Source organism: Zingiber officinale, chromosome 6B, assembly GCF_018446385.1.
Source record: "Zingiber officinale cultivar Zhangliang chromosome 6B, Zo_v1.1, whole genome shotgun sequence".
NCBI classification, from domain to species: Eukaryota; Viridiplantae; Streptophyta; class Magnoliopsida; order Zingiberales; family Zingiberaceae; genus Zingiber; species Zingiber officinale.
Window position 1 is genome coordinate 111954802 of NC_055996.1, and position 71713 is coordinate 112026514.

At 40.3% G+C, this 71713-nt stretch overlaps 4 protein-coding genes across 4 annotated transcripts; 1 reads left to right on the forward strand and 3 right to left on the reverse strand.

The window, feature by feature from the left end:
- Window positions 1–19565: 19565 nt before the first annotated feature.
- LOC121988946 (chlorophyllide a oxygenase, chloroplastic-like) lies at window positions 19566–22972 on the reverse strand. Its single transcript, XM_042542683.1, has 9 exons — window positions 22777–22972; window positions 21994–22236; window positions 21716–21820; window positions 21359–21631; window positions 21133–21280; window positions 20768–20952; window positions 20579–20691; window positions 20189–20483; window positions 19566–20077 (listed from the first exon to the last, which is right to left on the reverse strand). Exons 1-9 carry the CDS (start codon window positions 22858–22860, stop codon window positions 19904–19906), a joined length of 1620 nt encoding a protein of 539 aa, XP_042398617.1. The 5' UTR covers window positions 22861–22972; the 3' UTR covers window positions 19566–19903.
- Window positions 22973–27662: 4690 nt separating this feature from the next.
- Window positions 27663–44070, forward strand: LOC121988947 (serine/threonine-protein kinase SAPK7-like). Its single transcript, XM_042542684.1, has 9 exons — window positions 27663–27882; window positions 27976–28050; window positions 28147–28248; window positions 28402–28455; window positions 28560–28652; window positions 28768–28860; window positions 42481–42585; window positions 42686–42784; window positions 43598–44070. Exons 1-9 carry the CDS (start codon window positions 27763–27765, stop codon window positions 43937–43939), a joined length of 1083 nt encoding a protein of 360 aa, XP_042398618.1. The 5' UTR covers window positions 27663–27762; the 3' UTR covers window positions 43940–44070.
- Window positions 44071–44211: 141 nt separating this feature from the next.
- On the reverse strand, window positions 44212–46900 carry LOC121988948 (NAC domain-containing protein 105-like). Its single transcript, XM_042542685.1, has 4 exons — window positions 46605–46900; window positions 45724–45897; window positions 45085–45356; window positions 44212–44902 (listed from the first exon to the last, which is right to left on the reverse strand). Exons 1-4 carry the CDS (start codon window positions 46630–46632, stop codon window positions 44408–44410), a joined length of 969 nt encoding a protein of 322 aa, XP_042398619.1. The 5' UTR covers window positions 46633–46900; the 3' UTR covers window positions 44212–44407.
- Window positions 46901–50793: 3893 nt separating this feature from the next.
- Window positions 50794–54718, reverse strand: LOC121990537 (WD repeat-containing protein 75-like). Its single transcript, XM_042544655.1, has 9 exons — window positions 54638–54718; window positions 54389–54529; window positions 54239–54283; window positions 53200–53366; window positions 52293–52371; window positions 52133–52218; window positions 51569–51698; window positions 51345–51477; window positions 50794–50927 (listed from the first exon to the last, which is right to left on the reverse strand). The coding sequence occupies exons 1-9, from the start codon at window positions 54677–54679 to the stop codon at window positions 50794–50796; spliced, it is 957 nt and encodes a 318-aa protein (XP_042400589.1). The 5' UTR covers window positions 54680–54718.
- Window positions 54719–71713: the final 16995 nt, after the last annotated feature.

Genomic DNA, 71713 nt, shown 5'->3' on the forward strand with positions numbered 1-71713 from the left:
AAAATGTTGCTCTTTATATTTGGCACAAAGAAAATATTTAAAATATATTCATGTTTTCCATTCTTCAAATGGATGAGAATGTTACCTTTGCCTTTCACCTCGATCTTTGATTCATCTCCGAAGGATACATTACCACCAACTGATTCATCAAGCTCTACGAACATGTTTCTTTTTCCACACATACGATTGCTTGTACCAGTGTCGAGATACCGGATCTTTCATTATCTTTATATGCTAGCAGTAGGGTGTCATCTTCCTCTTTCTTTTCTTCCATATAGTTTGCTCTTTCATATATTGACTTCTTGGGTGATCTACATGTTGGTGCGGTTAGCACTAACGATTTAACCCAGGTTTTGATGAATGACAAATCAGGTTAAGTTAGTTTGTTGTTTTTTGACACTTTGATTAAGTGTGTAGGAGAAGTCCAGACAGGTCGACGGGCTGACTGGATGTCTGGCACGAAGCCCAGCTAGGTCGACGGGCTGACCGGATAGCTGGCAAGAAGTCCAAGCGGGTCGACGGGCTGACCAGACGCTTGGCGAGAAGCCCAGCTAGGTCGACGGGCTGACCGGATAACTGGCGAGAAGTCCAAGCGGGTCGACGGGCTGACCGGACGCTTGGCGAGAAGTCCAGCTAGGTCGAAGGGCTGACCGGATAGCTGGCGAGAAGTCCAGACGGGTCGAAGGGCTGACCGGACGTCTGGCAGGTAAGTGAGGTAAGTCACTGGAGGGGAGTGACTGCGAGGACGCGTTCTCGGGAAGGGAACATTAGGCGTCGATCCGGCTTAGATCCATTTCGGATGTCTAAGTCGAGATCGTGACTAGATTCCGGTCTCGGAAAGACGGAATCTAAGTCATACTATTTGTGCTAATTCATACTATTATAAAATGTGCTAACAATCTATGTTGCAGGATATATATTGCCTCGGACTAACTTTATTTTGCAGGAAAAGGGAGTTTTCTGGAACAAGGTGGTCCGGGCGCCCGGAAGGCAAATTATATCCAGCCAAGTCGTCACCACGTGGAGCATCTCGGTTTGAGCAGCTACGTCACATTCCAGGCACCCGGAAGGAATCCAGGCGCCCGGAGCAACATATAAAAGAAGCCCCAGGCAGGAGCTTCAGAATCATCAATCTGAGAACTCTTCTACTGCTAGTCCTGCTGCTCTACTGCGACACCAACAAAGCTCCGACAAAGTGCTCCTTCGGTTTTTAGTTAATTTCCTTGTCGGTATTACTTTGTTTCACTAGCATTCCCTGTATTCATTTTGTAATTATATTCGAATTGTTAGTGATTGCCCAACGAAAGTGGTCAAGGACCACGGACCTTCGAAGTAAAAACAACTGTGTTCATTTACTTTTCCGCTGCGTATTTTTACTCAACTTTTCGAATCGATATTCACCCCCCCTCTATCGAATCTAACGGTCCTACAAGTGGTATCAGAGCAGGTACCGCTTTGATTTGGTGCAACCACCAATCAGGCAAAGGGGGGACTTTTTGAAAGAAAAATTAGATATCGTTTGTCTTTAAAATAAAACCTTACGCCTTCCGTTTTTTCCCTCCAAAACAGTTTTTGAAAAATACATCGTCATCTTTTCACCATTGTTTAGTATTTAAAAAATATTACATTTTCAAAATTTTGAAATAATATTTTTTTAAAATATTTTATTAATATTTTAATAATATTTTATTATTCTTTCTGAAAATAGTGAAATATTTTTTTTTTTCAGCATTGCTAATCCAAGACCAAGTCTTGGGATCTTTTGGTTGTTTCTCTGTGTGCAAGAAATTATGACTCTTCTAGAAGGACGGAACCCCTGCGAACCACCACCATACGATCATGAAGACTTCAACTACTGGAAGCGATTAATGGAATGCTTCTTAGGAAGCGTAGACATCGATTATATGCTAATTTTGAGGGAACCTTATCAAAACTCAGAACTGAACAAAAAGGTAAGTAACATTATTTGTAATGTTTTACCTAACAATATTTTATGCAGATTAGAAAAGTACAAGAATGCATATGAGCTGTGGACCCAGTTGATCAAGCTTCACGAGACGCCAATGGAGCTAGAAGATCAAGTTAAAGTCAAATATGGACTCGAGTCAAATCCAACGGAAAAGCCTACTGAATTAGGGGTTGCGCTCAAGGTTAGTAATATTTACCAAAATACCCCTGTTAATAGTAGTTTAAATAATCAGCATGATGATAAGTATGAAATTAGTCCAAGTATGGTGCATGATAATCTAGATTTAAATGATTTAAATTCAAAATCACAAAATAATCTATACTCTGATCAAGTCAATCAAGACTCTGATCAATTTGGCATCAACCTTGACTTGGTCAAACAGAACAATGACCAAATCAATTCAAATAATTTAATTAATTCAGAAAATTTGAAATTAGGTGAGCATTTAGACATAAATAAGTCAAACATTAAAATAAATTTGAATTTAAATGCTAAAAATGAGAAAAATGATAAAATCAATAAATACCTTGATAAAATATTTAATAATCAAGATAAAATCAGTCTAGAAAATGCTATCCAAAACTAAGATAATTTAATTAATAAAAAATTAAACTTTAAAGATAAAACTAATCTAATAAATTTAATTAACCATATCAATTTAAAAGGCAAAGAAAATATAAGGATAAAATCAAACACTTTGATAAAATCAAAACGGAATTTAACAAACTTAAAATTAAATGTTAAAGATAATATATTAAACAAAAATAAACTAGAAATTTCAAAATTAACAATTAATAAAAAGCTAAAAGATAAACCGTTAAGAAAATATAATTCAAACAGTTTAGTTAATTCAAATTTAAAAATAAATAAAAACTTAAACTTTAAAAATAAGCTATTAAAAAGAGATAATTTGACCAATTTAATTAATTCAAAATTAAAAACTTAAATTTAAATTACAAATTAAACATTAAAACTTAACTAAAACCAACTCTAATTATACAAAAATCTTAAATTAAAGGCCAATAATTGAGGGGGAGGCTCCAGAATAACTGGCACCTCCAAAACTAACTTACCTGACAAGGTAACCCAAATAAACTAACCCGGCAGGGTAATTAGGATTAGTTAAAAAGGGACCCAGTTTAACTTGAATCATGGTACTGGTGAAGTTTTTTGATGATAGTACGTTGGGGAAGCTTGGGCATCGCATGTCTAGAAAGATATGACTTCAATCTGGTGCATTTGGCCAAGTGGAACCGACCGAAGCTACCTTTAAATGGATCCTAACTAGTTAGACCAAGGTTTAGTACTAAGCTCCATGGATAGGACTATTCGGAAAACCTCGAAAGGTTGGTTACTTCTAATGATGTCCAGGTGACTCACCAAGCTAAGAAGTTTATCCGAAGAATGCCTATTTGTTGAGACCAAAGCTAAACCTGAATCTAACACAAGTTAAACCAAACTCTGCAATTAAATTTAATTCATCTCACAAAATTATAAGATTCCCTGACTGATAATCTAGATCGGGTGAGATGAATAAGGATTAAATTAATTAAATTTCAAATTAAATTTAAATTAAATTTCAAATTGAATTTAAATTTTAAATTTCAAATTTCAAATTAAATTAAAATTAATCAAAATTAAAATTTGAATTTAAAATTAAATTAAAATTAATTAAAATTAAATTTCGAATTTCGAATTTCAAATTGAATTTCAAATTAAAATTAAATGTCGAATTAATTAAAAATTAAATTTCGAATTAAAACTCAATTTTTTTTAAAAATAAAATTATTTTTTTAAAAAAAAATTATTTTAAAAATTAAATTAACTTTAAAATTTATTTTAATAAAATTAACTTTAAAAATTATATTAAATTTAAAATTTATTTTAAAAATTCTTTAAAAACTCTTTAAAAACTATTTTAAAAATTCTTTAAAAATTATTTTAAAAATTCTTCAAAAACTATTTTAAAAATTCTTTAAAAATTATTTTAAAAATTCTTTAAAAACTCTTTAAAAACTATTTTAAAAATTCTTTAAAAAATTATTTTAAAAACTTCTTTAAAAACTATTTTAAAAACTCTTTAAAAATTATTTTAAAAACTATTTTAAAAATTCTTTAAAAATTATTTTAAAAAACTCTTTAAAAACTATTTTAAAAAGTTCTTTAAAAAAATTATTTTAAAACTTCTTTAAAAACTCTTTAAAAATTATTTTAAACTCTTTAAAAACTATTTTTAAAATTCTTTAAAAATTATTTTAAAAAAAAAACTCTTTAAAAACTATTTTAAAAAGTTCTTTAAAAAAAAAATTATTTTAAAACTTCTTTAAAAACTTTAAAAATTATTTTAAAAATTATTTTAAATTCTTTAAAAACTATTTTAAAAATTCTTTAAAAAAAACACTCTTTTAAAAATCAACTTAAAAACTTTAAAAATTCTTTTAAAAATTCTTTTAAAACATTTTAAAAATTATTTTAGAAAAACTCTTTTAAATATCTTTTAAAACTATTTAAAACGTCTTTTAAAAACCATTTAAAAAAAAAAAACTATTCTTAAACTTTAAAAAGTATTTTAATTTTTTTTCTTAAACATTATTTTTCTTAAAATTATTTTTCAACTTAATTTAACCTAACTGAATATTAAAACTTAAATTAAAACTTAATATTGAAATTACAATTAAAATTTAAAAATTTAACTTAAACTTAAAACTTAAACTTAAATTAATCACTAATATTAATTTAAATCTAAAATCAAAACTGAATTGAACGTATGTTAATTGCCATTAAATAATTATAGAAATCATTTTAAAATCCTTTTAAACACTAATTTATAAATCCTGTTAGAAATTCCTTAATAATAATAATAATAATAATAATAATTCTTTTAAATCCATTTAAAACTTAGACACCTAACTTAAAAACTTAAATTCCGTTAACTTTAAACTTAATTATGTAATTAATAAGTAGAACTTAACCGTTTAAGTTTAACTTCATTTGAGAACGAAAATTGACTTGAATTAAACCTTATTTAACTGTGTCTAATAATTGATTAATCAAATTCAAATAAACAGTTATACCAAAGATACAGATATAAGTGTTAGTAAATTAGACAAATGTGTTAGGGCTTTGAAATTTAACACAACCAAACTTTAGTATTAACTTAAGGGGGAGATATTAAATTAAGGGGAGTAACCAATTCAGGGGGAGGTTCAATTTTTTCTTTCTAAATCCCCTAGAAAAATTAATAAATTAAAGGAGAGTAATAAATTAAAGGAGTATCAAATTCAGGGGGAAGTTTTTTTTATCTCCTCAAGTGTTATTTTTTTTAATCTTCTCTTTAAAATCTCTCTAGAAAATTCTACCTCAATTTTTTTTTTAAAAAAAAAAATTTACTTTGAGTATTTTTAGCAAATATTTTTAAAATTTAATGTCAGGTTCAGGGGGAGAAATAAAACTAATTCAGTTCTTTAAATTGAATTTTACACTTAATTTTGAAAATCAAAGTTTAAAATCAACTTGTTTAAAATTGTGAAAAATTTGAAAATTATGGAAATTAGATTTTTCAAAAACTTAAGTTTACAAACTAAGCTTCTCAAAATCATCTTCCTTAAATTTGAAAATTGAATTTTTTACAAACTCAGTGTTAAAAAATTTTAATCAGTTTTGAAAAATAAATTTTTCAAACTCAGTTTTGGAATTCTGATTTTGAAAACTTATGTTTGAAAACTTGAATTTTTAAATTTGACCTTAAAAACTATACTTGAAAAATTAGCTATCTTTCAAAATTACAAAGTTATAAATCAGTTATATTTCAAGACTTAGTTTTTTTAAAAGATTTAAGAAATAAAAGTAAAATAATCTATCTTTTAAACTCCCTCAGATTAACTTGACATTATTTCTTACTTTGTCTGAAGTCTATGTTTATGCTTACTTAATCCATGCTTATTTTTGATGAATGCCAAAGGGGGAGGGGTAGGTGGTTAAGTTAGCTAAACTAATTTGAAAATACAAACTAACTTTAAAACCACATAAATGCATGTTGTTTCTTGCATAGGTTTTCACTAACTTAACCAGGTTGTCATTCCATCAAAAAGGGGGAGATTGTTGGTGCGGTTAGCACTAACGATTTAACCCAGGTTTTGATGAATGACAAATCAGGTTAAGTTAGTTTGTTATTTTTGACACTTTGATTAAGTGTGTAGGAGAAGTCCAGACAGGTCGACGGGCTGATCGGATGTCTGGCACGAAGCCCAGTTAGGTCGACGGGCTGACCGGATAGCTGGCAAGAAGTCCAAGCGGGTCGACGGGCTGACCGGACGCTTGGCGAGAAGCCCAGCTAGGTCGACGGGCTGACCGGATAGTTGGCGAGAAGTCCAAGCGGGTCGACGGGCTGACCGGACGCTTGGCGAGAAGTCTAGCTAGGTCGAAGGGCTGACCGGATAGCTGGCGAGAAGTCCAGACGGGTCGAAGGGCTGACCGGACGTCTAGCAAGTAAGTGAGGTAAGTCACTGGAGGGGAGTGACTGCGAGGACGCGTTCCCGGGAAGGGAACATTAGGCGTCGATCCGGCTTAGATCCATTTCGGATGTCTAAGTCGAGATCGTGACTAGATTCCGGTCTCGGAAAGACGGAATCTAAGTCATACTATTTGTGCTAATTCATACTATTATAAAATGTGCTAGCAATCTATGTTGCAGGATATATATTGTCTCGGACTAACTTTATTTTGCAGGAAAAAGGAGTTATCTGGAACAAGGTGGTCCGGGCGCCCGGAAGGCAAATTATATCCAGCCAAGTCGTCACCACGTGGAGCATCTCGGTTTGAGCAGCTACGTCACATTCCAGGCGCCCGGAAGGAATCCAGGCGCCCGGAGCAACATATAAAAGAAGCCCCAGGCAGGAGCTTCAGAATCATCAATCTGAGAACTCTTCTACTGCTAGTCCTGCTGCTCTACTGCGACGCCAACAAAGCTCTGACAAAGTGCTCCTTCGGTTTTTAGTTAATTTCCTTGTCGGTATTACTTTGTTTCACTAGCATTCCCTGTATTCATTTTGTAATTATATTCGAATTGTTAGTGATTGCCCAACGAAAGTGGTCAAGGACCACGGGCCTTCGAGTAGGAGTCGTCACAGGCTCCGAACGAAGTAAAAACAACTGTGTTCATTTACTTTTCCGCTGCGTATTTTTACTCAACTTTTCGAATCGATATTCACCCCCCCTCTATCGAATCTAACGGTCCTACACTACATTCTTTAGCATAATGTCTAAATTTGTCACAATTGTAGCACTTAACTTGAGACTTATTGTACCTTGAGTTTGTGTACCCTCTTCCACGTCCTCTTGTTGAATGTTCTCCTATTTTATTGTTGTTGTTGGAAACCCATCCTTGCTCATTAGGACGGCCTCGACCATATCCACAACCTCTTCCATGTTGACTTCTATTGTTACTGAAGCTTTCATATTTCTTTGTCGGTTGAAGAGTCATCTTCAGGAATTATTGTGTAATTTCTTCATTTATCTTCTTCTTTTCTTCATGTGCTTGTAATGAACCCAGGAGTTGCTTTATCGTCATGACTTGTAGATCCTTGGTCTCTTCGATGTTGGTTGTAATGCTATCAAATTTTGAATCCAGTGATCAACCAATGTTCTCAATGATAGTTAGTTCTTCAAGTTTCTCACAATTTCTCTTTAGTTGATTGGAAATGATAGAGACTCTAGAAAAGTAATCGGATACCAATTCACCTTCCTTCATATGAAGAGCATCAAATTGACTTCTTAATGTTTGAAGTCGTGCCTTTTTTACCTTTTCTTCTCCTTGATATGAGACTTGTAGCTTTTCCCATGCTTGCTTGGCTGAAGTAGTACTTGAGATTTTCTCAAAATTATCCTCATCTAAAGTTTGATAAATGAGGAAGAGAGCCTTCTTGTCACTTTTTCTTAAATCTCTCAGACTGTCTTTTTCAGTCAGAAATAGCGTCGAGTCATCACGCGGCTCAACCTAGCCTTTTTTTATAATCTCCCAAACATCATGAGCTCTAAGAAGCGCCTTCATCTTGATACTCCAGTTATCATAATTACTCGCCTTGAGTACTAGAACTTGGAAGGGAACCATACCACCATTAGACATAGCTCTGATACCACTTTGTTGGAAAAAGAATTATCGGAGAAGAATTCACTCTACGTGGAAGAGGAGACTAAGAGGGGTGTATTCAATGTTAGACATTTAATTACTTTAAATGACTTTTATTGATTTTAAAAATCGAGGTGTATTCAATCTAGACTTTTATAAACTTTATAGAAATTTAGTGATATTCAAATTAGATTTTTTTAGAGTTTTAAAAAGTAATGTTGTATTCAAACTTGACTTTTTAAAACTCTATGAAAATCTTTTGGTATCCAAAGTTTCAATAGATTTTCATGGATTCTTTTAGAATTCCTTGGATATAACTTTTAACCAATAAGAGCTCTCCAAAACACTTGGTACAACTTTAAAAATAAAATAAAAAGTCTTCTCCTCACCCTTGGGAATTCTATCGACTTCAAATCACCTTAACTTTTTACGAATAAGTCCTTTCTCTTCCCACTCCTCGATTTTGATTATCTCTTCGATCTAAAAGACCATCTCCTTGTTCAACCTCTTGGCGGCCTGCATCAATCTCTCAGCATACATTTCATGCGAAGCTGAGAATCCTCTAAAATACTATTTTCTGACGTTATAACGACAAAATAATGGATTGAAACGGTCAGAATGAAACAACAACCGCTTGCAACCTTTTCTTTGACGGTAGCTCATGGTGACAAGCTACAAGCAGAGAATTTTCTCCGGTTGCTCGTGATGGGAAACAATGAGGAGTGTCATCAAGTGAAGCTTGCAGTGCATTGGAAAGGAGGAAATTAAACAAAAAAAATTGTTTGAGGCGATTGGTGATGCTTTCGTCGGCTACTTGCGAGCAGGTCGAAATCGTAGTCAATTTGGACGGTGGCACTGTGGGAAGAGAAACTTGAGATATTAGGTTTTAATATAAAATATATATCAATAGATCAAATTAATTCTCAACTTAATTAATAGAGAATTTTAATAGATAATTTAATAAAGTCTAATGAAATTAGACCATAAAAGTATTCTATAAAATTTATTTAAATCTTAAAAATTCCTAAATAAATTTTATATATTTATATTTATTTATTTTACTAATATTATTATTAATCAAAGTAATAATATTATTATTAATTTTATCACTAATCAAATTTATTAATTCAACACTTTATTAAAAATTTAACCAAATTAAAGGATTGACCAATATTTCATGATAATTTGGATTAAATTTGTAAATAAAAACATTTAAAATTATTATAATATTATTATATTTAAAATTATATTATTAAAGTTTTTAAAAATATATATATAAATTGAGACGTTATCCTCTCTTTGTTTTTAGCCAAAATAAGATAAAGTATAAAAAGTTGGAAAAAAATTTATGGACAAATATGTGATTTATTATTTTATTAAAAATTAAATTTAATTAGTTATTTTAGGTTTTATTTGAAAATAAATATCGTCCTAGACCATGACTACCTACGCTTTTCCAAGATTGAATACATCCCCTTAAATCTACAAGTTTTCATAAAATTTACAAATGTTTATAAAAGTCTTTTCACAAAAATCTATAGAAACTCCATAAAATTCTTTTCACAACTATATGAGATTCTATAAAAGTCAATAAAAATCTATCAACTCCACAAAAGTCTATCATTAAAAAAAAGTCAATATAAGTCATTTAATCTCTTGACTCTATTGGTGCAATATTCCCTAGGTCAAGGTTGACCTGGTTGACTAAGCTTGAGAAGGCTTAAGCTTGAGTCTTAATGTTTGGATTTCGATGTTTGACAATACATGGAGATTGCAGGTGCAATCGTTCATTTGGAGAGATTGTTGGTACAATTCTCCTCTGGTCAAGGTTGACCAATTAGATGTAAAGAAGAGTCAAGTAGGTCAAGACTGGCTGGATACTTGACTGGGAAGTCCTGGTGAGTGAAGTCAGGCAGTTGGAAAAAACCTGGTGAGTGAAGCCAGGTGAAAACCCTAGTAAGTGAAGCTAGGTGAAAGTCCTGGTGAGTGAAGTCAGGCAGATGGAAAGTCCTAGTGAGTGAAGCTAGGCATAGTGGAAGTCCTGGTGAGTGAAGTCAGGCAGGGGAAAGTCCCGGTGAGTGAAGTCGGGCAGTGGAAAGATCTAGTGAGTAAAGCCAGGCACAAGGAAATCCAGATGGATCAAGGGTGACCGGACATCTGGTGGAAGGAAGTCCAAGTGGGTCATGGAGGATCGGACACTTGGCACGAGATGGTAAGTCCAAATGGGTCAAGGTTGATCGAACACTTGGCACGAGGAGAAAAAGTCCAGATGGGTCAAAAGTTGATCGAACACTTAGCGGTCGTAAGTCCAATAGGGAGTTGACATGGAACTAGGAAATTCAGACGTAGTGAACTTCCGAAGGCCATAACTTTTGACTCGGATATCGGAATGAGGTGATCTCGGATGTGAAACAAAGCTCATTTCAAGCTCTACATAGTTTTCTACTTGCCAATCGATTGACCAATTGATTGGGGGGTTCAATTGATTGGTTAACGCGATTTTGTGCAGAAAATGTCTGGATCGATTGGGTAATCAATCAAAACTTCCCCAATCGATTGGGAGAGTTTCTGAGTGAACAGTGAGCTTCTGAATCGATCAGTTGATCAATTAAAACCTTTAATTGATTAGCCAATCGATTGGGAGGCTAGAAAATCGCACGATAGCCCTGGAAATCACGTGAGACATGTTGAATTGATTGGGCAATCGATTCAAGTAATTTCCAAGAGCACAGAGGCACTCTGGATCGATCGATCCAAAGCCTCTCTAATCGATTTAGAGCAATTCAATCGATTGAGATCTGACCATTGGCGCAGGTTATAGCTGTTGGCGAGCGATTTTCTGCACACGACTTCCATTCTCATTTACGCACGATCACAGCGAAGACCACAACGATTTCTCCACATCACAGCTAGATCTTGAAGGCTCTTGGAGACAAGTGTAGGTACACTTTCAAACTTCAAAAGGCAACAACAAGCAACAAGCAACGATTTTCTCCTTGCGTGAGTTGTATTTGTTGTGTGGGTTTGTACAAGGCTTCTCCGCCTTCGGTAGTTACTGTAAAGGAGTGTTTTCATAGTGGAGAGTGCTCGTGTGTGTGGATCCTTGGATTAGTCAGCTCTTCTTGAGGTGGATACCAAGTAAATTCCTGTGTTAGCGTTGTATTTTTGTTTCTTGTACATTCCGCTGCATATCATCACCAAGAAGCAAGCTACAAGCGCGCGGTGAGCTATTCACCTCCCCCTCTAGCTACATTTAGACCTTAACAGACTCAACTTGCTTAATTCATTAGAAAAAAATACATATTTATAGGCTTATCAGATAAGCAATAATATCAAATACATTGAATTTAGACTTTATTTTTCTATATCCTTATCAAGATTGTCATCTCATTAAATTTTATCTCCACCAATTTTTATTCTTATCAAGATTACCACCTCATCAAATTCTATCTTCATCCATTAACTCTATATTAATTTATTATTATTTTTATTCAAAATTAAATTTAATTTCAACACGCGTTACTCGGTCTCACAAGAGGAGCAGGTTTATGGCCTGTCTCCAGGTTCGGAGATGATGTAATCGTCGGTGTGGTCAACACTAGCGTGTGGCTAGAGAGCGGCAACTTCCACGACGACGGCCTGGGGCCGGTGCCCCCTCGGGGGCGTGGAGTGTACGAGATAGGCCCCGACTTCGGTCCCTCGACGTGCAACCGCAAGCTCGTTGGTGCGCGGAGTTTTTTTTCAAGGGCCTTCTCGCCAAAAACCCCAACTTAACGCTCCCCGACCCCACCTCGCGCGACGACGACAGCCACGGTACCCACACGTCGTCGACCGCGAGAGGGAGTCGCTCTGACGAAGCAACCTTCTTCGGATACAACCCCGACGAGGCCACTGGCATGGCACCGCGTGCGCGCCTGGCGGTGTACAAGGCCATGTGGTCTGGCTTCGCTGGGTCCCCGTAAGCGGACATCATCGTGGCCATCGACAAAGCCATCGTCGATGGTGTGGATGTCCTCTCGCTCTCCCTGGGGTTCGATGACCTAGCGCTGTACTAAGATCCCATCGCAACGTTCGCGGCGGCCGACAAAGGAATCTTCGTCTCCTCGTCAACGGGAAACGAGGGGCGCCCTTCGATGGCTTGCTCCACAATGGCATTTCGTGGGCCACCATCGTGGGGGCCAGCATTGTCGATTGGACCTTCGCCGCTACCGTCACCCTTGGGGACGACACCATCGTGCTAGGTCAATCGTTGTACCCTGGCTGCTCAGCCTTCATAAATAGGCAGCTTCCCTTGGTCTTTCTCGATCAATACGATAACACCACATTGCTCGAGAATAATCGCCACAATATCATGATCTGTGAAGTCGAATATTGATTTACCTCTTCCGTGTTGGCTCTGGGATGGGTTGGCAGGGCGCTGGAAGTGAGTGTATTCGCCTTTTACCACCACGTGAAGTCGAACATTTGGAAATCGCCATAAAAAATCTTCAATTCACCAGAGTTGACGTCGACCTTGATACAATGGCAAGGAAAAAGCGAAAGAGATGTATTGGTAAGGAAAAGCAAAAGAGATGAATTGGAAATGGAAAAGCTCTGCTCGTTGATGAACAAATTGAGCCTATAAATAGACTTTACATAGTAACTTTTCAAACTCTATCTCCTATATAGTAGGATCAATAGATAAGAATCAAATAGCTAGATATCTAAAGACTCGGACAAATTAAGAATGACTAACACCTAAAGACTTGGACAAACTAAGAATGGCTAAAACTTTCAATAAATAAAACATTTTAAATCTTAACACTCTCCCTTAAACTGAAATCTGAAGAAGTTAGTTTAAAAGAAAAGTAGCAGTGGTGAACAAACTCCAAGTAGACAACGCAACCTTACAAATGTAGCCAACTGGTGCGGCTTGGTCTGTATATCTGCAACTTGATCTTCACTTCAACAATAAACCAGTTTGATTGTTCCATCATTATTGAGATCTCTTAAAAAATAATACTTCACATCGATATGTTTGCTTATGCCGTGTAGCACAGGATTCTTAGAGATTTTGATTGCTAAGTTCTTGTCACAAAAAATTGTAGTAACTTCAATTTGTTTGAACTGAAGCTCTTCAAGAATTCTTCTTAACCAAATAGCTTGACAAGCACAAGTTGTTGCAGCAATAAATTCAGCTTTTGTAGTTGACAGGGAGACAATTGGTTGCTTCTTAGAAGACCATGATACGACCCCTGTGCCCAACATAAAAGCATAGCCTGAAGTGCTTCTTCTATCATCTTGATCTCCTGCACAATCATTGTCAGTAAACCTGAATAACTCTAACTTTTCACCCTTCTTGAAGAATATCCCAAAATCTTTAGTTCCTTGTAAGTAACGAAGGATTCTCTTGGCAGCTAACAAATGTATTTCTATTGGATTTTCCATATATCTACTTATTAAACTCACAGAATATATTATGTCTGGTCTTATCGCAGTTAAATACATTAAACTACCAACAATTTGTTTGTAAATTGTACTGCCCACCTTCTTCCCTTCATGATTTTTGTTTAGCTTCAAGCTAAACTCAGTTGGAGTGCTTATAGGATTACAATCCTTCATTTGAAACCTGTCTAAAATTTCTCGCACATACTTCTTTTAAGAAATAAAGATTCCATTAGTTGATTACACTACTTTTATGCCAAGGAAGTAATGCATCATACCAAGATAAGACATTTCAAATTCAACCATCATAGATTTCTTGAATTCTTTAAACATGACATCATCAGTTCCAGTAAATATAAGATCATCTACATATAAGCAAACAATGAGCAGTTTCCCTTTTTTTCCCCAATTTTAACAAAAAGTGTGCATTCATATGGAGATTTGTGAAAACCTTCTTTAAGAAAATAGGCCTCAATGCAACTATACCAAGCTCGTAGAGCTTGTTTTAATCCATAAAGGGTTTTCTTTAACCTATATACTTTATGCTCATTTTCGATCTTAATATGACCAAGGGGTTGTTCAACAAATACCTGTTCCTCCAAGTTTCCATGCAAGAATGCCGATTTGACATCTAGCTAATAAATAGACCATGAGTTCTGTGCGGCCAATGTGATCACCAATCTGATTATGTCATGTCTTGCAACGGGAGCAAAAACTTCTATATAATTGACTCCATATTCTTGCTTATATCCCTTAACTACTAAACACGCCTTATACTTGTCAACTTCACCATGTTCTTTGAGCTTTATTTTGAAGACCCACTTTACACCAATGGTTTTGTTCCCTTTTGGAAGATCAGTCAACTCTCAAGTATCATTTCTTTCAATAACTTCAATTTCATCATCCATCTCCTTACGCCATTTTCCATCTTTGACGACATTTTCAAAAGTTGTAGGATCACAATATGAAAATAAGGCAAAATGAGTGATTAGATCTTCAATTTTTGTTACCTCATAGTCTTCCATCCATGCAGGCCTTCTTTGAATCCGACGAATAGATCGAACTGTTGTATCAGTAGCTTCTGCTGCTGTTGGCAAAATTTCAATAGTTGTTGGCAAAATTTCAGTAGCTATTGAACTATCTTCTGATGAATTTTCAGGCGTAGAGATTGCTGATGTTGGCTTTCTTTCAGAATCATCGTCAAAAAGAGCTTGAGTAGGTTGCTGCATATTCCAATCCCGATAGTTTTCCTCATCAAAGAAAACATCTCGGCTGATCACAATCTTCTTGGTTTGTGGATTAAATAATTTATATGCTTTGAATACTTCACTAACACCAAGAAAGACACACTTTTTCCCCTTATCATCAAGTTTCTTCCTTTTCTCATCCGGGATATGTGCATAAGCAATGCAGCCAAAAATTTTAAAATGATCTACGACTGGTTTCCTTCCACTCCAAGCTTCCTATGATGTCATATTTGGAATAACAAGTGTAGGATTTCTATTCAAGATGTGAATACTCCAATTTACTGCTTCAGGCCAAAAAGTTTTTGAAATTCTCCCTTTTGTCAACAAGTTTCTCACCATATTGAGAATAGTTCTATTTTTCCTCTCTGATATACCATTTTGTTGGGATGTAAAAGCAGCTGTCAACTCTCTTCGAATGCCATGAACTTCACAAAAAATTTCAAATTTGTTTGAGCAATATTCTCCACCACGATCTGTTCAGAGGGTCTTAATGGTGTGTCTTGTTTCATTTTCTACACAAGCCTTGAAGCTTTGAAATGCGCAAAATGCTTCTGATTTTTCTTGTAAAAAATAAACCCAAGTTTTTCGAGTATAATCATCAATGAAGGTAATTAAATATCTTTTACCTCCATTAGAATATGGTGTTATCGGGCCACATATATCAGAATGAATTAGCTTCAAAACATCTTTTGCTCGCCATGACTTCTCTTGAGGAAATTGAGAACGATGTTATTTGCCAACAACACATTCTTCACAAACTTGGGAAGGAATACTAATTTGTGGAAGATCTTTCACCATATTTTTCTGCTGGAGGATTTTCAATCCGCCAAAACTCAAGTGGCCATAACGAAAATGCCACAACCAAGAAGGGTCTTTTACTTCATCCACCAAACAATATTGCACACTTGTAATCTTCAATGGAAACAACCTATTTGAGTTCATTAGTACAACAACAATGGTTCCTCTAGTGGGATCATAAATCTCACAAACACCCTTTTGAATAGTGATTACATAACCCTTTTCTTGTAATTGACCAGCACTTAACCGATTACTTTTCAAGTCAGGAGCATAAAAGACATTAGAAATTGTTTCTACAGAACTATTCTTGGTTCTTTTCTTTATATTACCTTTTCTCATCACTTTCACAGTGGAAGAGTCACCAAAACTTACTGTAGAATGAAAGCCTTCATTTAAATAAGAAAAAGAAAACTTACTTCCACACATGTGGTTATTGTAACCTGTATCCACATACCAAACATCATACTCAGGTTCCTGATTAACTTGAACAATCATTAACAAAGTTTCCACTTCTTGCTTTTCGGCAAAATTCGATTGCGCTTCCTTTTCTTTGTCTTCAGGTAGCTTAGTATACATTCAGAATGATAATGTCCAAATTTATTACATCTAAAACACTTTACCTTTGATTTGTCAAAATGTTGATCTCGTCAAAAATGACTATCATTGGCTTCAAAATACCTGTTGTTACCTCGATCTCGCCTTCCTCTAGAGTTTGAGAAATGAGTAGAGATAGAAGCCTTTAAAGCTTGCTCCTCTGAAGTTGAATTTCGGTTCATCTTCTGTTCATGGACCAGTAAGGAGTTTTGTAGTTCATCAAGAGAAAATGCATCTATGTCTTTGGATTTTTTAATTGAAAACACGACATAATCAAACTTTGGTGTCAAGGAACGCAATATCTTCTCCATAATGGTGATATCTCCCATCTTCTCACCATGAAATCGCATTTTATTGCTGATCTCCATAGTCCTAGCACAGTAACTGGTGACGGATTCTCCATCCTTCATTTGCAGAGTCTCAAAATCTCTTCTCAAAGCTTGAAGTTGTGCACGCTTCACTCTAGCAGAGCCTTGATATTTTTTCTTTATGGAATCCCAAATATCTTTGGAAGTTTCTTTGCTAAGAATTGTTTCCAAGATGGGATGATCAATTGCTTAGAAAAGGTAATTTTTTGCCTTCAAGTCTTTGAGCTTTCTCCCTTCTAAATCTATTTTCTGGACATCAGTCAAGTCTGCATATGTTGTTGGTGCTTGAATTCCAGATTCAACGATTGGCCAATATTCTTTTGATCTTAGAAAATTCTCCATCAATATATTCCAATGGTCATAGTGACCATCAAAATATGGATTCGTAGGTTGCATAAAATTGTTGTCAAACACCATTGAGTCTTGATGCTGCAAGATAAAAGCTGCTGCTTCTTTTTGGCTCTGATAGCATTGATACAATGCAAGGGAAAAAGCAAAAGAGATGTATTGGAAATGGAAAAGCTCTGCTCGTTGATGAAGAAATCAAGCCTATAAATAGGTTTTACATAGTAACTTTTCAAACTCTATCTCCTATATAGTAGGATCAATAGATAAGAATCAAATAGCTAGATATCTAAAGATTCGGACAAATTAAGAATGACTAACCCCTAAAGACTTGGACAAACTAAGAATGACTAAAACTTTCAATAAATAAAACATTTTAAATCTTAACAGGCCTCTTCATCTCCGACGACATCTTCCTTGAAGACTACATCCAGTTCAGATATCCCACGACCATCATTAACCCACAAGATGGCTCCACCATCTTAAACTACATCAACACCAGATCCAAAACCAAAGCCATGTTACTGTTCAAGCAAACCGTTCTCGGAACAAAGTCGGCTCTGGTCATCGCCAAGTACACCTCCCGAGGGCCGTCGACGAGTTGCCCGTCAATTCTGAAACCCAACATTATCGCGTCGGGTTCCTTAATCCTTGAAGCGTGGCCGACGAACTCATCTATCGGAGTGGCAGACGAGCACGACTTGTACAGTCCATTCAACATCATTTACGGTACGTCCATGGCTTGCCTCCATGTCGCTGGCGTTGGTGCCTTGCTCAAGGTGGCGCTGCCAGAGTGGAGCCCTGCGGCGATCAGGTCCACCATAATGACCACGGCAAGCCATTTAGACAACATAGGGGCTCCAATAAGGACATGGGGTACCATTACAAACAAGTCACCCCATTGGCGATGGGGTCCGACCATCTCAACACGAACCAGGCCCTCGAACCCAACCTAATCTATGACGACGACACAGAGGATTACCTCAAACTCCGTTGTGCCATGAATTTCACAATCCCACATATCAAAATAATCGCCAAAACCACTTCGATAGATTGCTCAAACGCGACATTGGATCTCAACTACTAGTCCTTCATTGCCTATTTCGACACGCATGCAACATATGTCAATAGCAGCGATGGCACAGTAGTATGACAATTCCGCCGAAGGGTGACCAACGTCGGCGATCCGACGGCAACATACTGCGCAAAGATCATGCAGATCAAGGGTGATCATGTTCGGAATCTGAGTCAGACGAAGGTCGGCGGAGATAGTGTAGGTGTTAACAGAGAGGTGACTTTGGCACACCCTATGTATGCACGTTGGAAAGGAGAACCCCCACGTGGAACTTCCAAAGACTGTGGTAGGAGAACTGGTAGTACTTGGACTCTATACATACTCAGATGAGCAATCGGAGCGTTAGAGACAAAAAATCAGGAAAAAAGTCCCTGGCGCAGGCCCTCCGACGCTTAAGTCAGGTTTTTTCCCCGAAAGAACAATGTACGATGGAAAAAGAACTGTTGAAGATAAATACGTATGTGTGCGTACCTGACCAAGAAAGAGAACCTCCCTTTTTATATGACGTTGCATACTTTCAGAGTTTGACTGTTGTCAGAGAATGTCGGGTGTCAAGGTCTGTTGGATGAGAGAAGATTTACGGCGGCCTCCTATTAGTGGAAGGAAGGTTCCATTCTTAGGTAATAGCAAACCATTAGAATATTCCCTGACGCATGACAGTTATTTTTTGACAGGAGGTTACGATTCTCTGACTTTGTTGTCGCTTAGTGCTTTCCGTTTTGTCCGGGTTCAGCTACAGATAGTTCGGGATGACCGCTCAGATATACCACCAAGATTGAGCCTTGATGAAGAGGATGAGCTATGGCGAACCAACCGGATTTTATCTGAGACTGTGGCGAGGGACTCTTTCTTCATAATTTAACCGTTGAAGAGTCGGTCGGGAGTTGTCTTAACAAAAATACCAGGACTAGCCACAAAGCTCGAGCTAGGGAAACTCGATCAGTCGGGGGCATGTCAGGAAATAGTCTAATCTCAGATTGGGTACCTGCCCTGACATGTCAGGAAATAGTCTAATCTCAGATTGGGTACCTGCCCTGACTGTGACTGATCAGGAATTATACGGCTAATGACGCGAGACGGTCTAACTCCCCCGTTCTCTTGACTGCTGACTATCACGTTCTCTTGACTATTGATTGTCAAGTCCTCTTGATTTTTTATTATCACATCCCTTTGACTATTATTCTTATGATCTTACTCCTCTTTTATGTACCGTATCAAAGGAATTTACCACGAGCATGATGCCGGAGAGATTGATGTTCACGGAGAGGATAGAGAAGCAAAGCTTCACCTTTATCTTGGAGGAGAAGGTAAGTCGAAGGAAAGCTGACACGGAGTCGCATGGGTCGCTGAGTTGGGTGGAGGAGAAGGGTAAGTACCTGGTGAGGAGTCCAATAGTGGCGACGACTACTAGTCCTGACCTGTAATTAAATGGTGGGTTTGTGCTATCAGATAATAACCAATGAGTGTCGGGTTCTTAAATTCTGCGAACCAACATCGGACAAATCAAGTTGAATTGTGATGAAATTTAGTTCTTTTTTGCTTCGATTTCTGTTGGGCTCTCGTCCTTTCTCAGCAAATGGCGTAATAGCTCAGTTTGAATCTAATATAGATTGTCAGATACTATAAAACATTTCAGCATTACTATTGAAAACGGAGGTTTTGGAATGCTACATAAATAATCAAGAAGAATGAAGCAAGACACAGAAAAAAGGACAAAGAATCAAGACATGCGTGCCTTGAAACGTAACTAATGCACAACTCATTTTTACAATAAATAATCAGATCCTCCTTGGTCACCTTCGTCTTGAAAATCTACTCTCCTTGCTGTTAAACTCCAAAGAGATGATGGCTAAACGATCTCCATCGACACTGTCGTTTATTGCGTCGTGTAGAACTAATGGGCAGCGAGCAAGGTGTATTAGCATATTGCCAGAAACAGAATCTTTATGTATGAAGCTACATGTTTTGTTTGACGAATGGTAACTGCGTGACTCCTCTCTCGAGTGCATCTCTCCACTGACGATACCTTAACCCAAGCTTGTCGTATGAGACTGGCAAGTTCCAGACATTAACCCCATTCAACATCCGTTCTTGTTGGCCAATAACGAGGCGCAGGTCCTCGTTTAGCACCTAGCTCATGAAACAACACAGTATGAGAAAACTTGCTTCAAATAGTATAACTACTATCATGCTATTAACTATTAATCTGATTATATGATCTTTAAGCAGTGAAAGATTCACCTTTTCAGCAAAGTGCCTCCACAAGAGGTGCATGAAGGGGATGTTTCTTAGGAAGGGAGCGAAATCCAGAGACATTCTGTAGAGCAATCTTGTTTTTCGACCAGAGGAAGGCAAACACACATGAAGTTGATGTAGATGCGTGGAACATTGTCTGGTAGTTTTCCCCTTCAGTTTGCCAGGCTTTGCAATCCCGATTGTAGAGAAGACAATGCAGGGAGGCCGAAATTCCATGTCAATAGGATAAGGATCCCAGTACCCCTCCAAGCCTGAAGAAGGTGTGAGGAATTTGACCAAGCTGTTCATTTCCATCCATTATTCAGTCCACAACGAAATAGTCAAGGATGGAGACTTGTTTAGGAGTTTAAGAGAGTATCAAGTTAAAATTAGTACCTTGGAACACTCCATCCCTTTGCAAATGTAGAGGTGTGCGTAAATGGTGCATGAGCTAGGTCAAGGAGATTATCCAAAAGGAGCCCATGCTCAATTGGCAACTCCATCACAATCTGTTTGACGAGCAAAAGAAAGGGGATCAGGTAGGCGAAATGTCTCACAATGCACTCTTCAAATTCGTAAGTGTACCTCGGCATGAATTTCAAATCCAGGTGGAGGTTTCAAAGAAGGAATGGCAGCTGAGGGAGGTGCTTCACCTGGCCAAATCCATATCATTCCTTCTTGTTCAAAACAAGGTAATGATCGAATTCGCACATCGAGCATTTTGGTGGATGGCATTTTCTCACATTTTCCGTCAGTTGAGTATTCCCAACCTGAATATTCCAGAACAATTAACATGACAATACATGCAATTGAGTATCTTCAATGTACAATAGTATAAGAAAACAAAGCGATGAAGAGGACAGGCTCTATCAATGTAATTGAAGAATCTATCAATGAACAAACACATTCAAATCCAAAAATGAAAACTTTTTTATTGTATCACAACTTACCGTGATAAGGGCATTGGATACGGCCTTCATTCACTGTTCCTAGATGAAGAGGACAGGCTCTATGGGCGCATGTATTCTGAACACAGCCTGGTTCCCTATTTTTCCCCCTAAATATAACCCATGGTTCGTCGAAGCAATCTAAAGGTACCTAGAGAAAGGGTTATAGTAAGATTATGATGCTTACTCCTTTCCGTAGCCACTTAACATAGAAGAAACTCTTATTTACCATGGTATCATCTTTTAGATCACTTGAGAATGCCACTGGATACCAAAAGTTTTTCAGGTTGGGGTGGTACGATTCAATAGGACCAGATACATTTAGGCCTCTTTTGCGTGGTTTAGCCTCTGAAGGTTGTATATATGTTGAAGTACTCAGAGAAATTGGATCAGAGTTGGAGCTAGTGGAACTTTTGTCCTCTATTAGCCTTTCATTCACTAGTTTCTCCATGTGTGCCAGCTTATCCAGGGCTGAACCTACCCTTGCCTCTGAAATATGAACCTGAAAATTTAAGTGACCAGTTAGCCAGTTGAGCAAGATCCTTGAGGTTTATAAGCTGGAGTTTACTTGAAAACACTTATTCACCTCATTGTGAGCCTGCGCCAGCTCTTCTTGCAACCCTGCTAGTTCCTTCTTCATGGTGCCAATGGACTTGAACTCACGAGCTAACGGGTTGAGGACGTCGACAACCTGTATGATTACATTTCAATTGAAAATCAACAACACGAGAGCGTCATTCCTGAAATTAGTCTGGTCTAAGTACTAATATAACTATAGCACAAATCATTGCATAAACCAACAACAAAGTAGAGTATGTCGTTGCACACATGGCATAATTCAAGTAAAAGAAAAATCATCAATACCTTCTCATGAAGAAGCATGATACTTAGTACATCTTGACGAGCCCTCCAATCGCAATACTGGATATCGAATAAGGCTACTTGCAAAGCCTGATGCACATCCAGGAACTTCCCCTTGGTATGTGGAACTCTAGGCCTAGGGTCTTCCACATCAAATATGGCTTCCCATGTGCTCCTCTTCCCGAAGCTACCTTCTCCTTCACTAAGCACAGCAAATACCTTGAACCCATTTCTGCCACCGCTGCCCTGCATAAGTTCACAAAAGTGCCCACATAGTAAATTTACGGAAGGAATCTCTGTTTTTTATGGACAAATAAATTTTATTGGTCTAACAATAAAAAAGTAAAAAAGCAAGAAAGAAACCAAGATACATGAAAAATAACTCATCAAGTAATCCGACCTATTTCGTTCATTGTTTGTTAAGGCTGGTCGCCTTTGATCGAACTATTTCTCATAAAAAAAAAAAGAGAGATAATGGTCGGATTGTTGATCGATCGTCATTGCTTAAACATGTATTTGCCCCTAACTGATCTTCCCATAAAGCTCTGCATCGCTTATCTTCAGGAAATTGCTCAAAATTTAACGAGATCCTGTTGTGAGTTAAAATCAACCCTAAAAGAAGACGTCTACACTACGCAAACTAAAAGCCCCACATTGTCTCGTTGAAACCTAGTAATCCTTTTACAAGAAGCCATCATCAAGACGCAATTTTTAGTTCGCCAAACATCCAGAAAAGAAGAAACCAGTAATCGACAAAGGAAACGAAAGCCGATGAACCACAGCTACCTTCTTGGAGCTGGAGAAGGGCGTCCGGGGCCGCCGAAGCGTGACCGGGAGAAGAGAGAGAGCGGTCGCCGCGGCCGTCGTCATTCCCTACGCTCCTGCGGGCTTCCTTCCTCCGGCGAGGGGACAAAGAAATCAGTTCGATTTTCCTCGTCGCGTTCGGCGATCCTTCTCTGGGAATCGTCGGCGGGCCAAAGGGGTGGGATAAGGGCCAAGACCGCGAGGGCGATGCGAGGGAAATCTCCCTCGGCCTCCCGCGGACTGACACGTGGATTCGATTGGAAGATTTAGCTGCTGAGGTGGACGTCGAGCCATCCACCAGCTCTCGTGGGGACCGCGCACTGGGGATCCGAATACCTGCCACGTAGGCAGCGATATCTCGGATTGGGCCTCGCTCGCTCGTAGATTTCACGTGGCTCGGTGTGAGGCGGGGAGTGGCCGAAACGAGCACACAAGTGGGATTCGACGTGACGTGGCTAAAATGGTTCTGTGGACAGCTTGGGGCATCTCCAATACAAATTTTTAATGAGAGTGGTGAAATGAAAAAATTCAACGAACAAACTTGAATGTGAAATTTAAAATTTTAATTTGAAGAGCAGTAACAATTTCAAATTTATTTTTTTTGAAATTAGTAATGTGGATGGGACCCTCAAAATAAAGAAGTGTGATTTAATATATAAGGTTGACAAAAAAATTATAGATTTTTTTTCTTAATTCAGCTCCTTTGGTTAATTTTTCAAAATATATCTTATTAATTATAATTATCAAAAGATATACCTCCTTAGCTATAACTTAGTTCAACTCAAGTTGTCATATCTATCCTCATTTTTAAGAGTCAAAACCTAGAACAAGTAGGAAAATGACATGGACAAGAAAGGAAAGTAGCTATACAACTTTGATTCGATAATGTCTCAATCAAGCTTAATTTTTGTTTACTACCAATGAGACTATGTGGGTTAGTGTTTTAGATAAGTTTGCATCACTTATTCAAATTAATAAAAAGATAGAAAGAAATAAAAAAGAGGAATGTAATACCTAATATTCCAAGGATGAAATTAAAATATGAAAACCTTCAATGATCGATTTTTGATAGGATCGATGGCGAATTTTTTTTGTGGCAGATGGTAAGGGTAGGACGGGCTCCATATGATGAGGTTCGAATTTTTCATAGAGCATATTATACGTGTGTTTGATTCATTTGTGATGTTAGATTATCTATCAGAATTTGCTTGTTAAATTTATCCATGTGGTTAATGGATAACTGTTGTAAAAAATTTATCATATGACAGCACGAGACCAGACAGTCTACCATCCTAACGAATTAAGAAATCCTTAACCCAATTTAAGATAAGTTGTAGATTAGATGAACGACATCATATATTTTTCCAAATAAATTCCTCTCACCTAATACTTTCTAGGGATGGTAATAAGATGGGGTAGGATAGGTTTGCCATCTCATCCCCGCTCCTAAATTACATGCTAGTCACCATCTCTGATTACATTTAATTACAGAATCCTCCTCCCGACTTTATAGAAATTAAATTGACATATCTATCCCTATTTCCACTTTCCATCCTCAAAAATAGATTTAAAAGGATATTGAAAAAAATTCCTTGAATCTGCTTCTATTTCAGTTTTTTTTCTACGGAATCCGAACCCGTGGAAGAAATTATCAGCCCTAATACCGTCTAATCCAAAGCCTCTGTGTCAATAATTTTCTTTTTATTCATGAACTGACATTTTTAGATTTACCCTCAGGCAGAATGTGAGCAGTGTTCCATCGATTACAAGAATATGTTGCCCTGAAATAGTACTAGTTTAATGTGTTCATCTTTAATTTAAGTTATTGTTGTTCTCCATGTTTCGTTATATTTTAGAAGTTTTTTTTTTCAGCCCGCTGTCAATCAAGTCCACCACAAATCGATTACTGCGGGTCACGTGTCGAAGTGGGTTAATCCGTCGTAAAATGAATTGATAAGTTCAATCCCTTTAAATTATTTAACGGGAGATACCAATCAATAGATCACATCCGAATTGATGATTCTACCTAATTTTTTTAAAAAAAAAATCGAGTTTTTTCAAATTAATCGAATGGAAGAACTAAATATCTGAATAAAAAAAATCTTGTCACTTAAGATAACACTTTTAGAAGTCAAAAGCTTGGTGTGAATTAGTTGTTCAGTTACGTATCTATATAAACCATGAATTTTACACGTGACATAAAATATAAAGTAAATAGAAATCTTGATATTAAAGTAGTTACTGTCAAAGGTTAAAAGGCAGTACAAATACAAATGTTTTACTTCTTTTTTCTTACTAAAAAAGAAATTATAAAGAAATAAATTTAAAAAAATTGAAGAGGCATATGATGCACCAACCCTGCGAAGTTAATGCATGGGAACCAGCACAGCATTAATTGTATGCATTGAAATCTTAGGAGGCGTTTGGTTTAGGGTAATAAGAGTGGAGAATGGAAATGGGAATCATTGATTCTCATTGTTAATGTTTGGATTATAGGAATAGGAATACAAATAAGGGAATGAATCCTTGAAATTGGGTAATGACTCATTCCCATGTACCTCCCCTTCAATGAGCCATTACCCTATTTTCATCAATCAAAATATTTCCTTATTCCAAAAATACCCTTGACTTAAAACTAAAATTTTCTCTATTAATATCAAATATCAAAATTTATTTATTTATTTTTTCTTTTATATCACTTATCTCTCCTTATTCTCTCTCATTATATTTTCTCTTTCATCATAGTTTCTCTCTCATCATTTTATCGCACACTTTCTCTCTCCTTAATCTCTCCTATCACACTCTCTTTCCTCTTTTTTCTCATTACTCTTTCTCTCTCATCATAGTTTCTCTCTCCTCAATCTCTTCCATCGCACTCTCTTCCTTCTTTTGTTCCTCATCACACTTTCTCTCTCATCACACTTTCTCTCTCCTCAATCTCTCCCATCACACTCTTTTCTCTCATCATACTTTCTCTCTCCTCAATCTCTCTTATCATACTTCCTCCTTTTTTATTTTTTTATTATTTTTTTGCCCCACGGGGTTATCTCGGCTGGTAAAGGCGTGGAAGTTTGCCACTGAGAACATGGGTTCGAGTCCGCAGGGCAACGGGGATTTATTCCCTATCCCTGTGCAAAAAAGTCTCGGCCCACTGCGTACTTGCCACCGAGCTACCGTGATTTACCTCCCTCGTGATGACCCTGGGCAGGGTGCGGCGGGGGCCCTGAGGGCGAGGGTTTCGCCTTTTGCCACACTTCCTCCTTTTTTTCCTCAACACACTTTCTCTCTCCTCAATTTCTCTTATCACACTTACTTCTTTTTTCCTCAACACACTTTCTCTCTCATCATACTTTCTCTCTCCTCAATCTCTTCCATCATATTCACTGTTCTTTTTTCTCTCACCATACTTTCTCTCTCCTCAATCTCTCTCATCACACTCTCTCTCCTCATTTTTCTCACTATATTTTCTCTCTCTTCATCCTCTCCTATCATACTTTCTCTCACATCATATTTTCTCTCATCATGCTCTCTCCAATCACACTCTTTTTTTTTCATTTTCTCTCATCACACGTTCTCTCTCTTCATTCTTTCTTATCACACTTTCTCTCTCATCATTCTCTTTCATCATATTTTTCTCTCACATTCATCTTTCTCTCACATCTAATTTTTTCTCTTATTTTCCTTTAAGGGTAAAAAAGGAAACTTTGATTTATTCCGATAGAAGATATACAACTAACCAAATATTGCTTTTAAAAGTGATATCCATACTCATACCCATTCTCATTCCACAATACAATGATTCATATTCCGATTCATATTCCTAGAAAAGAACTAAACGCTTAGTTACGTCTGATTTCAGTCATCCACGGGATAGAACGTTGTGCTTTATGACACGTAACTAAATTTAGTCTATTCCTATCTGACGTGTCATAGGTCTCGCCCATCCATCTTCATTTCATTGTTGCGATTTAAAAGAAGTAATTGTAGGGGAAATTTTAAAATGCTTCTTAAAAGTCCTACGAATTATCATTAGGGTAGAATTTACACTTAATATTTGATTTTGCTACTAGACTATTTTGAGTAAAATTAAAATAATATGATGAGAAATAAATGCTTTTTGGGGATTCAAAATGTGGGACCAACAGACATTAATATTTTATTATTGTATTATCTACGACCGTAATTTTAGATCATATCACTAAATATAAAACTTATAATTGTCTTCGATCCTTAACAACACGTGCAAGGCGCGTGTGCTTATGACAAACGCGCGAAGAGACCGGTTACTGCCTTTCATGGCCATGATGACGTCATGTTTTGAGACGTGTTGGCTTTTCGTTAGAAGTTATCCAGTGTTTTGAAATCGCTGTGCGACACGAACTGCTCCTCTCGAGTGGGTTCCTCCAAGGACGAGTACAGATTTTCTAGACTGTAAAAAGTGATTAAGGGATGATCTCTTGATTTAAATTGGTTCAGAAGATGGTCCCCATTCATAAAATAGATAGAGATTATTCATCTCTATCAATCCAAATCAAAGGATCATCCTCTAAACCACTTTTTCGGTCCAGAGGATCTGGGCTGGCCAAGGACAACCAGTGTAGCAGTGGTAACTGGCTGAACCCGGTGTATGACCACGGCAACGAACGTCGCGACGATGCTTTCTAAACTTACTCGTCATCCAGACACACAATTTCTTAACCGGACATTCTATTCCGTTAATGATGGGTTTATTTTATTATGAAATAATATTCCACCAATAATAGAGCGGGTATTGTTTCTGGTAGTTTGTCAGTAAAGTGATAACGCCATTCATCGTCTGCTTCTATCCTATAAATATTGCAATACTGGTTGTGATGGCTTCTGGTAAAGTTCTTACCCTGTTTTAGTGTCTGGGTTCGAAAGAGAGAAAACGAAGAGGAGTGAGAAGAGAGATCGGCGATCACTCGATCGACCAGTGGCGATCTGGCAATGGAGAAGTACGAGGTCGTGCGAGACATCGGATCCGGGAACTTCGGGGTCGCGAAGCTGATGCGCCACAAGGAGACCAAGGAGCTCGTCGCCATGAAGTACATCGAGCGCGGTCGCCGGGTGAGCCCTCAACAGATTGGATCCTTTGATCTGTAACAGATTGCGTTCCTTTTTTATTCAATTTTCTTGCTTTATTGTTTTCGAGCGGCGTAGATTGATGAGAATGTGGCGAGGGAGATCATCAACCACCGCTCCCTTCGGCATCCTAACATCATCCGCTTCAAGGAGGTAATTAATCTGGGAAGAGTTATATGGAAGAGCGGATATTTTATTTTTGGGGATCCTGTGATCATGTTCATTTAGATGGGATTCGCTTCGATCCAGGTTTTGCTGACGCCGACGCATCTTGCGATCGTGATGGAGTATGCCAAGGGCGGGGAGCTCTTCGATCGGATCTCCGACGCCGGGAGATTTAGCGAAGACGAGGTTCCGCAACTATAATCTTCCCTTGCAATTTTCGAGGAAAATAGAGCATTTAATTTCATACATTAATCTAGTTTTAATTTTTGTCCTCTGGCGAGACTGAAATTGAATAGAATCTCGGAACTTTTTCTCGAATTATTGATTCTTTTGTCACAGGCGAGATATTTCTTCCAGCAGCTCATTTCCGGGGTCAGCTACTGCCACTTTCGGGTATATAATTATTTCCAAAATAAATCACGCACATATAAATAGAACTCAAATATTATTAACATAGGAGCAACGATGGCTGAATTCTGTTAAATAAATTTTGTCAGCAAATTTGCCACCGTGATCTGAAGCTGGAGAACACCTTGCTCGACGGCAGCCCTGCGCCGCGCCTCAAGATCTGCGATTTTGGCTACTCCAAGGTTTTAACTTTACCATTCGATTGGAAATTAACAAATATTAATTTATTATAGTCATAATTTTTTTCGTCCCAGACGAATGAAACAAGTAAATTGAAACTATCTATGATTGTGGCAGTCGTCGCTGTTACATTCGAGGCCGAAATCGACGGTGGGGACGCCAGCGTACATCGCCCCAGAGGTCCTCTCCCCCCGCGAGTACGACGGGAAGGTGACTGTCTGTTCCGAACACTTGCTTATTTGTTTGATTACTACGCTGTTTAAGTATTTTTAGTAAAAAGGGAGATATTTATGTTGAACATTCTGACACGGTCTCCTACCCTACAAATATCCATTCAAATTGTAGAGTTACTTTTAATTTAAAATTTTAAAATAAATTAGTTTTTTTTGTCTGATTAGAATAAATAGAATAACTCTTTGAAATGACTTCTCGAATATTAATAAAGTTAAATTTCTCCATTAATCCCTTTTTAGTCTCATAATTTTCTAAAGATCTTTAAGAAACTTTATTGTATTTTGAAGTAATTTGCTCGGAGCAACATTTAACTAAGTGTAACTTAATAGTCTCTTATCCGGTGGTAAGAGTTCGGGACCCTCTAACGAGGGGTTAACGTCACGTGGAGGTCAAATGCCCAAGTAGCCCGCCGGAGAATGGTGAGCCGACCGGACTGGGAAGAAATGGATAAGACCGATCGGCCGACCAAGGGATATTCGGTAATAAAAGGCGCCCCGACCGGGTAGGGGTTCCGACGCTCTGTCGAAACAGTAGTTAAGAGCCGAGCGGAAGAACCAGGAGAAAATGACATTGCTAACAGTCTCTACATAGCGCCTACTGGAAATTTCCCCAGCACACCAATGTCAACGACAGACCGGACGCGAGGTGAGAGCCGTCTGACCAGCGCGTAAAAGGAGGAGGGGCCGGCCGGACGGACTCCCTGTCCAGCCGGTCGGACGCCCCGGATTATGAACAGTAAAGAAGGGGGAACATCTTCTGACAGCCGTCAAGTCATATGGCTAGGCCATACTCCTAATCTGACCACGGGGTGTCCTGTTGTCCCATCGAAGGCGCAATGGGACTGTTGCAATATGGCGTCAGGTAAGCTCTCTGACAGGCGCATACCGGGGTATGGGCTGCAGACACGTATGCACCTCGGTGGACGTGCATTAGTTCTTTCACCGCTCTATATAAGGAACCTCTTACTTCGTCGGAGGTACGCACGCTACGAGTTTTGGAGCCCCTTTCTCTCTATTGAGCTTTGCTTGACTTGAGCATCGGAGGGTCGCCGCCGGGAACCCCTTCCCGGCCCGACTTTTGTGCAGGTTCGCCGGAGATTCGTGCGACCAGACGGAGGACTACAGCATCGACTAGGAGTGCGCCACGTGCCCAGCGTCCTTTGGTTCGGCGATTCGGACAGGATCAATTTGGCGCCGTCTGTGGGAACGCTCCTGCATCCGATCGGCAGCAATGGACAAGGCTGGACGACAACACACGGTGACGCTCTCGAACGAGGAACTTGACGCTCTGATTGAGATAAGGGCCGCCAAGCTCGTGGAGCAAAAACAAAAAACCACAGCCGAGCGGCCGGAACAGCAAGCAACCTCGGCGTCCGGTGGTCGAGCGGAAGTACCACCGACCACTGTTGCATTTCATCGAGCCCTATTCCGCACCCCTGAAGCCGGACCAGCTCATAAGGATAGGGGATCTTCTTCGGATGAAATGCCTAGGCGAGATGACAGGAAGGGGAAAGCCCCCCGAGCGGACGCATCGCCCGAGCGGATCAATCGCCAATTTTCTCAGGCTATTCTACGAGATCCTCTGCCAAAGCACTACGCGCCTCCGACGATCGGCGAGTACAATGGAACAACCGACTCAGATAATCATCTGGGTAAGTTCGATAACACAGCTACTCTCCATCAATACACAGATGGAGTAAAATGCCGAGTTTTTCTTACCACTCTCTCGGGATCGGCTCAACGGTGGTTCCGGAGGCTGCCGGACGGATCCATCACAAGCTTCAAGGACTTCCGAACGGCCTTCCCCCATCATTTTGCAAGCAGTCGGCGCTATCAAAAAACGAGCGTGAGCCTGTTCGCCATCAAGCAAGAAGCTCGTGAATCGCTTCGAGCTTACATCCAGCGGTTCAACCAAGTAGCAATGGACATTCCAACGGCCACCTCGGAAACCATGATGAATGCCTTCACACAAGGCCTAGTAGATGGGGATTTCTTCTGATCGCTCATCCGAAAGCCGCCCCGAGACTATGATCACATGCTACACCGGGCGAACGAATACATCAACGTGGAAGAAGCGCAATTGGCAAGGAAAAAGGAAACTCCAGCCGAGCGGGCTCCTCCGGCCGAGCGGAAACAGCACGCCACTCATCAGCCGCCTAGAGGACCAAGGGCCGAAGCAATCTGATCCCCCCACGCCAGGTCCCATGTACAAGAGGTAGCTGCCGCCCGACCCAAGCCAAAAAAGAAATGGACCCCGATGTTCTGCTCCTTCCACCGGACGGACACGCACAATACAAGGGATTGCCGAAGTCTTCCCTTCGTGACTCATCCTGTGCCCCGGAATGCCGGACGACGGTCTCCCTCAGTCGACAGGCGACAGAGAACTCATGAAGCCGATCGGACGAGAGATAGTAGGCCACAACAACAAACTCCCGATCGGCAACGTTCTCCATGGCAGGAGAATCGCCGAGCGTCCAGAGAACGGTCTCGACCGTCCGCTCGGGAAGAGGAAAATAGAAGCAATACTTCCCGAGGCGAGATCAACGTTATTGCTGGCGGGTCGACCGGAGGAGACTCCAATCGAGCCAGAAAGGCGAGCGTCCGGCAGCTCCAGATTCATGCGGTCGGCTGTAGCCGAGAACGAGCAGAAGGACCCGAAATTAGTTTCGGGCCCAGGGACATGGAAGGAGTTGAAGTACCCCACGACGATGCTATGCTCGTCAAAGCGGTAATAGCAAATTACACTATTCATCGTGTATTTGTTGACACAGGGAGCTCAGTCAACATCTTATTCAAGAAGGCGTTCGATCAGCTGCAAATTGATCGAGCCGAGCTGTTACCCATGACAACTCCGCTCTACGGGTTTACGGGTAACGAAGTTCAGCCGGTCGGGCAGATCCGGCTGGCTACCTCGCTGGGAGAAGAGCCGCTCAGGAGGACAAGGACAACAAACTTTGTGGTGGTCGACTCTCCCTCGTCCTACAACGTCATTTTGGGACGACCGGCGGTCAGCGAATTCCGAGCGGTCGTCTCAACCTTCCATCAGAAGATCAAGTTCCCCGTGGCGGACAAAGTGGGAGAAGTATGGGGAGATCAGCTAGCAGCTCTGCGATGCTACATCGAGATGGTCCGAGCAGAAGCCAATTCCGCTCGGAAGATGCCCCGAATCGAAGTAAACGTCATCACTGAGAAGCCACCTTCTTTAATTTATGAAGAAAAAGAGGAGGTACAGATTCACCCAACCCGATCGGAGGCCACGACTTTTATTGCGTCCGATCTGGAGGAGAAGCAGAAAGAGGAGCTGATCCAATGCCTCCGAAGAAATCATGATGTCTTCGTCTGGTCGACACATGAGCTGCCCGGAATTTCGCCGAGCGTAGCGCAGCACGAGTTACATGTCCGACCGGACGCCCGGCCAGTCAAGCAAAGAAAAAGGGACTTCAGCGCCGAGCAAAATGCCATCATTCGGGCGGAGGTAGAGAAACTTCTGGAGGCCGGCCATATACGCGAGGTGCAGTTCCCGAGTTGGTTGGCTAACGTAGTATTAGTCTCCAAGCCGGACAACAAGTGGAGGGTATGCATAGATTTTCGGGATCTCAACAAAGCTTGCCCGAAAGATTTTTATCCTCTGCCCCGGATAGATCATTTGGTGGACTCTACGGCCGGCTGTGAATTAATCTGTATGCTCGACGCCTACCAGGGCTATCACCAAGTGCCGCTCGCCCGCGAAGATCAAGAAAAAGTCAGCTTCGTGACGGCCGACGACACTTATTGCTATAATGTAATGCCATTCGGATTGAAGAATGCGGGGGCCACATACCAGCGCTTGATGAATAAAGTATTCAGAGAGCAGATCGGGCGGAATCTAGAAGTTTATGTGGACGACATTCTCATTAAGTCCGTCCGAGCGGCCGATCTCTTCAAAGACATGGAGGAAACCTTCCGAACGCTGCGCAAATATGGAGTCAAACTAAATCCCCAGAAGTGCCTGTTCAGAGCAAAAGGAGGGCGCTTTCTGGGGTACATAGTGACCGAGCGGGGAATTGAAGCAAATCCCAGCAAGGTGAAAGCTCTACAGGATATGCCGCCTCCAAGAAATATAAGGGAAGTGCAGCGTTTGACCGGGCGGATCACTGCTCTGTCCAGATTCATCTCCAAAATCGCCGACCGGAACCTTCCTTTTTTCAAGATCTTACGCAAAGCTACAAAATTTCACTGGGATGAAGAATGCGACCGGGCGTTCGAAGATTTGAAGACATTTCTGAACTCTCTCCCGATATTAGCCAAGCCGACTGCGGGTGAGCCACTTCATATGTACTTGTCTTCAACCGAGCATGCAATCGGCTCAGCTTTAGTGAGGTCGAGCGGAGAAGAGCCTGTGTATTTCCTTAGTCACATTTTAAAAGATGTTGAATCTCGCTACACTGGGCTCGAGAAGCTAGCTTTCGCTCTGGTCCTGGCCGCTCGGCGCCTCCGTCCATACTTCCTGGCGCATACGATCATTGTCAAAACCAATAGCCCGCTCGGAAGTGTCCTACTAAATCCGGAGGCATCCGGACAGCTCATCAAATGGACGACGGAGTTAAGTGAATTTGATATCCAATACCAGCCCCGCTCGGCGATCAAAGCGCAATCCTTGGCCGATTTTGTGACTGAGGTGCAAAGGCCGGAGCCAGAAGCTATGTGGATGGGTCGTCCACTCGGCTCGGAAGCGGGATTGGAATATTGTTACTCTCCCCTCAAGAAGAGAAGATGCACCTATCCGTCCGGCTGGATTATAAAGTTACCAACAACGAAGCAGAGTATGAGACCCTCATAGCTGGCTTGCAGGCAGCTCGGCATGTGGGAGCCGGTCGGGTAACACTTCACTCGGATTCGCAGTTGGCCGCTCAGCAGCTCTCTGGTACCTTCGAAATCAATAGTGCTCGACTCAAGCTCTACGCTGAAGCCTTCGAGAAGCTCAAAGCTGATTTTTGAGAAGTTATTGTCCAGAAGATACCCAGAGCAGAAAATCAAGCAGCTGATGAGTTAGCCAAACTCGCGAGCTCAATAGCGCCGGTCGCCATTCAGCAATCAATTGAAAAAGTACTGTTGGTGGCGCACGTCGACCGGATGGAAGGGCTCACATTTCCAAGCGACTGGCGGACACCCATCATAGAGTTCCTCCGCTCGGGCGCCACATCATCCAATGAGTATGAAGCCCAGCTGCTAAGGAGAAGAGCCGGTCGGTTCACACTCATCGGCGATCAGCTTTACAAAAAGGCTTTCTCACACCCGTTGTTGAAATGCGTGAGCTCCGAGGACTCGGCTTACATCCTCCAAGAAGTACATCAAGGATCGTGCGGAGGGCATCCAGGCGGACGATCGTTGGCCAAGAAGATCCTCTTGGCCGGGTACTTTTGGCCGACTTTACAAGCAGACGCCGCTCGGACCGCGTCGACGTGCCTTTCATGCCAGAAGTACCATAACTTCAACCACCGACCGGCAGAGGATATGAAGGCATCTACAGTCTCGTGTCCGTTCGACCATGGGGAATGGATATCGTTGGTCCATTTCCTATGGCGACCGGACAGCGGAAATTTCTACTAGTGGCGGTAGATTATTTTTCCAAGTGGGTGGAGGCCGAGCCGCTAGCCAGGATCACCGAACAAATGGTCAAAAGGTTCATATGGCAACACATCATTTGTCGGTTCGGCATCCCTCGCCGGCTGATTTCCGACAACGGGCGGCAATTCACAGGGAAGGTGCTGGAGGATTGGTGCAAGAGCTACGGCATCGAGCAACACTTCACGTCCGTGGCTTATCCCCAAAGCAACGGTCAAGCCGAAGTAGCCAATCGGGAAATTATTCGTATTCTGCGCGCTCGGCTCGACCATTTGGGAGGAAGTTGGCCGGATGAAGTGCCGGGCGTCTTGTGGGCCATCCGGACCACTCCGAAGGAAGGGACGGGCGTCACACCATTCCATTTGGTGTATGGTGGCGAGGCAGTTATTCCGGTTGAAGTCGGCGTCGAGTCCGTCCGGGTTCAAAGTTATGATGATGGCAACGCCGAACGGAGGAACGTGGAGCTGGATTTGGTCGACGAGGAGCAAGCCAAGGCGTCCGTTCGGCTGATGGCGTACCGGCAGCGGATGAACCAAAATTACAACCGCCGTATAATCCCCAGATCATTCCAGGTCGGCGATCTTGTCTGGAAGAAAGTCAAGCCGGTCGGCGATGTCGGCAAGTTAGAAGCTCCCTGGGCGGGCCCCTTCAAGGTTATTGAGAAGCTCCGATCGGGAGCATATTATTTGGAGGATGAAGACGGGCGGCAGCTGGATCGACCGTGGAGTGCAAATCATCTCCAGCCTTATCGAGCTGGATGAAAGGTGCATGAATGTAATTCATTTTTGTGTATATACTAGTCGCCTGTGTCCTTATAATGCAGGAAGCAAAAAGATGAAAACACATTGAACATTATCCGCCGAACGGCTTACTGCGCAAGGACCCCGCGCCGTTCGACCGGGGCGTATAAATATATAAGCCAAATGCTCGAAGGTGAAGACCCCGCGCCGTTCAGCAGGGGGAATTGTACCCGAGCCAAAGGCTCAATATCGAAGGCCCCGAGCCGTTAGGCCGGAGGTATATTGTACGAGCCGCACGCTCGATAGCGAAGACCCCTCGCCCCTCGGCAGGGCGTATATAATCAGTTAAAAGTTAGCCGTAAAGGCCGTCGAGATCCGACGTTAAATATCGAGAGACGAGCCGGCGTCTATAAACGTCCGAGCGGAAGACCGTCGAGCTCCGACATTAAATATCGAGAGACGAGCCGGCGTCTATAAACGTCCGAGCGGAAGACCGTCGAGCTCCGATGTTAAATATCGAGAGACAAGCCGGCGTCTATAAACGTCCGAGCGGAAGACCGTCGAGCTCCGACGTTAAATATCGAGAGACGAGCCGGCGTCTATAAACGTCCGAGCGGAAGACCGTCGAGCTCCGACGTTAAAAATCGAGAGACGAGCCGACGTCTATAAACCCTCCGAGCGGAAGACCGTCGAGCTCCGACGTTAAATATCGAGAGACGAGCCGACGTCTATAAACGTCCGAGCGGAAGACCGTCGAGCTCCGACGTTAAATATCGAGAGACGAGCCGGCGTCTATAAACGTCCGAGCGGAAGACCGTCGAGCTCCGACGTTAAATATCGAGAGACGAGCCGGCGTCTATAAACGTCCGAGCGGCTCACATTGTAAGAATCTAGTGCAAACCCCTTTGAGATAAGGCGCAAAGCTAGAGATGGTTAATTAGAATTAAAAATGTGAGCAAGTGAACGAATGACGTCCGAGCGCCGAGCGGCTACCTAGTTGCATGGCGACAGATGTTATTGAAGGCAAGCCGCTTGAGTCCACGCTATAGCGTAAAGCCGAGCGGAGGAGTTATAAAGAACACTTTAAAATGTGACGAAAGAAAAATTTCTTGTCAAAACAGAAGTTGGAGGAACAGAAAAGATTATCTATTATGCACTGGGTGAACCAAAAAAGTTACTACAAAGATAAGTTGAGCCGAACGGCTGGAATACAAAAAAGTTCAAAAAACTCTTATCACGCGTCAAAGTCAAAAAGAGTGTCTGGGATGGCGCCCATCACGGTCGCGAGGTCCTCGGGGGGGATGGCCAGCTCGGCGGGCAGGTGGCCCTTGGTCTTCAGGTAATCTACCGCCGCCTTGATCGCTTCTTCGAAAGTGAGGGATATCTTGTCAGTAAACTTCTCTCCGAAATCCTCCGAGCGGAGATACGCCTTCCTCACTTCGTCCGAACGGGCCGACTCCCCCCCTTGATATTCTTTGAGCGCGGCGTGGGCAGCGTCGCTGGCGGCTTGGAGATCCTTCAAGTCTCCATCAAATCTTTGGAGATCGGCCGAGCGGCTCTCCTTCTCGGTAGCCAGCAGAGCATCCAGATCCTTGATGCGTTGCTCCAGCCCTCGGATCTCCACCTTCATCCGGTCCATATCGTCGATGGCCTGGCGCTTCCGGGTGGTCGCCGTCTTGATCTCCTTATCTCGTTGCTTGATCATCGCCTCAAGCCGAACGACCTTGCTCGCCAGATCGGAAGCCCTTTTCCGTTCGGCTTCCAGTGACTTTTTGGCCTTCTCCAGAGCGGCCGTCGATTGTTGGTTGTCCCCGGCGGCTTTAAGTTTTCTCAGTTCATCCTCCAGCTTGGCCAACCGATTGCTAATGGCAATCTGCTCCACCCAGTTCTACGAGCAAAGGTGAATAGGTTAAAAACTTAATTCAACTACACGAATAATGAAGAAGAGCATACCCCGGTGGCCTGTTGGAGGTTGTTGTCGCCGAGCTGCCCAAGAGTCATCGCTTTTATGCGACGCCGAGCGTCCTCCCAAGCTTTTGCAAGGGGGCCCGTCAAGGTGATCTGCTGCTCGAGGACCACTGGCCGATCAGCAGCAGCCATATATTCCTCTGAGGGGAGGCGCAGAACGGTCTTTATCAAATTCGAGCCGCTCGGCTTGCTCTGAGAGGCATCGGCCTTACCGGTGGACGGGGAGGGAAGCTCGCCCAAACGCCTGATACGGCGCAGAGTTCTAGAAGGGCTGGATGGCGGCACCTCAGAGCTGGCCCTCGGAGAGCCATGTGGGGTCGGAGTACTCTCGAGGGAAACCGTCCCACACAACATCGGAGCATCCGCGCCCCGCTCGAACTGTGGCTCTTCAAGGCGAGTGGAGGCAGACGCAGATTCCGGTCGGCGGCGCTTCCGAGTGACTAGCGGAACATCGTCGGCCGAACGGCCCTCCACCTCGACTTGGGTAGGAGGTTCTGTTTCGCCCGCTGCCTCCTCGTGGGAGGTAGTAGCTGCTACGGTTTCAGGGGCATTCTGAGTCCCCTCACTTGCTTCGCCGGTCGGATCAACTAGACCAATGCCCCGTTCGACGACCTCTTTGTTCTTCACCGCCTCAATCTGAGCGGCTTTCAGCTTGAGCTTTTCAGTCGCCTTGGCGCGCCACATGACTTCAGCTGCAGAAGAAAAAAATAAATCAGTTAGAACAAAACAAATGGGAGGATAAGGGAACTTACTCATGTTGCAGGGTAGATCGGTCGGGGTAGAAGACAAGCCAAATATGTACATTACTCCCGGGAGAAGTAGCTTGTCGATATGATATCGTTGGCCGACCAGCCGTTCGGCTGCTTGAAGGTAGGCCGCGTCACCTCTAAATTTGCCGAGCTCTGGTTGCGCCGGCATCGCCGTCTGCCACTTGGTACGAAAAGTTGGCCGCTCGGGAAAATGTATATAGAAAAAATGCTCCTTCCAATGTTTGTTGGAGCTCGGCATATTATCAAAAAGGACGAAGCCTATCCTAGACTGGAAAACAAAGGTGCCCCACTCGGCTTGCTTGGGATAAAAAAAATAGTGGAAAATTTTTGGGTCTAAGGGGATGCCGTTCAGTTTGAACAAAACTATCACTCCGCTCAGGAGCCTAATAGAGTTGGGAACTACCTGGCCGAGCGGAATGCGAAAATAATTGCAAACTTGTAAGAAAAATTGGTGGGGTGGAAAACGCAGTCCGGCCAGAAATTGGTCTCGAAAGAAAAGAACTGTGCCGGACGGCGGTTCATGAGGCCGATCGGCCGGTGTGGCTAACACTATTTGATGGTCGTTCGGTAGGTCATAGGTTCGAGTAAGGCGCAAGGCGCCCTCCTCGTCGAACCGGCTTTCCATGGCCGAATACCAAAGACCCGGAGCACCGCCGGTCGATTGCGAAGTACTGGTCATGATCGAAAGACAAGAATGCGGGACAAAAGGGGAAGGTTCAAGCGAGGAATGGATGGAAACCGACTGAAGGAGACGATTAACAGAAAGAAGAAAACGTTGGGAGCGAGAAAAAGGGTCTTACGAGCAAGGAAGATGGTCTGAAGAAGCTGTAGGGTCGCCGGAAAGCCGAAACGCAGGGTCGCCGACGAAAGGAGGAGCAGCGGGATGCCTGGAAACGAGGAGGTCGAAATGCGGCAAAGAGCAGGGGTCGGGAGCTTTATATGGGCGGCCGCCATCAATTTCCACCGTCCGATTCAGGTCACCGATATCAAGGTCGTCATCCAGCCGTTCATTTCAAACGGCTGCTGTCCCATCGGAGGTGACGCCACCGCCATACGCTGACAAATGCACGATCGCCACGTGTCAACAGGATATTGGCCGCAATTAATGAACTCCCCTTACCGTGCGCAACACACGTGATGGGTAATAGGGGGGAGCATCAGACAGGGATTCTAAGAAAACACAAAGGCATGGACAAGATACCGCCGAACGGATGAGCATCCCTACGCCTGGCCGAGCGGCCCAATGCGGCAATCATTGCTCAGTCAGATCGGCAGTCCAGTCAGTCGGACTTCGCCTCTTTCGACTAGACTCGAGGGGAAGGCAAGTGATCCGGTGGTAAGAGCCCGGGACCCCCTAACGAAGGGTCAACGCCACGTGGAGGTCAAATGCCCAAGTAGCCCGCTGGAGAATGGTGAGCCGACCGGACTGGGAAGAAATGGATAAGACCGATCGGCCGACCAAGGGATATTCGGTAATAAAAGGCGCCCCGACCGGGTAGGGGTTCCGACGCTCTGTCGAAACAGTAGTTAAGAGCCGAGCGGAAGAACCAGGAGAAAATGACACTGCTAACAGTCTCTACATAGCGCCTACTGGAAATTTCCCCAGCACACCAATGTCAACGGTAGACCGGACGCGAGGTGAGTGCCGTCCGGCCAGCGCGTAAAAGGAGGAGGGGCCGGCCGGACGGACTCCCTGTCCAGCCGGTCGGACGCCCCGGATTATGAACAGTAAAGAAGGGGGAACATCTTCTGACAGCCGTCAAGTCATATGGCTAGGCCATACTCCTAGTCTGACCACGGGGTGTCCTGTTGTCCCATCGAAGGCGCAATGAGACTGTTGCAGTATGGCGTCAGGTAAGCTCTCTGACAGGTGCATACCGGGGTATGGGCTGCAGACACGTATGCACCTCGGTGGACGTGCATTAGTTCTTTCACCGTTCTATATAAAGAACCTCTTACTTCGTCGGAGGTACGCACGCTACGAGTTTTGGAGCCCCTTTCTCTCTATTGAGCTTTGCCTGACTTGAGCATCGGAGGGTCGCCGCTGGGAACCCCTTCCCGGCCCGACTTCTGTGCAGGTTCGCCGGAGATTCGTGCGACCAGACGGAGGACTACAGCATCGACTAGGAGTGCGCCACGTGCCCAGCGTCCTTTGGTTCGGCGATTCGGACAGGATCAGTCTCGAATCCTAAGAGATTCGATTTCAAAATATTTTTCTAAAATAGCTAATATTTTATTTATAGTTGTTTGAATCATAAATTTAATCTGTTTTATATCTTAAAGAAGATTGGGATAACTTAATAAGTCTTCTTTTCGTTTGTTTGCTTCACCATCTTCAAATTGGATTGGGTTCTGTGGGAACAACGTGGGAACAGAGGAAGAAGTTGGGTGTTTGTGTTTTATGTGGTGGGTGGGAATATTTGGATGAGAATATAGTACCAACCAATAATATTTAATGATTCTTGACTGTTAATTTACGTATACAATTGTTATAAAAAAGTGATGTGTTGATCTCATATCAATTCATCTCTAGGTTAATAGAAAAAGATAAATTATAAATGACCATTAATTATTAGTACAAAATATATTCAGACATGCTAATTTCCATCGCAAGATTTTATATAACAGTACCTTATATTTTAATCATCTATCATCCCGAGAGACCTCGTGAGAGGCAGGCATGCTACTAGCCATTGTGTATCTTGGTCAAGTTGTCCTCTAGTGCAGCGACTTGTGACAAATTTTTTTAATATTTTTTAAGTTTGACATGTTGGGGGCATCCCGTCTCTAATTGGATGATGATGTGATCACATTGGATGGCCACTGATGGAGGCGTCTCGATGTAGGGGATCTTTTATCCACCATCCTAAATAGTTTTTTGGTTTACTGCTTATCGGAATGTTTCTATTTGAGATTGTGGGAGGGATAAAAACGGGACACCAACATGTGAGTAGAAATCTCTCGATTGCAGAAACTTGGTAGGAGAACATCCAAATACTTATTTGCCTTATCAACATAGAATGCGTGATCAAATATCCTTTCCACGTTTCTGTTGCATGTAGCACATGTCGAGCATACATATTAAGAATACGCTAATCCACAAGTTTATATATCTAAACACTAGAAGGCATGCAATTGGTCAAATAGTTGCCAAGCGTGTGTCATTTTGCCAAATGACTAATCTATGATACCGGAAAAGAAGAATTGACTATTGGTTTGTAATTTTAAAATTAAATAGATATTGGTCTTGTTTGAAAGTGACGAAGATAATTAGTTAGGAATGTAGCTCGACCAAAGGAAGACTCTGTGTTGTCCTACGTAACACAGAGAGTGTTAGTGTCAAGCCAGAAAAAGGATCCTGATATTGGTTCTCCGACTCTCAAGTCAGTGATCAAGTTGAGTAAGCAAACAGTCGAATGAATAGTAACTAGAAGCGTGTAAAATTATGCAACGTCGCGTACCTCCGTTTGTAAATGGAGACCCCTTTTTATAGTGTCACTGTTGTGTTTATACACGTATTCCAAAGTATTCCTAAGAAAATACATGTCATAAATTGATTCTGGCACCTTTCCTAAAATGAGCCGATAAATCTTTGTGATTTAACAGTCTGGAAGCTTAAAGCACGATTTATTTACAGGATATCCTCTAGCACAAACTTCCAAAATAGAGTACGAAGTTGTTAGGACATGAGGCCCACAATGGGTCGACTGGCCAACACTCAGGAGGATCACCCGCTTGGTCCCGCAGACCGTGATGAGGGACTTGGTCTTCATTCAACCTTTTCATTGGCATCAAGGGCGCGATATGTCCGATCCGTCTGTAAGTATAATTGACCATCGGAAGGTCCGGTTGATTAGGTTATCACTGCTTTTGCATCATGAGGCTCTGAGGCCCGATCGGTCATCCAAGGTCCAATCGACTACTCAAGGGTCAATCACTCGTGTGATCCGTTTAGGTGTGTCCTTACCCCAGTTGATGACTCTAAAGGTTGACTATTTCTTAACTTTCATTGCCTCTTCAGTTGATCTTTCCAAACTCCGAACTTGACTTTCATTGCCTCCTCTTCAGTTGATCTTTCCAAACTCCGAACTTGACTTTCATTGCCTCTTCAGTTGATCTTTCCAAACTCCGAACTTGACCTGCCTTTGGGTGTCCACTCTTATCATCATATTAGATATATATCCTAAAAGGACAGATTGACCTGTGGTATTTTATTAAAAAAAAAAAAAGGAAAAAAAAAAACAAAAGGAATGTGTTTGCATGATATGCTATAGATGATTGAAAGAGCTTTTCATATATTTAATGGTGACTTAAGATCTGGTAGAGAGAAAGTGAAAAATAAAATAAAATGATGTTCTATTTTAAGAGTACTTTTCTTATAAATGCATGTTGTTTTCATCCTTGATGCATTATTTTAAAATTATGTATTATGTTCTAAAAAGATATATCTAGTTATGAGTTATAGGAATAACAAATTTTCTTGTTGATCTAATCTTGTGCAATGCAAATTTTCAGCAAGCAGATGTATGGTCATGTGGAGTCACCCTCTACGTCATGCTTGTGGGCGCATATCCATTTGAGGACCAAAACGATCCTAAAAATATTAAAAAGACCATCAGAGTAAAGTTCAAACTTAAACATTAATTTAATCCAAACTTCTGTTTCCTTTAAGTTAATATTTCCTCCCGTTCAAGTCTTTGATTGATAATTGGATTTGCAGAAAATAATGTCAGTTCAATACAAGATACCAGACTACGTCCACATATCTCAGGACTGCAAGCAACTCATATCTCGTATCTTTGTTGCCAATCCAATGAAGGTAATTAAAAGTTTTCCTTTTAATATTTCTATATCATTTATTCTTGCAACCCAAAACAATTTAATCTAAACTTTTAAAATAATCAACTTAGCACTATCAGGATTAGGAGAGATTGGGAGAGAAGCTAACCTTAGAATGTGACACCCAAACCTTAGATGGGATTATGGCATGGAGGGATTGGAAAGAAGAGGACCGAAGTAAAGTAATTTTACGGGATAGACATAAAAATTTGGTATGAATTTTAAATTTTAATTTAGCGATCAATTTAATATTTGATCATTAATTTAATGATCAATTTAATTTTTGATCCCTAATTTATGATTGAAAATTAAATCGGTCTCTAAATTAATTATCAATTTTCAAATTCATCTTAAATTTGTGACAGAAATTTATTCGATTTTAAAATCTATCATTAATTTATGAAGGATAATTTAATTGATTTAATTTAATGAATGAAAATAATTTTATGTTAATTTACGATTGAAAATTTATTTAATCGATTTAACTGATTTTAAAGTCCATTGTTAATTTACAACTAATCATTTAAGCGGTCTCTATTTTAACGAACAAAATTATTTTAGTTATTAAGTTACGATCGTATTTTTAATCGGCCGTTAAATAATGACCAAAATTAATTTCGTTATTAATTTACAATTGAAAATTTATTCGGGTCGCTATATAATGACCGAATTTTATTTCGATCGAGTAAATTCGGTTAAATGACCATTCTCTTGTATTGCGAGCTTACAATTCATTCTTGATTTTTTTGGTTGACTGACAAACCTAAGTTGTTTCAAAACATGTGCACTGTAGAGGATTACCATAAAGGAGATAAGAAGCCAAGCTTGGTTCATGACGAACTTGCCTAAGGAGCTTACAGAAACAGCACAGGCTTTGTATTATAAGAGGGACATCAACGCTCCCACTTTCTCCACCCAGAGCGTGGATGAGATCATGGAGATTCTAGCAGATGCCAGGACACTCTCGAAGCCAATGCGATCTTTATCAATCTATGGGTGGCCTCATGATGAATCAGAAGGAGAAGACGACAATAACAAGGAAGAGAACGAGGAGGAGGAGGAAAAGGAAGAAGATGATGAATATGAGAAGACAGTGAAGGCAGTACATGATACTGGTGAATTCAAGATCGGTTGATGTGCAATTCCAAATAATGACGATACCGGCCAGTGGTAATATTTAGAGCAGTTAGAATCTGTAATCCATTGCCCCTCCATTCTGCTGTAAATCATGGATGAAAGTTTTACTAGTTTGGTACCTTCTTGCTATTTACATTTGTACTACAATTTCGAAGTATGTGGTAGAATAAGTTAAAAATTTAATAAAATGATCGATTCTAGATAAACACTAAGATGGAACACTACTTATGCCCGATGTTCTACATATAGGAAGTAGGAAAAAAAGAGAATAAACTGAAAATAGAATCACTGGTTTAGTCAGACACTTCTTAATGGATTCACAAGTTACAAGTTTGAACTTAAACTCAAGCATAGTAAAAGTTTAATTAACACTTCAAATATTGTTAAATCAAGTGGCTATTAAACTTATTGCCACAATGCTTATTGTCTCATCACGACATTTTAATTAAGTAATATTATCTATCTATCAGCCTTCAAATATCGACAGGAAATGTTCGACTTGGCTTTGCCCTTGCTCATGAGCTCCTTCACCAAACTCATCCACCATCGCACTGCAAGAACCCGATTCATTAATATTTATAATATTGCTATTGTCATTGTTATCAATAAACTTTGGTGAAGCCGAGGAGGAAGCCAGAAGCAGCTTATCCAAAATCTTCCAATCTATCAACTGCTTGCTGCCATTAACAACGGTGTTGCCCTCAACATTACTGGCTTGATTGAGGCATTGCTTGGTGGATAAATTAGTCGGGCTCTCCAAATGAGGGATGTAATTGTTAATCCCACAATAGCCATTAGGAGTTTGGTCAGAAGAAATGTGGGTGTTTACTGGAAGAATTTCAGGGTCATACTGGGAATAGAAAGTGTCAAGGTTGGTGGTGTAAGAAGGGCTAAAGCATATTGGCCTTTGAGTGCTAGGGTTTGGCTTTTGGAAAGCTCTGCAGACAACCCAACCTTCTTCCTGCATGCAAATTTAAGCTAATTAAATGCTCAGTGAACACTAAGAACTACCACCTGTATTTTTCAAATAAATAAAAAATTAAGGAAGTTCATGTCTTATGTATGATCAAGTCCAGTTTACATATCTTTGAAGAAGTAATTTAAACTTTTTTTTTTCTGTTGTTGATGGAAGAATTGACTTGCCTGAGGAGGTCCATGTTCACTTGTTTGGAGCCTGTACTCATGCATGATCCAATCGCTCTTCCTTCCGTTTGGAGCTCTTCCTTTGTAGAACACAAGTGTCTTCCTCATCCCTATGATTTTGGAGTTCGAAAGCACCGGCTTGTCTCTCCCTGTCGCCTTCCAAAACCCGGCAGCAGTGGCCCGATTGGTTCGAGTACCACTCGGGTACTTTCTATCTTTGAAACTAAAGAAGTACCACTCACTTTGCTCATCATCTCCATATTTGCACCTATCTATAAATTTATAACATAAATCAAAGAAAAATCATCACTTTGTGGTACTATATATAGGAATGTTAAACTTGACAAATTTAAATATGTACTCAAAAACTTAATTAATTGATGCTGTAAACCTCATTAACATGCACAAAAGGGATTAATTTTTACAACATAACCAGTGACGCATGACTCGACATATTGCATGATCACTCAAACAAAAAAGCTTAGGGGATTGTTTAAAGCTTCAAAAATTCTTGCATATTCCAAGTTAGTTTTTTTTTTTCAAGAAAAAGATAGTAAAGTTGATCTAAAGGAAAAACATGATCAACCTTTTGAAATTTTACAAATACCAATCCAAGCTAAGGAGAAGATGTGTTCTAACCTTGGAGATCCCATGGCTCAATGCGATAGAGATCGACATCGCGAATGACATCAAGATCGATGCTTTGGCAGGCCACCTTTCTCGCGAGATAGTACCCGACTAATTCTTCCTCGGTGGGGTGGAATCTAAAGCCCGGTGGAACACAAGATTCCACCTCCATTGCTACTAACTCACCTGCAAGACCTTGCACCTCTGAAAACTTACAAGCACAGACACATGATTTGAGAACTAGAAAGAGAGTGGGGCCGAGAAAACTTTGGACTCACAACAAAGAGATCAAGAAAACAATGAAACTATTGGACCACACACCACATACATAAGTTCACCAACTCCATATCTATATATCACTTGTTCAGTTCAATTTATAATATGTATGTTTTTCTTTCCCCTATGTTTGTTGTTTTATAAATAATTGGGTCTTCTTCTTCCTGTCGGCCATAAAATATGGAGGATTGATGGGAGAGGAAGAGTAGACGAGAAAATTGACATTTTTTAAGGTAGAAGCATGCGTTGTGTTTCTTTGAGTGCACTACATGCATGGCTGCAATGCAAAGGGGTCCCCTACACTACTGTATAAAAAATCCTAAGGCACTTTGGATGGCCAGCCTTTTACAGTGACCATGCGCCGCAAATTTTTCGGTATATATGTATAATTAATAAGAATGACCGACTCCTAACCATTAGGAAGTTAATGATTGTTTACAACCATTAATCCACTCTGATTAGGATTAATATATATCTATTAGTATCCTTATCCACTCATCTACATACACTCATGTGATTGATGAGCTAAGGGTTGGAATTTGAGGAGGGATGTGAAGATTTTAAAACCAGAGAAGACTTTAACAATTAACATGTAGATGAAGAGTACATGCACTTACTGGTGGAGCAGTTCAGATGGCAATTCATGATGAGCAGTATTTTTCGACTGATCAAGAACTTTGACTGATTCCAAAAAACGCTCAGTTAATTAAGTCGAAGCTAACAGAATAAGAAGGTAGAGGAATCAAGCAACAAAGACTGATATATAAGAAGCAGAAACGGTGTGAGGGAGTGGATAAATGAATTGACATTGAGGAAGGAGAACGTCGAGAAAGATGGGGTGGTATAATTGCGCGTGGGGTGGCAAAATTGAGAAGAGTTAAAGGGAAAGGAGCGAACGTAGGAGATGGCAGGCGGTGGCCGGCGGTCGATTTGGGCGGCGGCGAGTGGAGTGGCAAGCAACCGCCGCCACCTCCACCTCCTTCCGGCTGTAGCATTTAATTTCTTGCGGTCGGCGGATCCAATGATTACTGCTATTGATGTTTTAGAATTCTCAGAGAGAGAAAAAAATAGTGATCACGAGCACCGTTGAGCCAATCACAGTTTGCAGTCTGCAAGAATTATTAAGTTATATAGAAGATATTACCAAATTAAATTAAAATAAAAAGTAATTTTTAGTATTTGTGTACAAATTCACTTGGAAAGTTATGAACAAATAAAAAAATTTCCTAACAAATTAAAAAATTTTGATGGCCCATTAGCATCCATCTTTACCAATTGTCACAATAGCAATGATTGCATCTTTATCTCCAAATCCAAATGTTGTGCAAATGATTTAGATTTTTTTTGGTGTTTTGTGGATTAAGGCTCCAATAAGCCTTGCGTCATGGCATTCAAAGTGGAGAATATCTGAAACTAAAGATATTGTGGATAATATTTAATTATTTCTGTCCCATGCCTCGAAACAAAGGAGTTACATATGCATCGTCCATGGTCCTTGCAAGTACAAGTTGAGGCCAGCCAGCAAAATGACGACTCTCCCAAGTTATTTAAAAAACAAAGAATTAGCCAAGTGTTCTTGAAAACAGAAGGTTAATTAAAGATAGTTAATGAATTAATTTACTAGCTAAAAGAATGAATTGATGGGAAAGCACGCATGCTTTCTTTGTAGGGCGAAGCGTGAGAAAAGTAACTTGACGTTTATGAAAGCTAATGAGACTCGACTTTATGAAACATAGACGTGAGGCCGGCCCTTAATTGTTAATCAAACTGTGTCTGATTTTTTCAATAAAGCAATCTAAAAGCTAATCCCAATTAAGGTCTAGATTCAAGTATAGACTAGACTAGCTAATGGAACTTTTATTTATGTATTTTGTTTAACAAATTCTAATTAATATGAGATTTAGAGTTTGTAAGATGATGGACTTTATATATCGAGAGAGGACTACTAGGAGCTTTGAACTTAAACATGACACATGAAATTTAACTTGTAAAAGTTTGTATGTGCAAAATTGGACATCTGTGATCAAAGCGAGTTGAGAGAGACAATGACAGAGATCAAGAGGACTACAGGAGAGAAGATCTAGGTGTTTTTGCTTTTTGAAGTCCAGGTATCCAAGTATTTCTACCTTTTAGGTGACTATCGAGTTTTCATGTTACTAGAATGGTGAAATTGAAACCTATCTCTTTAGGCATTTGAAATTTTGTTGAGTTTTGTTTGTGATTAAGTTTTGAGTAAACTTGTTTAATCTGTAACCTTTTCAATTTGCTTTTGCATTAACTACATAAATTATTATTCTTCAGGTAATTTGTTCTTAATTTTGTCGAGTGTTTAACTATATATGATGGGACACAAATGCTACAACTTTGTTTTTCTTGTTGGATATTGTAGATGTTGATAGATTCAGTCAGTCAGTCAGCTGGACGATGAATGATCAATAGGAATTGGTGGATATGACGATGTGAACATTGTCTTATTTATACTATCGACCTATCCTTTTAGTTATTGAGGCATCCTTTCACATAATAGACATATCTTATTCTCGGTATCATTGTTAAAGACTTAATTTCGTCAGTCATCTAGTTTATTTATTTGGATATTGATCATATCCGGAATCTGAGTCAGATCAATGAAAGTCGGGTGAGCTGTTGTTGGCGTTGACAGAAGGATGACCGAGACACCTTTCTCGTATGTGTTTCCAAAAATGGACTCCCACGTGGTGCTGACGGATGATAATGACTGAGCAGACGGTACCTGAGCTCTGCGCATACTCAGACAAGCACACGGGCGTTAGAGGCCAGAAACTAGGGAAAAAGTCTCCGGAGCAGACTCTCCGACGCTCAAGTCAGGTACTTTTTCCCTAGAAGAACAGTATACGAAGGAGAAAGAAAGTAGAAGACAAGTGCGAATGTGCGAGAGAGTGTCCCTGCTCAAGGAAGAGGACTTCCCTTTTTATATGACAGTGCGTACCTCTGGAGGCTGGTCGATGTCAAATAATGTCGGGTGTCAGGTCTTGTCGGGTGATGGAGGACACGCGGTATCCTCCTGTAGGCTGAAGGAAAGTTCCATTCGTAGATGATCACAGACCGTTGGAATATTCCCTGACATGCAGCAGTTATTCTCTGATAGGCGGTTACAATTCCTTGACCTTGTTGTCATGTAGTGCCTTCTGTCCCGACCAGGTATGAATAGGGTAGCTCGGGATGATCAGTTGGGTATACCACCTGACCTAAACCGTGGGGGGCCGGGAGCTATGGAGAGATCGTCCAAGAGCTGACTGGGAGTTGGCTGACCAGGCGTTTAGCTTACTGAGAGCATTAGGCCTAGATATAACCAGGCAGTGAGAGTCCGACCAGTCAAATCCAGGTCAGGTATCTCCCCGACTGCCTACCAGGTCTTAGACCAAGGTGTCTCAGATCTGGAGTTCCGGTCTGTGAGAACTTGACTGGGAATCATGTTGCTGACGTCATCACTATTCACTACAAGAAAAAAGCTAAACAACAACGCTTTTTTGGCGTTGTCGTATGTACTTAAAAAGTGATGTTGTAGATGGTGTTGTAGAAAGTCATATCAAAGACAACGCTTTAAAAGCGTTGTGGTTGGTCACAAAGACAACGCTTTTTAAGCGTTGTCTTTTCGTTCTTAAAAAGCGTTGTTATAGATGCTGTTGTAAAAATGCACATATCAAAGACAACACTTTAAAAGCGTTGTGGTTGGTCACAAAGACAACGCTTTTTAAGCGTTGTCTATTCGTTCTTAAAAAGCGTTGTTAAAGATGCTGTTGTAAAAATGCACATATCAAAGACAACGCTTTAAAAGCGTTGTGGTTGGTCTCAAAGACATTGTTTTTTAAGCGTTGTCTTTTATTACTTAAAAACGTTGTCTTTTTAAATTTATAAAAAATAGTGTTTTTCTTAATTAAATAGCAAAAATTATAAAAAATACTCAAAATTTACATATAATTGAATATCCACAACCACAATCATTTTTATAATAAGACTATTTAACAAATAAATAAAACTTTATATTATACAAACAAAATGTATACATATTGATCCACAAATTAAATTTGTATCATACAAGTTATCCTTAACTTCATGACAATAATTTTTCAAACACACAAGTTTTACAAAACCTCATCATTGACTAACCGCTGTTGTTGGTGTCCATCGCATGGAATTGCTTCTTTAAGTCCAACAATCTCTTCTTCTGAAAGGCTTTCAGCTATCACTCTTAGAGCCATCTTCTTCAACTTGTCATCAACACACCTGGGGTTGTAGGCAATCAAGAAATTTTGTATGAAAACTTTCATACATGTAAATCTCGTACTAAATAATATGTCAATGTTATATATACATGTAATTCGTACCGTAAGTGTGTTTATATAGAATCGACAAGTTTTCTTTAGGGCCAACTTCTACTCAAGCTCTTTAAACACTGCATCAAAATAAAAAAATTGGCATTAGTTCTGTGCTAAATGAAAATCATATTTAGAGGAAAAAGCGGGAGTGCTGTAGATGGATATATTAACCAAGCATATTAATGTTTGACCTGTCTTTACAAGTTCTAAGCATATATATTAACCAAGCATATAACCTAAGAGGAATAAGTTACAAAATGCTACTTGATGTTTGACCTGTCTTTATTGGATTTTGCGGCCCCGGTCTTCTTGTAGCCAGGCACAATGTAATACTTGATGTTGACTCTACCTTTGCAGTTGTTTCGGCTTGAGGAGTGGCAAAGAATGGTGGAGTAGAGGATGGATTTTAGGTATTCATCCGTGCCATCGAGGAAATGACTTATTCCTCTTAGGTTGCCACAGGAACAGGATCTTCCACATCGAAGAAAAATATTACCCCATTTCCTTTTGCATCAGCATCACCTGCTGAACTGAGAAGAGCTAAGACGGCGAATTGAGATTCATCATGGGAACAGCTTACGGCTGTAAAAAAATGGGAACCATCAACAAGACAAAAGATTACAATCTTCTAACTACTCAAAGAGAAAATAGTATAAAGTTAAAGAAATATAAAAAATTCTATAAATATTTCACAAAATGTGAGCTTTGTTTGTAATCATACACCATTCGCAAAGCCACGGTAAGTTTATACTGGTCCAACAATGGACTGGTTCTTGCTGCCTATTTTGGACATTTGCAATTTATTAATATTAGTGCATGTATGCTAGAGACACTTGCAAAATAGAAGCTTTAGGACTCAAGATTGTTGTTGTATAGAACTGTTGACATGAACATCTAAAGTGCCAAAAATGGACTGGTTCTTTTTATTTCATTTTAATTTTCTGGTTCTTTTAGTCTTGGATTTATACTACGATCATTTAAGAGCCAAAAAATGCACACCTTCTGTAACAATCCCGTGAGACCAGTACAATGCCAAATTTGAAGTACTCCAAACTGAAAGTTGTGGCTTTAAACCGTGTGTATAGGACACCAGATATTCTGATTCCCCAACAAATGAAGGCTTTGTAATTGGCTGTACAAGAAAAAGGAAAAAAAAACAGATGTAAGGACATTCACTGCTATTTCGATTTGCCAGATAACAATATAGGCAAAATGATGATTACCGAAAGTGTATCTCCAATCATAGCCACAAGAATATTGGAATCTGGATCCCATAATGTAATTATAGTCTCAGCTGCAATAGCAAGGACTGATCCATCGGCAGAAAAAGCAGCAGCTGTTAATGATTTTCCCCTGTCATCAATTCAAAGAAATTAATTTCATGGGAGTTCCACTGCGCAACAACACTATATGATGGGAAAAGAAATATATGCAAGCAAATAATTTCAAAAAATAGTTTAAAGATTTCACCAATAATTCAATTAAAAAACAAGGCATCCTTTAAATTAAGAAACAGTATCTTTTTTTCATAATTAATGTATATACAAAATTGCAAGTTCCATACGCCCAATCAACTGGTTCAGCTCTGAGTAGCATCAAATACAAGTATTACTTTAAATATCTCTGCTTGATTTGAAAGCTGTCTGCTTCCACAAATTATTTCAATTTCATTCGATACAAATAATTTTTTATGTTAAAATAAATCATAAAAACTAAAAGGCATCAAATGAGCAATGATATTAATATAATAAAGGAAAAAACATTTCATTGGCAGCAAAATTTAATACTTGTATGAACCAACAGATTGGCATCTCCAACCAGTTCTCTGGATTGATTCATTATTTCTGTCGGCATGAGAACCATGAACCCAAACCTGAAAAATAGATTACTCATTTAATCATTATATACAATGGGGCAACAGAAAGAAAAGAGCCTAATAGACACTACCTTAAAATCACCACCATAAGATGATGTGACAGCCATGTTGTGTCCAGGGCGAAATGCAAGAGATGAAACTTGAGCATCACTACATCAGAAAGTAAAGAAAATATAAAAAGGTGGTTTATTTTATCTGTTAGAGTGGAAGGTGTAAAGGGTTAAAGAAGTGCAAAGAAAACATTAGTCAAGTAGTGAAAATCTTATAATTTGTCCTGGAGCTCCGAAGGATAAGATTCATGTAACTGATTCCAAACAGTTGGGACAAACATGGGATGGTAGTAATGATAACGGCAGCAGTAACAAAGAACCAAGAATTATTAAGCAGCAGAGAACAACTTGGCAACCAATCACTCAAAGAAGAGCTAAGCCAGCCCACAACCATATGGATCACTCAAGGATAAGCAACGTCAGCCCATAACCATATAGACCAGAAATGAAGTTTCAATATAAAATTGATCAACATTTAACTAATTCAAGATTGTCAACTTGAAGAATTTCTCTAAAATGAGTAATGGTAACAATCAAACTTATCACTCTTTTCCAACAATCAAAAGGTTCAATATGCTGGAATAAGATATGATCTGATCATTCAAGGATGCTTTTCATATTGCAAAAGAAATGCGTGAATGTGCGGATATAATAACCAAATCATAAGCACCAAAACTATATAGAAATTAAAAACCAATGAAACTTCTGTTACATAAAACTAAAGTATCTAGAAAATTGAAAAGGAAATATGTTTGTCTCACTGATATGAAAGACCACATTGGTGTGCCAAATTAAATACTTCTCCAATTGACATCATAGAAAATTAAAAGATTGATGGTCCCTATTCGCAAAGTTATGAAAGATTTATAGAATAAATAAACAAAAAAATAAAGAACAATAGATGAAGCTCTGTTTGTAGTCTTCTTACCTGTGAGGCTCATATATGACAGTGGATAATAAGTACTCTGCCACTAGGGAACCACGAGTCCAGTATTTTAGACAAACCAAACCCCCTAATTTTTCTTCAGGAATTGTCACATCAATGGTAGCCATTAAGGAGCCATCAAGAGAAATGGCTACAAGAGCCACATATAGCTGCAACCATCGAAGTACAAGTACATCCACGAAGAGTTAGCCAAAAATTCAAAGATCTAATTCATCATCTACAAGAATTATGATAGCTATCTATGTTGTAATGCAAAAGTAATTACATGCTTAAAACAAATTATGACAGCAACCAAGCAGATTTTAAGATTGACTCTCTCAAAATGCATCCCCAAGACATTATTTAAATAGGTGCAAATTTGTGATCTCGCTCTATTGAAACACAAACTACACACCAATCCTAGCATGGTAGTTTAGCATGAATCTCAGAAATTATTGAGCTTTAAACTAAATTAAATCTCTATCTTGTCCCAGACAATCCATGACTGATTACTCCAGCAATAGAAACATGTAATTGAATACCCCACAACTGCCACAAAGAGAGCCTGTGGGAGTTATGACACGTGCATTTCCAGTTTCCAGCAAATAGGAACCAATTGTGGTACTTTCTAGCTTATATCCCTGCCTTCTATGTGGCTGGCTAATCAGAATCAAAATGGATATTTTTGTACCCCATAACTGAGTTGTATCAAATATACTTGTTTCTAGTTAATGGAACCCAACAGTAACAGTGATATTTACAGAGCTAATTCCTGGAAGCAATAATGTCTTAGCAAAAAATGACCCAAAGAATCCATAAAAATGCAACTCCAATCAAGCTGTTTACAGAAATTTGGCAGTTGGTACAAATAATGCATTCTTTCCAAATGTCAAACTACAAATTAGAATTGCTTCTAAACTAACAGCCTACTAATGCATGGACGATTGACTCAAAGAGCTACGGATACAACAGAACAAAAGTTAAGGTAATAGTCATAACAGATACAGCACCGCAAATATATCTTGATTAGTTAATGGCGTACCATAACGTCATCTGCAGGCTGAAAATTTCTTTTGCACACTTGGACCTAAGCAATAAAATAAATATCATGAGAACTTGCTTTTTCTTAAAAGGAAAAAAGAGATGTCAAGCTCTAGATGATAATATCAGAATGCAAAAATAGAGCCATCACCTCTGAAACCTCATGGTTGTCAAACAAGCTATAGAATTGTACACAATAATCTTCAGTGGAAACAGCAACTAATCCAGTTGTCTGCTCAAATGCAACTTGTGTGCAGGATCCTTCATGTTTGAGAGGAAACGAAAAAGGAGGCTGAAGATATACTAGAATATATCAACATACGAAAGTTTATCCAGGAAAGGTTTTCAGTAAAACTAAGCCAACAAAGCATTGATGTCTAAACCATATGGTATGACAAACCTTGATTCCCGATATGGATTTTGAGATATCCATTGTAGGCATTTTTAGCAGATGAATGTGATTATCTGAACAAGATACCTGGAAAAAAATATGAATTAACATTGGCTTCCAAATTTCAATTAAATCAAAACATCAAAAGCAGTACAAAGCAATAAAAAGTAGTGTGACAAGTAGAACTATAGAGGTTTATCAATTCTGTATAGGATCATCAGTTGCCAATAATATGCAAAATGCCTGTAGATTTACTAAACAGGACCTCCTTATTAAACATATAATAAAAAATGGAAAAAAACCTCATTTTCAATGAAAAAAATAATGTAATGATATATAAGAAGTCTCCTTAGTTAAGTTGGACATCCTCTTTTGAGTAGGACTTCCTCTTTGATTCCCACGTGATTGAGAACCAGGAATCCTAATTAAAGTGTTTTGGTATTTTAGTCAGATTGAGCCTCACTTTGACTTCAACAACTCTAAATATATAGTGTCTAGCACAAACTTCATCAGATTATGTACTCATCTATGCAAACCATATTTTTAATCAGTCTTCATCAGATTATGTACTCATCGATCCGTGCCATCGAGGAATGACTAAATCATGAGAAAATACAATCAGGGGAGGGGGAAAATTGATGCAGTATGAATCCGGCAAAATGGCTAGTTCGGAAAATAATCAAAAATAAACAAAATCTTATTCTAGAGGGATGGAAGAAATTTTACCTTTCTTTCTTCCGTTCCTCCTACTCTCGAATCTGCTCTGCGAGGAAGGAACTAAGATCGAAGGGTTCAGAGGAGTTGAGGAGCCGTGAGAAGATTAGGAAGGGTAAGCTGACTTTGATTTTTTTTTGAGCAGACGACATTTCAAGAAATAATAATAGCATCGAATGCACATTTCATCTCATCCATGTGCCATAACACCACAGGAAGAAGCCAGAAACTGCACTCGTTTATATAATTAGACCACATGTAACACACTGCCATAAGATCATTAAGTAGGATTTTTTAACATGCTTATACAAACTTCAAACTGTTCATTTGGCATGGAAACAGCTGCTGACTCTGATTCTATTCTTCTTTTTTATCAGATTGTGTAGCAGAATTTTTATGAGGTTCCACAAGAGACTCTGTACCTGCATTTAAACCATCAACATTTTTTGAAGCAGGCTTGTATGGACAAGCAGTTGGCACCCTTGCAGGCTTTCTGTATTCCCAGCCGAAAAGCCTGTAGATCTTACCGACGATGAGATCGAAGAGCAGAGGCAAGGCGTTAACGACGGGGATCAAGAACAAAGGCAACAGGCACGCAATACAGACCATCCTGGCGATTGTTCCGCTCGGCGTCTACACTCCGCTGGATCTGCGTCGAGGGCTCGAGAGATTTGAGAAAGGATAAGCTGACTTTGATTGAGGAGATGGGGAAATGCGAGATTAGGGATCTCGACTTGGAGGAGTTGGGCCGGCGTGAGGAGTTTTGCGTGAGGAGTTTGGGTCGAGATTAGGGTTCAGAGGAGATCACGCGGCAAGGAGAGGAGAAGGCGCTCGTGGAGAGGAGAAGGCGCTCGTGGAGAGGAGTGGAGAGGAGAAGGCACTCGTGGAGAGGAGAAGGAGAGGAGAAGGCACTCGTGGAGAGGAGTGGAGAGGAGAACTCGTGGAGAGGAGTGGTGAGGAGAAGGCGCGCGCGCGTTGAGGGTTTAGAGTTTAGCAAAGCGAGGGCTGCGAATTTATTTTAAGTGAGTTTAGGGGAAACATACACAACACTTTAAAAAACGTTTTTTAAAAAAATGTTGTCTTTGACCATAAACAACAACACTAAAGACAACACTTCATTAAAAATCGTTGTCTTTAGTAAAAAGTAAATACCATAGACAACGCTTTTCACTAAAAGCGTTGTAAAACAAAGAACGACAACGTTTTTATTAAAAAGCGTTGTCTATTGGGTGTTGTTGAATGCAAAAATTCTTGTAGTGATTGGTGCAATATTCCCTAGGTCAAGGTTGACCTGGTTGACTGAGCTTGAATTGGTTTGATCTCGAGTATTGATGTTTGGGTTTCAATGTTTGACAATACATGGAGATTGCATGTGCACAATTGTTCATGTGGGGAGATTGTTGTCAAGTAGGTCAAGGTTGACCGGATACTTGACTGGGAAAGTCCTGGTGAGTGAAACCAGGCAAATGGAAAATCCTAGTGATTGAAGCTAGGTGAAAGTCCTGGTGAGTGAAGCCAGACAGATGGAAAGTCCTGATGAGTGAAGTCAGGCAGATGGAAAATCCTAGTGAGTGAAGCTAGGCAGATGGAAAATCCTAATGAGTGAAGCTAGGTGAAAGTCCTGGTGAGTGAAGCCAGATAGATGGAAAGACCTAGTGAGTGAAGCTAGGCTGAAGGAAAGTCCTAGTGAGTGAAGCTAGGTGAAAGTCCTGGTGAGTGAAGCCAGGCAGATGGAAAGACCTAGTGAGTGAAGCTAGGCTGAAGGAAAATCCTGGTGAGTGAAGCCAAGCAGAAGGAAAATCCTGGTGAGTGAAGCCAGGTGAAAGACCTAGTGAGTGAAGCTAGGCAGTATGAAAATCCTGGTGAGTGAAGTCAGGTGAAAGACCTAGTGAGTGAAGCTAGGCAATATGAAAATCTTGGTGAGTGAAGCCAGGTGAAAGACCTAGTGAGTGAAACTAGGCAGTTGGAAGTCCTGGTGAGTGAAGCTAGGCAGTTGGGAAAGTCCCGGTGAGTGAAGCAGGGTAATGGAAAGACCTGGTGAGTGAAGTCAGGCACGAGGAAATCCAGATGGATCAAGGTTGACCAGACATCTGGTGGAAGTTCAAGTGGGTCAGGGAGGACCGGACACTTGGCACGATGAGAAAAAGTCCAAGTGGGTCAAAGGGATTGACCGGACACTTGGTGAGGGAGTCCTAGCAGGTCAAGGGTGACCAGATGCTAGGCATGATATACCAACAGGTCATGGTTGACCGTATGTTGGTTTAAGGGACGTTTGGACTTGATTTGGCAAGTCTCACATGGGTTGGATCGATCAACCGATCGATTGGCTCATGCCCAATCGATCGGTTGATCGATTGGGTGAGTCCCGCGGAAGGAAATCCTCCCAATCAATCAGTGGATCGATTGGGGGAAATCACCGCTCGCATATAACGTCTCTCAATCGATCGACCGATCGATTGGGAGCCTCTAATCCATCGGCTGATCGATTGGGAGGCTCTAATCGATCGGCTGATCGATTGGGAGCTGCGATTTCACGCGATAAGCCCTGGATCGATCGACCGATCGATCCAGGCAATTCCCAGAGAGCACAGAGGTGCTTTGGATCGATCGGCCGATCGATCCAAACCCTCCCCAATTTATTGGGAGCAATCCAATCGATTGAGATTCGACCGTTGGCACAGATAAAGCCGTTGGTGAGCGTTTTTTTTGCGCACTTCTTCCATCTCTTCTCCACAGTGATTCCACAGCTTCTCCACAGAGTGTTAGGATCGATGGACGCGGCTAGAGAGGGGGGGTGTGAATAGTCGCCCCAAATCGTTCGTTTCTTTCTACAAATTAAGGTTAGCGCAGCGGAAATAAACAATAGAAACGACAACGGAGAATAGCAAACCTCAAACTCGTCGATGTAACGAGGTTCGGAGATGAAACTCCTACTCCTCGGCGTGTTCGTAAGGTGGACGAAGCCTATCAATCCGTCGGTGGATGAGTCCCCGGAAAACCAGCTAATAAGAACACTCCTTCTGGGTGGAGAAACCTCGCCACAGAAACTTCTTGCAACAGCAAGAAAGGTGTACAAAAATACAGCACAAAACAGAAGACAATATGAATGTACAAAACAAAGCTTGCCTACTGTTCTTGTCGACTGGAATCCGAAGCAGCAACTTCAGGAAACTCACAGCAGCAGCTGATCAGTCGAGGAAAGCTCACCCGAAGCTTCAAGAAGGAGCTCACACGAAGCTCAGTAAGCTAAGAGCTCAGCAAAGCTCGATCACAGTCAGGAGTAGGAAGAGGAAGAGAAGCTACCACTGTAGAAGCCCTTGAACTCCTTTTATAACCTGCACTCAACCTGCACTGCACCTGCGAAGAACAGAAGACAGAAGACTAGCCGTTGTGAGCCAACGGCTAGGGCTGGACCGATCAGAACATCTCCTGATCGGTCCAGGAAGACCCTGATCGGTCCTGGGGACCGATCAGGCTCTATGCTGATCGGTCCCCAGACCGATCAGAATGCTTTCACAGAGAGTTGCCAAACTCTCTGTGCGTACCCTGATCGGTCCCGGGGATCGATCAGGCTTCCTGCTGATCGGTCCCCAGACCGATCAGTAAGCTCACAGAGGCACATTGATCGCTTTTTGATCGGTCTCCAGACCGATCCAGGTCTTGGTTTTTGCCCAAACCAAGTCCAAACCAATATCGGGTCAACCTTGACCTCTTGGTACATCATGCTTAGCATCCGGTCACTCCCTTGACCTGCTAAGACTCCCCACCAAGTGTCCGGTCAATCCCTTTGACCCACTTGGACTTTTCTCTTCGTGTCAAGTATCCGGTCACTCCCTTGACCTACTTGATCTTCTCAACACCAGATGTCCGATCACCCTTGATCCATCTGGATTTTCTCTTGCCCGGCTTCACTCACCAGGACTTTCACCTAGCTTCACTCACTAGGGTTTTCACCTGGCTTCACTCACCAGGATTTCCAATCTGCCCGGCTTCACTCACCAGGACTTTCCAACTGCCTAGCTTTACTCACCAGGACTTTCCCACTGCCTGGCTTCACTCACCAGGACTTTCCACATCTGGTCCAGAGAACGAGCTACCGAGCCCTCTTTGACCACAGTTCAGAGAACGAGCTACCGAGCCCTCTCCGACTTCCATCCGGTCCAGAGAACGAGCTCCCGAGCCCTCTCTGACCACAGTCCGGAGAACGAGCTACCGAGCCCTCTCCGACTTCCCATGTGCCAAGCTTCCATACTTGGACTTCTCCGTGCCAAGTCTCCATACTTGGACTTTTCCCGTGCCAAGCTCCCTGCTTGGACTTTTCACCATGCCAAACTCCCTGCTTGGACTTTTCCCATGCCAAGCTCCCTGCTTGGACTTTTCCCGTGCCAAGCTCCTTGCTTGGACTTTTCCGAGTCAGGTCAACTCACCTCGGGTCAACCAGGTCAACATTGACCACGGGTTGCACCCACAATCTCCCAAGCTTGTATCCTTGTAAAACATCAAGATACAACTTTTCTGTTCACGTCAAACATTGTCAAACATAACTCGTCAAACATCAAAACACAACTCGAGTCAAGTCAACTCGAGTCTGGTCAACCAGGTCAACCTTGACCTAAGGTTGCACCAACAATCTCCCCCTTTTTGATGTTTGACAAAACCCATAATCAAACCCATAATCAAGTTAGGTTAACCCGATAACCTAACTTAGGTTTTCCAATGTTCTTCCCTGAACATTCTCTAGACATTCTCCATTCTCCTTTCTACTCTCCCCCTTTTTGACACACATCAAAAAGAGTGAATCAAGGTCAAGAGTTTCTTCCTAATGAAAGTCCCATACCTTTCATTGAAACTCTTAATTTCCCCCTTGATACTAAGGTCCAACAATTAACTTAGTGATAATCCCATATCACTCAAGTCTTTAGGAGTAAAAACTCCCCCTAAAAGTCAACTCCCCTTGACTAATAGGTAAAATTCCCCCTAAAGGTCAACTCCCCCTTGACCATTGCACCAACAATGTCTTGGAGAGTTTCAAACCTTCAAAATACCAACTCCCGAGCTGAAATTTCAGACAACCAGTCGAATTTCAGCAATTTGGCACGCCCTGATCGGTCACCAGACCGATCAGGCTCCCTCTAGATCGGTCACAGTGACCGATCCAGGCTCCCCTGGACCGATCAGAAACCCTTCTGATCGGTCCACAAACCTGATAAAGGTCTGATAAGTTCTGATTTCTCTCCACGAAATTCAGAAACCTCTAGAAAATTATAGAAAATTCCAAAAATTGTGAAAATTTGAGGATACATTCCTCATAACATATACTATCATGGAAAAATAGTTTTCTATGAAAATAGCTTCCATTTTTCAATCTTGATACAAAGTTCACAAGTCTTTGAAATAGCTCAAAGTTAACTCATCTTTGTATCACCTTGTTCAATGATGAATGCTATCACTAGAAAAGCTTCATCAAGGTTTTTTAAATCAATTTTGAAATGATTTTAAACCCTTCAATTTAGGATCATAATCTTAGGGCTAAATGTATATGACTTGTACAAAGGCTTTCCCTATGATCCCCAATTAGAATTAGGCTCATCTAGGTACAAGAACTATGCACCTTGATCCTAACTCACAATCCTAATATCTCACACACATCTAAGGTGTATCAAACACATCCAAGTCAATTTTGATGTGAGATATGGGTTTAGGTTAGCTTAATCTAAGTTCTCATGCATTTTTCTAAATAAGAATTTGATCTCCATATCAAATTGTGTTTTAGTCCTTAAATCAATTTAATTGATCCTAAATGCAAGAGAAGAGATGATGACATGACATATAATGATATCATAAATGAAACATGTGCCAATGTTATGATGTCATGGCATAAAGTGTGAAACTTAAATAAAGCATGACATTTAAACTAACCTAAGCATTATCATGACATTTTAAATGATCATAAAATAAATATGATGTCATGACATGTCATATGACAAACAATATATGGCAAATAACATGTAAAGGTATAGAAAATACCTAATTCTAGCCTTAGTTGCCATTTTTGATAATTTCGATCATTTTGCCATAAATTCTATATTCCTAAGTGTAATAGACCTAGCATCTTATACCAAAGATTTTTAGATCACTATGTGCCAATTAGATTGACTCTAGACAACTCCTCAATGTGGTTGGCACATCCTAATTATCTTAGGAATAATTTTCACTTTCATTTTCAAGGCTTGATTAGACCTTGAAAATTCCTAAAGTGCCACCTTTTGCCATGATTAGGTTAACTACCTATTCAAGTAAGGTTGACACACCCTAACTAATCTAGCGTGATGAAATCACGCTCCTAGGAACCCAATACCTATTTGAGCTCATTGGGTTCACTAAATATTCACTAGGGATGACTTCCCTAGCAACCCTCCTAGGCTTTGAAGCCTTGGTCATTTGGGTCTCATCAAGATCAACTCTAGGGGTGACTCCCCTTGTGACCTTGGTGATGGTCTTCCTAGCCCTAGATTTTGTTCCATAATCGAATGGAACATTGTGATAAGTGGACTTAACCATTTGTGACTTAGGTTTGTGACCCAAACCTCTCTTGTCCTTTGTCTTTGGTTTTTGACCCTTAGACCCTAGAGTTGACTTCTCCAAATTCTTAAGGGTCTTTTCTAGAATGTCAAGTCTTGACCTCAAGACTTGATTTTCCTTCCTTAATACCTCAAGACTTGATTTGTCATTTTTCTTTGAGGTATTCCTAGGCATGTGTCTAGTTGTTTTGGGATTCCTACCTTGGTTCTCCTTAACCTTAGATGAGTTAATCCTAGGGTTGACATTTCTAGTATTTTCCTTACCTAGGTCAACATGTTTTGCTCCTAAGCACATGTATTGATTTCTAAGGTTATCATGCTTATTATTGTTAACAATTGCAACAAAACTACTAGCATGTGTTCTATTTGAATTGCAAAAATGAGCCTTAGAGATTACCTTAGGGTTTACCTTAGCTCCCCCTATAGACGTGCTCGGTCTCTTGTCCTTGTGAGATTGCCTCCCCCTCGGACATTGACTCCTATAGTGTCCCCTTTGATTGCATTAAAAGCACACCACGTGCTCTTTGCCTTTGCGTATCGGGACTCCGGCTTTCTTGACCTTTGGCGCCGGTGGAGACTTTCTAATCCTCTTTGGACACTTACTCTTGTAGTGCCCAAATTCCCTACACTCAAAGCACATTATGTGTAATTTGCTAGAAATTAAAATGCTTGAGTTACCTAGGTTTGAGGATGGATGAAAGCTCTCTTCTTCATCCCTTCCGGAGGTAGACGCTTCTTCTTCTTCTTGCTCCGAACTTGAAGAAGAACTCTCCTCCTCTTCATCCTTAGATGTTGAGTAGCCCTCAACTTCTAATTCAACACTTCCATGATGTGAGCTACTTGGCTCACTTGACTCCTCTTCATGGCTTGAATTGGAGCTCTCCTCATGGAACTTCGTCAAGTTGTTCCACAACTCCTTGGCATCGTTATATCCACCTATCCTACACAAAACATCATTAGGTAAAGAAAATTCAAAAATTTTCAATACCTCATCGTTGACTAGGGATTGGTGGACTTGTTCCTTGGTCCACTTCTTCTTCTCTAGGGTTTCTCCTTTCTTGTCCATCGGAGGCTTGAAACCTAATTGAACACAACTCCAATTTTCAAGGTTAGTCATAAGAAAATACCTCATTCTTACCTTCCAATACGCGAAGTCGTCGCGATCGTAGAAGGGTGGAATCGTGATGTCCTCCCCAAGCCGATCCATCTCTAGCTTATGCTCCCTCGGATGTTAATCCAACGAAGAGCGACCTCGCTCTGATACCACTTGTTAGGATCGATGGACGCGGCTAGAGAGGGGGGGGTGTGTGAATAGCCGCCCCAAATCGTTCGTTTCTTTCTACAAATCAAGGTTAGCGCAGCGGAAATAAACAATAGAAACGACAACGGAGAATAGCAAACCTCAAACTCGTCGATGTAACGAGGTTCGGAGATGAAACTCCTACTCATCGGCGTGTCCGTAAGGTGGACGAAGCCTATCAATCCGTCGGTGGATGAGTCCCCGGAAAACCGGCTAATAAGAACACTCCTTCTGGGTGGAGAAACCTCGCCACAGAAACTTCTTGCAACAATAAGAAAGGTGTACAAAAATACAGCACAAAACAGAAGACAATATGAATGTACAAAACAAAGCTTGCCTACTGTTCTTGTCGACTGGAATCCGAAGCAGCAACTTCAGGAAACTCACAGCAGCAGCTGATCAGTCGAGGAAAGCTCACCCGAAGCTTCAAGAAGGAGCTCACACGAAACTCAGTAAGCTAAGAGCTCAGCAAAGCTCGATCACAGTCAGGAGTAGGAAGAAGAAGAGAAGCTACCACTGTAGAAGCCCTTGAACTCCTTTTATAACCTGCACTCAACCTGCACTGCACCTGCGAAGAACAGAAGACAGAAGACTAGCCGTTGTGAGACAACGACTAGGGTTGGACCGATCAGAACATCTCCTGATCGGTCCAGGAAGACCCTGATCGGTCCTGGGGACCGATAAGGCTCTATGCTGATCGGTCCCCAGACCGATCAGAATGCTTTCACAGAGAGTTGCCCAACTCTCTGTGCGTACCCTGATCGGTCCCGGGGACCGATCAGGCTTCCTGCTGATCGGTCCCCAGACCGATCAGTAAGCTCACAGAGGCACATTGATCGCTTTTTGATCGGTCTCCAGACCGATCCAGGTCTTGGTTTTTGCCCAAACCAAGTCCAAACCAATATCGGGTCAACCTTGACCTCTTGGTACATCATGCTTAGCATCCGGTCACTCCCTTGACCTGCTAAGACTCCCCACCAAGTGTCCGGTCAATCCCTTTGACCCACTTGGACTTTTCTCTTCGTGTCAAGTATCCGGTCACTCCCTTGACCTACTTGACCTTCTCAACACCAGATGTCCGATCACCCTTGATCCATCTGGATTTTCCCTTGCCCGGCTTCACTCACCAGGACTTTCACCTAGCTTCACTCACTAGGGTTTTCACCTGGCTTCACTCACCAGGATTTCCAATCTGCCCGGCTTCACTCACCAGGACTTTCCAACTGCCTGGCTTTACTCACCAGGACTTTCCCACTGCCTGGCTTCACTCACCAGGACTTTCCACATCCGGTCCATAGAACGAGCTACCGAGCCCTCTCTGACCACAGTTCGGAGAACGAGCTACCGAGCCCTCTTCGACTTCCATCCGGTCCAGAGAACGAGCTCCCGAGCCCTCTCTGACCACAGTCCGAAGAACGAGCTACCGAGCCCTCTCCGACTTCCCATGTGCCAAGCTTCCATACTTGGACTTCTCCGTGTCAAGTCTCCATACTTGGACTTTTCCCGTGCCAAGCTCCCTGCTTGGACTTTTCACCATGCCAAACTCCCTGCTTGGACTTTTCCCATGCCAAGCTCCCTGCTTGGAATTTTCCCGTGCCAAGCTCCCTGCTTGGACTTTTCCGAGTCAGGTCAACTCACCTCGGGTCAACTAGGTCAACCTTGACCACGGGTTGCACCCACAATCTCCCAAGCTTGTATCCTTGTAAAACATCAAGATACAACTTTTCTGTTCATGTCAAACATTGTCAAACATAACTCGTCAAACATCAAAACACAACTCGAGTCAAGTCAACTCGAGTCTGGTCAACCAGGTCAACCTTGACCTAAGGTTGCACCAACACAGAGCTCTCACCGCCAGATCTTGAAGGTTCTTGGAGGCATTTCCAAGTCAAGAGGCGGATCTACAACAAGAAGAAGAAGCTAGGGTGTTTTCATTGCATATCTTGTAAGATATTTCTTCTATTTGTCTTCCCTTGCTTTCTTCTTGTATTGAGAGTGTTGTAAGGCTTCTCCGCCTTCGGTAGTTACCGTAAAGGAGTGATTTCATAGTGGAGGGTGCGTAAGTGTGTGGATCCTTGAATTAGTCACCTATTCTTGAGATGGATATCAAATAAATCCCTTGTGTTAGCATTGTAGTTGTTGTTTCTTGTATTTTCCACTGCACATCATCGAAGAAACAAAGCAACGAAGAGCACAAGATCGCAAAGAGCTATCCCTCCCTCTAGATACATTTCGATCCCAACAAGTGGTATCAGAGCAAGGTTGCTCTTCACCAGAATCATCGCCGGAAGGGGCAAAAAGCTAGAGGGTGAAGAAGTTGGAGAAATTCTACAAGTCGAAGACTTCATTCAAGAAGCTTAACTTCAAATGGAATTCCAAGATGAACTTGGATTCGATACAAGGGTGCCTCCACCGTTCACAATGATGAGCTTCGATCTTTGGAAATCAAGGATCGAAAATTTCTTGATGGTGAAGACAGAGCAATGGTTTGCTCTCATGGAAGGCTTCGAAGCTCCAACAAGTTCAAATGGCAAAGTTCTCAAGAGAAGCAAGTGGAGCCAAGAACAAATTCAAAGGAGCGAGATAAATGATAAAGTGACCAAGCTTTTGGTCAATCTATTACCTAGCCACATTTTGGAGCAAATTGGAGAATTCAAGGATGCCAAGGAGCTTTGGAGCAAATTGGCAACGATTCATGAGATCCCCTCCACTGTACCAATCCAAGAAGAATCAAATGAGGGTGATTCATTGAATCAAGATCAAAAAGAAGAAGAAGAGGACTCCAAGGTTGAGAGGTGTTCAATATCGGAAGAAGAAGTCCTAGAAGCTTCATCCTCAAAGGAGTGCAACCAAAAGAGCAAGGAAGGAGCATATTCCTTGTTTCATGTACAAGAGGATGAAGAGGAAGATGAAGTATTCACCTCTGGGATTGAGGGGGAGAGACCTTTGTTGACATCGGATCAAGAAGAAGGAGAAGCTCCTACATCCGGGTCAAATAGAGAAGAATATGTTGCATCCTCCAAAAATCAAGAAACATCAAATGGAGGAGTAAGTGTCATCCCTACACATGAAGATAAAAATGGTTCAATTAAGAATAAAAATCATATTATATGTTTTGAGTGTAGGGAACATGGGCACTACAAAAGCAAATGCCCTAAATTGGCCAAGAAGAAGAGCCAAGTGGCACTAAAGGGCAAGGAGAAGCCCAAAGAGACCGCTCCCGGAATAAAGAAGAGCAAGGAGCACATTGTATGCTTCTCTTGCAATCAAAAGAGACACTATTGGAGTCAATGTCCCAAGGGGAAGAAAGCGGTCAAGGCTCAAGGAGGAAGCCCAACTCAAGGGGAAGCCTCCAAGGTAAAACGCAAGGTATCATTTGCTGAGTCTACCCCTTTAAATAATGGTAAAAAGCATGCTAGTTCTAATGTATATCATTTTAATGCTATTTACCATAAAAATAGGAAGCATGATAGCATTAAGGAAAAACATGTAGCTCTTCATGCTAAAACTACCACACCTAGGTCTAGGCACTACAAGAATAATGGTCTTTAAGGGCACACATAAATGCCCTTATATTTTATTTTTAATGACACTTAAGTTTTAGTGACATTACCGAAAAACACCCTATAAAGTGATGTCGTCTTAGATCCCCCTTACATTCCTGACATTTTATAATGTCATTATACAAAATCAACAGTATAAAAATGTCAATAAAAATCCTATTTTAATGACATTTATATATGTCTTGTTATTATCATAATAAGGACACATTTAAATGTTACCTAAACTCATTTATTTTGACATTTATAAGTGTCCTATAAATTTTTATAGGACAGTAAAAGTTGTCAGTAATTATAATTTATAAGATCATTTTAAAATGTCACTTTAAATAATCTATAATGACATTAATAATTGTTATTTATAATAATTTATAAAGACATTAAAAATTGCCACTACAAGAATAATTATTTAGAATTTATAACCTGAATTCAAAATTTATACATCATTACAATACATCCATCATTTAGAATAAAATACAATTAAAAGTGCTAATATGAAATTTTTATTCATCTAACACTAACTTGAGTCAAATTAAAAAATACAATACTAATGATAAGTCATTTACATCCAAAACTAACTACACACTACACTCAAACTATTAAATTTTAGACTAACAAAGTCTTGTGAATAAAAACACAATTAGTTGGACCATCTTCAACCATCATATTGTAAGCAAAATCCATGTACCTGCCATCTACAAATACAATGCATATATTTGTATTAGTGAAATAAAACAATGAAAATAAAAAGTTAATAAAATAATTCATTGGATATCATACCAAATGAGAAAAATGCAAAGTATCAATCCACCTAATAGTAGTCTTCGTTTACTATCAACTGCAAATACATTTCATATTAGTTTAAAATTATAATACCACAATAAATATAATAAATTAATAATATTTCAATGAAAGGTTAAAAGCATACCAAATGATATGGCCAAGCTATCATTCCTCCAAGTGTATCCTTAAACCTCTGTAAAAAATCATAAGATCTAATTAAACTCTCTTCTGGTTCTAGGGCAACTTGTACTTGTACTTTACACCAATTTGTTCCTAGTGTCTGTCTTCCTATTGTAGTATTTGGATCCATGCTATGAAGCACTCCTTTTGCCACATTTTTTGTTGAATCAAATAAACTTTTGATCAAGACAGAACATCCAATCTACATGAAAGTGCAAAAGAGAATAAAAGTTTAAAGATGTGTGGAATATATAATAATAAAAAAAAGAAATTAAACAACCCTTACATGTAAAGATGGACGAGAAGGAATAGAAGTGTGTGGATTACTACTTGATGATGTGTGTTGACTATTATTGTAATTTGAAATAGGATTTTGGTTTGTTTGATCAGAAAACTTTGCTTCTAACATTGCAATATATTGGCCATGCTTTTTAACTTGTTCATCCATTTTTTTTCTAATTTTGTCTTCTGTTTCATCACTAGTCGATTGCATGTGCCATGACTAGGAACTTCTCCCCATAAATCAGATGGACTAACACCATCACCAAGCATACGTACTCGCCAGGTCTATCTGGTTCGATAATTTGAGCAAATATATCATTTTGACTCACCGGATCATTAGAATCTTCAGGAAGTTGATTTGCTAGTTCATTCATTGCAACCTTTACAAACATATGACATGTTGATACTTATTTAACACATAATGATAATTAAAACAAAGCACTTTAAATTAATAAATTGAAGAGTATAAAGTAGTTTACCAATCTTTCTGCTACAACATTGCTTGAGGGACTTCCATTGGCATGAGTAAAGCAAGCCTGAAATAATTCGACTCGTGTGGAGGGTGCCCCTTTTTTTTCATAAAAATATATTTAGTTATTAGTTTCTACATTCAAATGCACATAGAATTATAACACGAATAAGAAGAATTACCAATTTATGTTGCACTTGAGCAAAATATGTCCTTCCAGTAGTCTGATTCATTATCTTTTGTTTTCTAGTAGCTTTATTTTTTTCACTCCTTTCATAATATATTAATTACACTCAATAAACAATATAAAAGTCTACATAACATTTGGATCAAATTATTAATCTAAATAAAAACATATTGTCTACCTTTGATTTTTCTGTGCTCCAAAATGCAACTAGTCTCATATATTGTTCTGCATAAGCTCTTTCATCTCTCTGTTGTAACAAAACTTGAATTGATAACTCTGGATCATAGTATGTTTTTTTTAGTTCATATTTCCTGTTTCTCTTTTTTTTTGCTATTGATCGTAGTGTCCAATTTTCAGTTCCTGGAGGAAGGTCGTATTTTTCCTTCAAAAAAATAGACAAATTACCTTTGCATAAATTAAAAGTCTTAAACGTGAAAATTACACAAAAGTAATTTAGTTACCTTTATAATATTTAACATGTCTTTTTTTTTATCCGTTGACATTTTATGTCAATCTTCCACATCAATTGGACAATACTTACCATTTCTTGCCAAAGAGCCCAAGAAATCAGTAAATTTATTTCTTTTTGTTCCTATTGGGCGTCCCATATCATCACATGAAATCTTAATGCGTGGTAGTGTGCTAGGTCGACCCCAAATTTCTTTCATAAATGTGGGACCTCTTTTTTTCCTATTAATATTATGAAGTCCACTTTCACTATCTGTACACAAAAAAATATATAAGACATAATAAAAATAATATAATAAATTATTATATTATTCATATATGTTACCTTCATTAGATTTTTCATTCATATCAATATTTTGATTTGGAACTTAAAGTCATGTTTTCAACATATGAGATATTATCTTGCACATCGACATGAAGTTGATTTGAAAGTGTATCTCTTTGGTTATTCAATGTACCTTGTATATTTTGACTATATGTGAAAGTATTGATTCCAATAAAAATATAAAAATAAGAATTTAATACAAATAGGTAATAAATTTGTGATGCATAAAATGAGATATTACCTTGCTCAATTGAATGTAGATCAGTGTGATTTGTACTCATAGTTGGTGGTTGCATAACTACCTCAAGTTGAAGTATAAAATGAGATTTCCTCTTACTTCGACGCTTAGGAGTCATTCCTACTACAAACAATAGTTAATTACAAATTATAGATAATAAATCACTCAAAGGAAAAAAGAAAGAATGCATCTACTATCAGAGATAGTACATCTTTTCCCAGATAAATCATCAATTTTATGTCCATATAAATCATCAATTTTCCCAATAAGTTGTACTTCAGTAGCTAAATGAATAGTTAGAGTTTATAGATGCATTATATGTTATCTCTCCATGAGCTATCCAGTGAGTATAACCTTTGATAAAACCATCGACCATCAAATGATCATAGGCAATTTCTCTTGAAGCAAATATACCAATTTTACACCGTGTACAAGGACATAAAATCATTCCATTTATGTTTGCATTAGCAAATGCAAAATGTAAAAAACTCTCAACTCCATTTCTATACTCCATGGTTTGTCTTGGTAAAAACATCCAACTCTTATCCATTATAATTCTACAAAAAAACACTTGTTAAAATAAATATAACATACAAATATTAAAAATGCATGGGGTGTACTAAAAAATCCACTAAATACTAATATTGTCATAACTATCTAGTATAAGAGATAAGATCCATAATCAGTTGTATAATAGAGTTGCATAACTAGTTAAATTTTGGAAATATATCACAAGTAGCATGCATGGTATAATTATGAGAAGTTTTAATTAAACAATGATGCTATAGTTTTTTTAAAATTGAGCATCAAACACAATTAAATACTTTCTCAGATATTCAGTCAAGTCATAAATTCAAGAAGATCTTATATATCAAAATTTCTATAGCTATTAATACCTTAAATAAGAACTTTGCATGCAAGTATGTTGTCACCATTGACTTGATCTGATAAAAAAATTAATCAGACACATGCATGCATGGTGGCTAATGATTTGATAAAAAAATAATCGGGTGCATGCATGCAGAAGCCTGAGGCATTCATGGCTTCCTTGTGAGCAATCACTACTCGGCGAGGCAGCAACGCACAGTTGTTCATCGGGCAGTGATGCGTTCATGACCGCTACCCTGCCTAGCAACAATGTGGTCGCACTCGAATTGACCGCACACCAAGCAGCGACTCGTTGCCTGGCGAAGCAATGGTCGCCTTGCATGAGACCGCTCGTGAACCTGCCACACGAGAAGCGGCTGCTCGTTGCCTCGAAAGGCAACGGTTGCCTCACGAGCTGTCGACGCTTGTTCCTTCGCTGCCATCTTTCAAGCGGCTGACGCTCTGTGCCTCCTCGTCGGCGAGGGAATATTTCCTTTTTTGCTGAAGAAGAAATAAATTGTTGAAGTTACCTTTCCGCAAAGAAATCCTTGCTTGCTGCAGAGAGAAAGGAGAGACGTTGTGATCCAGAGAGGAAGGAAGCAACGCTGCAGTGTAGGGAGGAAGAAGACGACATGCAGAGAAGGAGACGGCGTGCTGAGAAGGAGACGGCGTACTAATGATTTAGGGTAAAGAAAATCAACTCTTATAAAATTAATATGTTTATTAATTTATAAGTATAATGACATTTATAAAATTTGTCACTATAAAGGGTCTAATTATATATTTTATTTTTAAAGTTAATCTGTTTTAATAAGTGTCATTAAAATATATTTATAATTATATTTTTAAATAAATGTCATTAAGAAAATATCACAATAGGACTTTTTTCTTGTAGTGAGGAAGGTAGATAAAAATTTAAACAAGAATTCTAAGGATTTTAGTTACAATCCTAAAAATAAAAATGCTCAAGGATTAAATGAAAACCCAAAAACTAAGGATTTAATGAGAGAAAATCAAGTCTTGAGGTCAAGACTTGATAAATTAGAAAAGACCCTCAAAAGTATGGAAAATATCCTAAAAGGGCAAAATGAGCAAAATCTAGGTTTATAACAACAAGGGTCATCCAAGGGT

Bases quoted from the DNA above. Each gene is read 5' to 3' on its own strand.
- LOC121988946 (XM_042542683.1), bottom strand. From the start codon at position 22,860: ATGACGACGGCCGCGGCGACCGCTCTCTCTCTTCTCCCGGTCACGCTT. The intron at 21,821-21,993 runs GTATTGATGATT...GTAATCATACAG, and splicing joins TCATGCTTCTTCATGAGAAG to GTTGTCGACGTCCTCAACCC. The intron at 21,281-21,358 runs GTAAATAAGAGT...CCCTTTCTCTAG, and splicing joins ATCTAAAAGATGATACCATG to GTACCTTTAGATTGCTTCGA.
- LOC121988947 (XM_042542684.1), top strand. From the start codon at position 27,763: ATGGAGAAGTACGAGGTCGTGCGAGACATCGGATCCGGGAACTTCGGG. The intron at 28,249-28,401 runs GTTCCGCAACTA...CTTTTGTCACAG, and splicing joins GGAGATTTAGCGAAGACGAG to GCGAGATATTTCTTCCAGCA. The intron at 42,785-43,597 runs GTAATTAAAAGT...TGTGCACTGTAG, and splicing joins TTGTTGCCAATCCAATGAAG to AGGATTACCATAAAGGAGAT.
- LOC121988948 (XM_042542685.1), bottom strand. From the start codon at position 46,632: ATGAATTGCCATCTGAACTGCTCCACCA. The intron at 45,898-46,604 runs GTAAGTGCATGT...AAGGTCTTGCAG, and splicing joins CCATCTGAACTGCTCCACCA to GTGAGTTAGTAGCAATGGAG. The intron at 44,903-45,084 runs GCAAGTCAATTC...ATTTGCATGCAG, and splicing joins GTGAACATGGACCTCCTCAG to GAAGAAGGTTGGGTTGTCTG.
- LOC121990537 (XM_042544655.1), bottom strand. From the start codon at position 54,679: ATGCCTACAATGGATATCTCAAAATCCATATCGGGAATCAAG. The intron at 54,530-54,637 runs GTTTGTCATACC...GTATATCTTCAG, and splicing joins AATCCATATCGGGAATCAAG to CCTCCTTTTTCGTTTCCTCT. The intron at 54,284-54,388 runs GTGATGGCTCTA...TTTATTGCTTAG, and splicing joins ACAACCATGAGGTTTCAGAG to GTCCAAGTGTGCAAAAGAAA.